Source organism: Cupressus sempervirens, chromosome 4, assembly GCF_028749045.1.
Source record: "Cupressus sempervirens isolate cs-2001-9-10 chromosome 4, ASM2874904v1, whole genome shotgun sequence".
NCBI classification, from domain to species: domain Eukaryota; kingdom Viridiplantae; phylum Streptophyta; class Pinopsida; order Cupressales; family Cupressaceae; genus Cupressus; species Cupressus sempervirens.
The window spans coordinates 856,875,125-856,947,213 of record NC_143121.1 but is presented as its reverse complement, the minus strand read 5'-3'; the positions used below and the strand labels follow the sequence as shown (position 1 = coordinate 856,947,213).

At 35.4% G+C, this 72,089-nt stretch overlaps 3 protein-coding genes and 1 pseudogene across 4 annotated transcripts; 2 read left to right on the top strand and 2 right to left on the bottom strand.

The window, feature by feature from the left end:
- Positions 1-2,207: 2,207 nt before the first annotated feature.
- LOC149564108 (xyloglucan endotransglucosylase protein 1-like) lies at positions 2,208-3,631 on the bottom strand. The gene is made up of 4 exons (XM_089827187.1): positions 3,410-3,631; positions 3,195-3,295; positions 2,889-3,082; positions 2,208-2,758 (listed from the first exon to the last, which is right to left on the bottom strand). The coding sequence occupies exons 1-4, from the start codon at positions 3,570-3,572 to the stop codon at positions 2,392-2,394; spliced, it is 825 nt and encodes a 274-aa protein (XP_089683313.1). The 5' UTR covers positions 3,573-3,631; the 3' UTR covers positions 2,208-2,391.
- Positions 3,632-8,618: 4,987 nt separating this feature from the next.
- Positions 8,619-9,950, top strand: LOC149564107 (xyloglucan endotransglucosylase protein 1-like). The gene is made up of 4 exons (XM_089827188.1): positions 8,619-8,843; positions 8,950-9,050; positions 9,167-9,360; positions 9,458-9,950. The coding sequence occupies exons 1-4, from the start codon at positions 8,681-8,683 to the stop codon at positions 9,822-9,824; spliced, it is 825 nt and encodes a 274-aa protein (XP_089683314.1). The 5' UTR covers positions 8,619-8,680; the 3' UTR covers positions 9,825-9,950.
- Positions 9,951-40,685: 30,735 nt separating this feature from the next.
- On the top strand, positions 40,686-41,853 carry LOC149564106 (xyloglucan endotransglucosylase/hydrolase 2-like; annotated as a pseudogene). Its single transcript, XR_016363588.1, has 4 exons — positions 40,686-40,850; positions 40,957-41,057; positions 41,165-41,358; positions 41,476-41,853. The product of XR_016363588.1 is annotated as a xyloglucan endotransglucosylase/hydrolase 2-like (transcript).
- Positions 41,854-56,235: 14,382 nt separating this feature from the next.
- Positions 56,236-57,628, bottom strand: LOC149564105 (xyloglucan endotransglucosylase/hydrolase 2-like). Its single transcript, XM_089827185.1, has 4 exons — positions 57,401-57,628; positions 57,196-57,296; positions 56,895-57,088; positions 56,236-56,776 (listed from the first exon to the last, which is right to left on the bottom strand). The coding sequence occupies exons 1-4, from the start codon at positions 57,561-57,563 to the stop codon at positions 56,410-56,412; spliced, it is 825 nt and encodes a 274-aa protein (XP_089683311.1). The 5' UTR covers positions 57,564-57,628; the 3' UTR covers positions 56,236-56,409.
- Between the last annotated feature and the right edge of the window lie 14,461 nt (positions 57,629-72,089).

The following is a 72,089-nucleotide window of genomic DNA, read 5'->3' as shown; positions in this document are numbered from 1 at the left end:
CTTTGCAATTTATCATTCTAAAACCCTTTTGTCTTTCCTTGGTCCCATGCTCACGATTCAAAACATGTCCAATAATTGTATCCCATATCATTGAACAAGAGCATGGTGAGAAACGTGAAGATATAAATTGAAAGAAGATAATAAATGGAAAAAATGGATAGTACGGATATTTTGCATGGTCATCCATTCTCTATTGATGATACCGGGCATTGATCATTCAATTTAGCTTGTCCATCTCTTATGTGATATATTACCATTGCACAATGAGCACATGACAAATAAATTAAACTATAAGATTTACATTTACTATTCCAATTTAAAAGGTTGATATTTTGTGTAACCATTAGTTACAAAAGTGTAAAAATCCTAGTTTCATATGTCTCATGCGTGTATTTAAAATTCTCATACTAAGACATTTACGTGCATCATAGAGATAATAATGATAAAAAGAATATTGTGACATAGCTTTCACAAATCACAAACTATAGATCTCTTTCTTCTCTATTTGTAACTTTTATGCACATCCATCACCTATTATTACACACAAAAAGAAGGGAAATTTTGTTTATAAAGGAGTTTTCTTAGGTCAAACCCTGATTTAGAAATCAACCTTAAAATGTAAATAAATTGAACTTGACTTAAAAGTGCATTTTTGGATAACAGATGCTAGATCTAAATATAGAGTACCAATATCTTCATAAACCTTCTTGATTTCAAAATTTTCATGAAGATTCTTGTTGTTGACTTGTACACGACTTTGAAAAGAGAAGATCATGGAGAGCTTCACAAATGCATAAATATGCAAATACTCATACTCCTTAATGCGTTGATGTTTTCTCTCTAAATAGAAATGGAAAATTATAGTTGGGAGCTTGACTTGAACTTGTCGTATATCAGAATGACGGATGATACATTGCTTATATATCTCTCCTAATCATTTTATGATGTAAAACTCGAAGAACATAGATATGGATTTAATATTCTTTCATAATCACATTCCCTGAGTTATAATCTTTTTAAGGATTCTCCTACATTGTTCATGTATGTTGTCCATCATTTTACGTTTTTGAGAAAATGTCCACTTGAGCATTTTAAAATATAATAAACCGAGTCCATAAATTTTGTCAACACAACTTTCTTTTTGTGTAGACAACAAAGATGTTGGGGAAAATGATGAATTTGATTTCACAATTATTTGGTGTACTTGTATATTTATGTTCATTCACCCCTCAAAATGACCTCTCTTTGAGACATTATGTCAAACTAATCATATGTTGCATATGCTTTTTCACTATTCACCTTTTGTACATTTGGATTACATTTCTTGAAAGTTTTAAAAGCCTTTTTAACAAATCTATTTTTTTTATATCATCCCATTCAATGAGGTCGCATTTCCAAGTTTTGCATGCACAACAACCACACATTGAGACATTCATTCACCGAACTTTGTCCAATGATTTTCTGTCGTGGTGTGGTAAACTAGTTTTACACCTAGAAAGAAAATCTTTTTAGAAGTTTCTAGTTTCCAAGGAATTCATTTTGTAGATATAAATACCATCTCGTCATTGCACAAAGCTACAATTATTTTATTTGAGGTATTCCTATAATAAATATAGGACTTAATATAATACTATCAAAAATATTATATAATATTGTCAACAACCTTTATAGATTACCTATTACAAACAACTTTAGAATTACAACCATCGATATAATGTTGTCACAAATATTAACATTACAAGTATTATACCAATGACAGTTGTACGAGATCCTTTAGTAATCACAGTATGTTAATTGTTTCTTTATTATATTAAAAGATTAAGAAAAGGTTATTAAGGACAACCGTCACAATTAAAAGGAATTTGAAATTCAAGGGTCCGTTTGGCTGCGAGATTAAGAATATGGGAATAGGAATACAAATCCTGAAATTGTTATTCTATAATAGAAAATAAGAATATATGTTCCTATTCTTGTTTGGTTCAATCAGAATTTGATGGGGAATTGACAGACTGAAAAATTTATGTTTTCTCCAATAAATAAAATAGGAATAGGAATATGTATTCCAATTCTATCTAAATAGGTGAAATTGCAAATGCTCATTTTTGAGCCAAAATTAGAATACATATTCCTATTCACAATTCCAATTTGGTACACCCAAACAAAAGATTTGAAATTTTAAAAATTTATATATAAACATTCCACTCATATTCCTGCTGCCAAACGGACCAATACTATATTCAGATGCATATTCAATTGAAGGGGATCCAATCGTTACATATAAAGCCTCCTTGGGTTGAAAATCGTTTAAAAAAAATAAATGAATAGAAGATTTTGAATTAAAGAATCTGGTGAAAATTGTCCATAGCTGATCCTTTGTACTCAGGTGAAACCCTAGCGACTGCATTCAGCCGGAAAACCCTGTGGGAACCTCTTGCTGTCTGTACAGTAATTGTAAATCATGTAGTTCTTCCTCACCCATTCGAGTTTCTGCTGCTCGCTCGACTCCAACGCCTCCGCACCGTACCATGAATTCACAGAGCAATCGGAGGAGGCAGAGCATGTCTCTGCTTGGAAGTTTGAATAAGACGCCACAAATGGTGCTTTGCTCCAGTCGATCTTCACTGCACCGCCTCTGGTCGCCCACTCGTCAGCGTTCCAGAGGCTCGAATAAATTCTCATCGCTTGATTCTTCGGATACGCAACGCCCAAATCCTCGCTGTTCTTGAACACTCTCACCGGTGTTCCGTCAACAGAAAACCTGCACATGAATATCAGATATACACATTATATAACTAGAATATTAAGGATGTTAAAAGCACAAGAGCCAGGCCAAAGAGAGAATCTAGTAGGAGGGATTTGAAGTTGCAGGAACATTACTATCAACTCACATGATCTGTTTTGGATTCCAGAGGAGGGAGTAAGTGTGGAAGTCTGTGGTGGGGTCGAACCAGAGGTAGAATTGTTGCTCGCGGTTTCCTTTGCCATGAGAGAAGACATTGGTGTGCATTATGTACGGATCGCCCGAAAGATTCCCCAGGAACTCGAAGTCTATCTCATCGTGTGTAGTCCCTTGTGAGGAGAGCTGCAGCAGAACATGAACATTTTATTAGGTCATGCTCAAATTCCCACTAAAATATTAATACCGATCACGACTAACTTCAGGGCAAAAAAATCTATTGAAGGGAGCAACTTACATAGTATGCGGTGACTGTGCCGGCGGAATTACCAGGAACGAGCTTGATTTGCATATCAATTTTGCCAAAGAGATATTCGTTCTTGGATTGAAACCCTGAACCTGTTTTTCGTACAGCAGAGGCAGAGGAGGAGATAAGCACCAGTTCAACATATTGTAAAGAACAGGCGCACACATATATATAAATGGTAAGCAAATGAGATGAAGTATATATACCGGATGACTGATCGAGAGAGAGCTGCAAGTGTTGGCCATTGTCGAGTATCTTAGCACGATCATTCCCCCATGTGATGTCAAAGTCGTTATAGAAATCAGCAGAAACAAGGTGGGAGAAAGAGAGTGCAAGGCTTAAGAGGAGGAGACACGGTAACAGCTCCATTGGAAATTGAAGGCAAGAGTGCAAAATGTAGGAATAATGATAGAGGTAAAGATGATGTAAATGCTGGATTACAGAGAATATCGAAGGGGTTTATATAGGCGGGGTCAAGGAAAGGAAGGGAAAGGGGCAAGAAAGTTCCCTAAATTTGTTTGTTGGATGAGTTGGAGAGCAGTCGCTTTTCCCAGGGTTTTTGTTGGACGCGGAGTTCCAGCTGGGTGTATTGTTGAGGACGGCTATCATAATTGTGCGCTTTTCGAAAGAGTTGTATTCCATTAACCGTGGGTGCAGTTTCGGGGCGCGAAAAAGCAATGTAAAGTAAGTGCATTTTCGTGGCTGTATAGCTACGGGCAAAAGTATCTTCGATATCGACATCTCTCCGTCCTCTAAGCGGTCAAATGCCGCATAGAACGTTTATCTTTTTCTATTATTCAAACCGAGGATTCTAGGAGGGGGACTATTTAGTGGGCTGTCATGTTATTGCAATAGTTTTAAATTGCAATGGTACATTTTGTGAATTAAAAATGATTTTCATTTCATTCAATATGTCGGATAAAAATATATATTTATATAATAATAAATAATAAATAATAAATGAGTTATAGTCAATTTTGATTGTATAGCTTTAATTAATAAATAAAGTTATAATTATATGATTAGTAATAAATATATGGTTTTGATATGGAAACAATTTGTTTTATGAGAAATTTGTTTGTGTAGTATGGAAATTATCTCGACTTAATATTTTTATTGGCAAAACATAAAATGTGTAAATATAGATATAATAGTACTATAGGAAATATAGAATGACTTTGGAATCAAATAGCAAAGAGCAAATCTCAACTAAAATATGCGAGCAATTTGAAAAACATCCAAAGAGGATGATAGAGAACCATCTTAAAGAAATAAATGGCTTAAATATCATTACTTACAAGGAGAGGAGACTAACATCCCACATAGAAAATAAACACCCAACTCAAGAGCATACATTCACAAATCATTATCTAAATATAAGAGGCACAGGAAGAAAGCCCACAACCCTTACTCCTTCATAGATACTTTGCTTCTCTTTACATTTACATAGCAGTGCCCAAATTTACCATGGCTCAAGCATACTTAAGATTACATTCACTGGTATCCCACAAACCAGGGTGATAATTATTATTGGGCGACCTATACAAGAGAATGAGCTTTTCTTGTTGGAAGACAAAACTTTACAATATCCTTTGTGGTTAAGGAGATGCAATGAAGCCTTGCACATGCTATGAATAACTTCATTTTTCATTCAGTCAATGTTTTCCGTGAATACATATAGATTGTTTCCTAGAGTTTCCCCATGATGGACTTTCATTACGATCTTCTAATTATCATACGTAGATGCTAAATTTGGCTTCTTTTGGATGGACTCTCTAGGAAACAAACCACCTATTTCAGTCTGACCTTTAAATAAGTCATAACCTCTCGTAGTCACTTAAGATGCATGATTAGTGGTGAATTCATCTTAAACAAATTCAAACATAATTTGAGATAAAGCACCAAAGTCCTAATATAAACCAAAATAATTAGAGAGAAATATACATAGGAAATGGGAGGAAAGTAGAGATTTGGGAGACACAGGGGAGATGATAGGAGATTATATCATAGATATAAAAAGTGAAGAATGACACAAATCATAATTTTCTATTAATGATGTGGCGGCAACAAAAAAGTGATGCAAGAAAAATACTTAAAGGAACCACAAAACAAGGCAACCACGAGAAAAGACCAAGCTAGGCCAATATGCAAACACAAAAAAGGGATTAGATAATAATAAAAATAGACGTTTCCATCAAGTTCATACGAACTTTACAACTATTTTAAGCCCGCTATGTGAGTGGTATGCTTCCATAGATGTGAGATTGACATTACTATTTGCAAGGTAATTTGTAACTCTAATCCCTTCTTTATAGAAATGGTAATTTTGAAAGAAGTGAAGCAGTTCTTGAGATTCTAAGACTATTTGCTTTGATTTCCAATTTGAAATCTATCAAGTAGGTTTATAGCACTGATACAAAAATAAACGAGTCTCCTTAAACAAATGCATGAGAAATGTTAATCTTCTTAGCTAATTTGAGTCTTGAGAATAGAGCCTTGGCTTCTGCAGCACTATTGGAATTATCTAGAATTTTATAGGCTTTGGTTATTATAACTACACCCTCATGTGATCTAAGAACACAATTGATATGAGAAATCCTTTGAAGGGGAGGGATATTTAATTCCACTGTAATATAATTTGTGAAACCTAATATATGGAAAAGGATATGTAAACTTAGAAGTATAGGTTTTAACATTTTTAAAAATTATTGCTTGATTTGCACTAACTAAATTTTAACTAACAAAGATTGTTTCTTGAAAGATTCTTTTATTCCTTCCCCTCTATTTAAATTTTATATTATCGCAAAAGGTGAAACTATCCAAATGTCTTCAAAAAGGGAATCATAATGGAGTGAGGGCTAGCTCTTGAAAGAACCTCTTTAAAAGAATTTAAAAGTGAGGGTGACTAATGCAATTTCCCTTTTCAACTAATTCTAATATTATTGTAAGAAATAATAGTAAACTATGAAGTGAGATCTTGCATTTATTATATTTAAAAATAGTTTTAATTAAATATTATAAATTTTGAGGAGTAATATATTGAGTTTACATTTATTTCTCTATTCTTTTTTTCCTTTAGATAAATATAAGAACTCTTAGTATTCGCATAAATAAGTTCACAATTTATTTTAGACACTGTTGGTTTCTTTAATTAAATATGTGAATTAAGTAGAGTTGTTACATTGTTGTTAAGTAAATGATGTCCAAACATGTTAGTGTTTGTACTCCTTAGAATGGTATGATAGTTTTTGTACAAAGTCATGGTTATCATACTTTTTAGATATGCTAATTTTTCCATAATTATTTGAAGGACTATAAGTTTTATGATAGTTTTTGTACAAAGTCATGGTTATCATACTTTTTAGACATGCTAGTTTTTCCATAATTATTTGAAGGACTATAAGTATTTCTTAAAAATGTATTTGGATCTTAAATTTGTTATTTGATTCAATTATAAAAAGTATATGTTTTCCTTTATTAAATTATAAATATTCTAGGGAGAGAATAACTGTTTTGATTTCATTGAAGATATCCTATGTAAACTGGACATATATACTCCCACTTTTAAAATAAATTATTTTTGTAAGCACCTAGAGCATGCCATCTCTCCTAGTTTTTCATAAGGTGCACACATTATTCACCCATTGTATTATGCATATCTATACTATTTAAATGATCATATGGTTGCATGGCTTCCTTTGCGTAGCTTCCTAAGCTACTTCAGAGATTCAAGAAGGGTATGAAGTGGAGATAACAATATAAATGATTAAAGAAACTTCTCATGATGTTGAAGTCCTTATTTTTATCAACAAACTAAGTATAGTAACATTATTGTGTAATATATTCCTATATTGAACTATATTTCAAGACATTCAATTGTACTCATTTTTGATATCCTATCTCATCCTCACATATTTGAGCATTGCTCGCATATCTCAAATGTAGAATGTAATGAACACTTATATTGAAGTATTAAAAAACATAATCTTGTAAGAAATGTTCACTTATTTCAATCATACTATCTTTGATTATTTATACGATTAAATAATATATATTTTATGATATTTAACTTGGGGGAATATGTACCCTAGTGATTTGAAAACCCTATAAATAAATTCCTAAACACTGCTAGTTTCCATTGAAGACTAGGCACAAAAGAATAGGATGAAATAGAAAATTCAAGTGTACACTAGAGAAAATTCAATTTTTGGTACAGGGCTTGCTAGAGAAGTTGTGATGTTTTATTGTTGTCTCTATTTCTTTGCTTTAGAGAAATAAATATATAAGTCACTTTAGAAAGAATGATAATATCACGTTGTACTAAGTTCAACCTAAAACTAATAAAGATAGAGTTCCTTCGAACATTTCTTGTTTTCAATATGGTAGAGTGTTCCTATTGATTCTTTGTGTTTCAAATTCCATGAGAGGTCTAGAGAATTAAAAATTGAAAATTTCAAGTTTAAAATTTGTTGGAATTCACTGATAAGTCTAAATGTGTGATGCAATGGTTTAATGAACATTTTTTTAAATTTACTTTGTGATTCCTTTGCAAATCAAATATTCATTTTATTTAAATATGAATATTCATTAATGGTGAAGTGAATATAAATATACTCCCTCATATTTTTTCATGTTTAAAGATTGAATTTGTTGAGAAAGAAAATACACCCACTTTATTAACATTACACCTACTTTATGTTAACATAATATGAAAGAACATATTTATTTGACTAAACATTATATTTGAATATAAATCATTTTTTATTTTCTTTTATTCTTGTCAATCTTATTTATGAGATGTGAAATTCGAATTTTTTTCTTTCTTTAAATGCTCACTAGAAAAATAGCTATTAATAAATTTATTTAAAAAATAAAAATTAATAGAACAAATTTAGAATAAGTAACAAGATAGATGAAATAGTTAACTGTTAAAATTAGATTGCTAAACATGGTTTGAAACATTAAGGAAAAAATAATAAAGTTTAGATCAAAAGGTTATGCATCTCAATCTGATAGACTCTGAGTAATTAATGACATTAATGACCTAAAACAGCTGTTCTAAATAATTATTAAGCATCTTCTTTTAATAAATAAAAAATGCATCACAATTAAACAATGTTATTGTAACAGCCCACGGGATAGGTCGCTGGTCCAAATAGTCGCACTCCAACTTCACTCGTTTGACCGCTTAGCAGATGATGAGACGCCAGAAAATGAATTGTAAGAAGCGTGGAACTCATGGAATACATCTGTTTCAGAAAGCCCACACCTTCGCCAGCTGTACACAACAAAAATCTCCTCACGCTCTAAATACAAAGTGCGCTCCAACTCTCAACACGCGTTTTAGGGAAACTTCTTCCTACCTTCCTTCCTTTCCTCATCCTACATAAATCCCACTGATATTCCTCTGCAATCAACATTCACATCATTAACACTCTCCGTATTCCTACGCTCTACGTTCTCGTCTTCCATTCTCAATGGACCATCTCATTCTATGTATCCTCTTCAGCTTTGCACTTTCACTCTCCCACCATGTTTCTGCAGATTTTTATAATGACTTTGACATCACATGGGGAAATGATCGTGCTAAGATACTTGAAAATGGCCAAAGCTGGCAGCTTACTCTCGATCAGTCCTCAGGTACTTCATCTCATTTGCTTACTGCTTCTTATATATATGTGTGTTATTTTTACAGTACGTTGAATGGATTCTTATATCCTCCTCTGCCTTTGGTGTGTGAAAACAGGTTCGGGGTTCCAATCAAAGAATGAATATCTCTTTGGCAAGATTGATATGCAAATCAAGCTGGTAGCCGGTAACTCGGCCGGTACCGTTACTGCATATTATGTGAGTCAGTCCCTTCAATTATTTTTTCCTTCTGAAATTAGTAGTGGTCGGTATTTGTATTGTTGTGTGAATTTGAGCATGGCCTAATAAAATGTACTCTTCATGTTCTGCCGCAGTTGTCTTCGCAAGGGGCTACACACGACGAGATAGACTTTGAATTCTTGGGAAACCTGTCCGGAGATCCGTACATAATGCACACCAATGTGTTCTCTCAGGGCAAAGGGAACCGCGAGCAGCAATTCTACCTCTGGTTCGACCCCACCGCAGACTTCCACACCTACTCCCTCCTCTGGAATCCCAAGCAGATCATGTGAGTTGATAATGTCAAATCCCTCTTTGGCCTGGCCCTCCTGCTTTTAACATCGTCATTACTGTAGATAATAACGTGCACTTCTGACATTGTGCAGGTTTTCCGTTTATGGAACGCCGGTGAGAGTGTTCAAGAACAGCGAGGATTTGGGCGTTGCATATCCGAAGAATCAGGCGATGAGAATATATTCGAGCCTCTGGAACGCCGACAACTGGGCGACCAGAGGCGGTGCAGTGAAGATCGACTGGAGCAAATCCCCATTTGTGGCGTCTTATGCAAACTTCAAAGCAGAGAAATGCTCTGCCTCCTCCGATTGCTCTGTCAATTCATGGTATGGTGAGGAGGCATTGGAGTCGAGCGAGCAGCAGAAACTGGAATGGGTGAGGAAGAATTACATGATTTACAATTACTGTACAGACAGCAAAAGGTTCCCACAGGGGTTTCCTGCCGAGTGCACTCGCTAGAGTTTCGACTGAGTTAAAAGGGATCAACCTCCACCAAGTTCCGCCGAATTCTTTTATTCTTTCAATTCTAAGCCCAAAAGGCTACATTTGTAATATATATATATATCTTAATTTATATTGTTCTCACTGGCGGGTAATGTTCTTCTATATTCTTGGGTTTCTTGGCACCTATGTTTGAAATGTCTTATCGTTAAAAATTCAAATTGGGTTCATAGATCACAGGTCCATTTTATTCATTTATGGAAGTAGTAGATCAAATACATAAAGTGATATGTTGACAATAAACAAGAGTGTCCTATATGACATATCAACATGTGAAGGAGAATCTAGAATCTTTAACTATATGTAAAAGGGACAATTTTAACTATATCTAAAAATATAGAAAATGTGAATGAACTATGTTGTTGACGATAATTAAGTCGATAGGCTTCTCCAAAATACATGCATTTATTGTCTCACGCACAATCGGCTATCTCACACAAAAATTACAATGTGTATGTTTATGCCAACACATTGTTCTGCTTATGTCTCATTGGGGTTAAGGGGCAATAACTAACAAATTTCTCTCTCACCAGCAATCGTCGTCCTTTCCCATCTAATCATCTGTAGTTATTGCGATGAATTTGTGAGGGTTCCTCAACTAAGTGTTTCGGTAATGTGCTAGCCATTTTTAATTTTACTTGTTTGCTCACTTAATTTTAATTTAATGTGCGAATGAAGATTTGAGGAAGGGTTGAGGGCCTTATTGTTTTATATTTTTTCTGATATATTAAATTTATTTTCAAGGCATTATTGTGTCGTCTCTTGTTTTAAAGTTTTGAAAAAAAAGGATATTGATTTATAAGTGAAAGTTGTACTTCATGTTTATTTTTTAATTGAATAAGAAAACATCTCTTTAATATATATTTTACTAATTTATTGTTTGAGAGTAGCATTTTTAATTATTTCTATAATGAATTAAATGTAATCATTTTCATTAACATTTCTATTACATTTAATTCTAAAATTAGAATTAGTTTCTAAAAACTCCATGTTTTAAATAAATTAATGATATATTCATATATAAAAGATGTTTTCTCCTTTAGTTTAAAAAATAATTTATTTAGGTGAAGTATTGGTTATATATTTTTATTTTGACAATATTTTACATTAGAATTTCTTTTAAGTTTTTTTATTCCATATATATTCTTCACATTTTAATGCTAAGTAGAGACATTGATTTTTATTACATTTAGATTTGGTGCTTATATTCATTTTAGATTTTATTATATATGTACATTATCTTAAGCCTCTTCTAATTTTTTGTAATCATAAATTTAACAATATAAGTGTATACATATATTAATGCTCATGTTTTAAAATAATTTCATACAATATGTTAGACTAACTATGATAAATTAATATTAAATAAGTTATATCATTTTACGAAATCTTGTAATATTACATGTATAATAGCTTAATTTGAAGAGATTTGAGTTGTTAATTAAAAAAAGTTAGTCTATTTAGTTTGACATAATACTAATCTTAAACCACGTCATAATTCTATGACAATCTTAAATATAGCTATGATGTAAATATTAACTCTAACTATAATCTTAATTGTAAACACTAAAACATAATTTCTACAACAACTTCATTTTATTTAACTTCAACTATGATACTAACCATCACATAAACCCTAACTTATTATATACCTTGTTGACACACAATTATTGGTTTTAAAAATTAAATATTAATTAATATATACCTAAATATATAATTAATCAAATATAAATAATAATTAAAAAGTTAAAAAATTATTACAAACTTCAAGTTAAATATAATCATAAAATTCTTAAATAAATTAAAAAATACAAATAAATCTATTATGTATTAATTCATCTCATTCAACTCATATATAATTATTTGTTTACTATTATTATTTAAAAAATATCGTTTCAAAAAATTCAATATCTATTTAAATAATATGAATATTACATTTTACCACTCTCAAAATATAATGAATAACTAGTAATGTCATTCTTTTATCAAATGTGTCAGGTGACATATCTAAACCCACTCAAACCCCGATTAGAGTGCAAGAAGAGACTCCAATAGAGGTGAGTAAATCTTCTTCATTTTCCTTCTCTTGTACCAGACTATTGTACATACCAATAGATCAGGTAATTAATTTGTGAATAAACGTGAACTACTCCATCATTTATTACGTACATTGTTCATGAAATCAACACACCAACCTGCAAAGCACTTTTTCATATCTTCATGTACTCCATTACTATGAGGAACTTGAGCCACTACATACGTGGGATCTATATACAAGAACCAAAGATGTGTTCATGGTTAGAGACACAAAACCAAACATAATACACTGGAAATCAAATAATTAATTTAAATGAAACAATCTAAGAGATAAACATTGATGTAATCTAGAAGGAAACAATTCCTTTGTTTCTACCCAATTAAGAGAAAATATGGACTATTCGATTTTAAAAAAAAAGTATTTTAATAAAACATAAACATTAAAGATATAAAAAATATATAAATATTTTGAGTTGCATACATACTTGATTCTATGGACACCCACATTTTCACCTCCTAAAGCTATGGAGGATATGCATCCAACAATACAACATGATGATTAAAATCTGATGCATGTACTTTTGTCTGATTTAATGCTTTACATGGTTAAAGATTTGCATCACAAACTACTCTAAAGTCTGTCTATGATAAACTTATGCAAACATGATTGAACTCAACTCCTCGATATGTTAGAAATATGTTTTCTAGATGATACTATTACGAACACCTAACATACTGGAAGAACTTACCCCCTAAGAATGAAAAAATCACATTTATTATTTCAAGTAAAATCCTCAATGTTTGGTGCATGTGGAATTAATTCTCCATTTGATTTCAAACAACAATTGGAAAGTTAAGGCAAGTGATTACATTAAGTTGGAATCCCCTAACATTTGTCCAATAGAGCCTCAACTCTAATATATTTTAATAAATATATCAAAAGTAGAATAAAGTTCTAGTTGTCAAATATGCAAAGTAATTGAAGTTAAGATATAGTAGTTTCTGAATTTTCAAGACTTTAGCATCAAAATCTCATATCAAACTCGATGATCTGTCATCAAGATGAAGAGAGTCAAAGGAATAATAACTCCTTTGACTCTCTTCATCATGCATGATGATCCTCATATAGACTGACAGCATTTTCTTTAAACTGCATGGTGGTGCCCCATGATTACAAATAATACAAAATATTTACCCTCAACTCCCAACTACTTACTTTCATTATATCATGTTTAGATTTTCAAGTATTTCTTTTGTATCTTCCCACTAGATATAACAATCAAAACTTTTCCATACTAATATTATGTTCTTTATGTGAATATATATAAAAATTTACACTCATAAATGCTTGCTTATTGTTGAAATTTTAACAAATTCTCGATAAAAATGTTATGTTTTTTTATGTTAGCGGAGTTAAAATCCATGAAATATTCTATCGGCTTATCCCTTGAACCTCTTATAAGTACAAGTGCTAGTTTAGATATAACAAACTATGCTAATAGATAACAAACATTTGATCCATTTAGGATTAGAGTTTTACTCATTGAAGTCACACATTATTGTTCTTCTATTAAAAAATAGAGTGATCTAAAGACTATTTTTAGGAGTGATGCAGAGCCACACCTTGGAAAGCTCAGGAGGAATAATCACTCAACTGAGTTACTTCAAGGGGCACGTACATCAATCAGGATCGAACTTAAAATTGTACTAGACAAGATCTGCACTCATTCTTTATGATTGCCAAACAAATCCGATTTCACAATGCTGGAAACTCGATGCTGTATCTTCTATAATATGATGCAGAGGTATCAATCAGATAACTAACTCCCTGCAATGACTTGCTTACGATTTTCTCCAAGCTGCATGGAGACGCATTCATCGTTTTGCTATCCGTCTCCTGACAATCTCCACAAGGGATTTGGTATCCACGATCAATTTAGGGTCGGCAAGGCTCATGTTCTGCCACTGTTACGGCAGTCCGAGTGTGGGATGCATCTTTAATCCCCTTCAAATTATATTCACGCCCTCCGATATGAATTTGGGTTGCTGAAATATGAGTAACAGTAAAACATGCTCTCGCGCTGTTAATCCACAGAAAGAGCCGATAGTAACATTACCACTTCATGCGAAACTTAATACCTCACCAGCTATGGAGAAACTATGTTAATAATGGCGACAACATATAGGAAGAAGCAATATAAAATGGAGTCAGCCGCTTGTCCTGTAGAGTGCACAAAGACGCTTCCACTAGTCTTCTCATTGTGTCTTCAACTCCCGCTCGAAATTCCCAATGAAAAGTTCTGCCTTTTCATTCAATTATTCACGAGTCTGATCTCCCTTGTCTTCTTGATCGCCATAGTCATTGCCTCCTTCCTCCACGATGCCGTTTTTTTCATTCAGACATCGTTCCAATATGTAAAAATATACATCTATTCAAAAAAAACCGAAAATACTGCTCTAAAGCTGAACAAGACATGCACAAAAACTGAACTTTCTATTCTACTCAAACTCGAATGAATTCTTACATAGCCGACTGGCTTATTTAAAACTGACTCTCCTTTTCTAATAAAAGGATGACAAACGGTTTCTCGTCTTCTATCCAAGAAAAGGATAAGAAATCGAAAACTGCCAACTACCTATTATTGGACTCTGACAATCATGCAGTAGGCCACATGTTTCTTTTTCGTCTTCTATCCAAAAAAAGGATAAGAATCCAAAACTGCCTACTACCTATTATTGGACTTTGACAATTATTAAAACTATTCTAATTTAAAGAATCTACACCCGGTCCTAGGTGGCTATGTCTGGAGAGCTCATCGAACTGCTACTCTAGGTATGCCACCACATGTAGGATGTTTATTGAAAACATTAAATTTAAAACATACAAAACATAAACCTTTCTTATTCTATTTCCCGCTCTGCTACTGCAACATACTCCCCTGTAGAAAGAATCTCAAGTCCACTTGAGATGAGATCATGAACCGATGAACCATGTTTGCTAATTTGTTGCTCATCCACCCAAATAGCCTCTGTCACTGGTTTGTTCTTCCATTTGACTAGATACTGAGTGTATTGTCGTCTACGAGTTTTCTTGATTTTTGTATCTAGGATTTTCTCCAACTGAGGTGGTGCTGGTTTAGGTAGTTGTTGCAGATCTTTTGTTACTAAATCTTCATGTACGACTTGTGTTTCAAAACCTCTGTATTGTGTGAGATCACAAACATTGAATATGGGTGAAATACCAATGTTTGTAGGTAACTGAATTTTGTAAGCATTAGGTCCATATTTTTCCAGAATTTGACAAGGACCAACTTTCTTAGGTAGTAACTTTGTATTCTTCCTTTGAGGTAACCTCTCTTTCTTCAGATACGCCCATACTAAATCACCAACTTCAAATTGTACTTCTCTTCTTTTCTGATCAGCAACTTCTTTGTACTTTTGATTTGAATTCTGTAGCTGCAACTTGACTTGATCTTGGACCTCTTTGATAGCTTCAGCAAATTCTTCAACATGTGAACTACTTGGAAAAGTATTTGGAAGTTCCCTCAGCTCGAGAATTCCTCTTGGATGTGTACCATACACAATTTGAAATGGAGATTTCCCTGTGCTTCTATTCACTGTATCTTGATCCATCTTGAGTGTTCCCTTTGAGATCACAAAGCCAAGGTATGTCAGTTCCTCTCGCATAAAACTACACTTCTCAATATTGATCATTAGCTTTTCCTCTTGTAACCTTCTCAACACCAAATCTATGTGTTTCAGATGCTCCTCTTTTATTTCGCTGAAAACCAAGATGTCATCTAGATATACGATCACAAACTTCCCTGTAAAATCCTTCAAAACTTCATTCATAAGCCTCATAAACGTACTAGGAGTGTTAGACAATCCAAATGGCATTACCTTCCATTCATACAATCCTTCATTTGTCTTAAATGCTGTTTTCCATTCATCTCCTGGCCTAATTCTTATCTGATGATACCCACTTTTCAAATCAATCTTTGAAAAATATCTTGCTTTCCCTAAACAATCCAGTAAATCTTCTATTCTAGGCATTGGAAATCTGTACCTTATAGTGATCTTGTTCAGGGCTCTTGAATCTGTGCATAATCTCCATGTTCCTTCTTTCTTTGGTGCTAGGACTGCAGGTATGGCACATGGGCTTAGACTTTTACCAATCAAACCAGTCTCGAGCAACTCTCCAATTTGTCTGGCCATTTCTTCATTTTGTTGTGGTGTTAGTTTATATGCCGCCTTGTTGGGTAATGTTGATCCTGGTATGAGATCAATACAATGACTGATTTCTCGCACTGGTGGGAGACTTTTTGGTATTCCATCAGCTATAATTTCTTTGTACTTGTCTAGAATTGGTTCCACTTCGTCAGGTACCTTTTCCTTCTTCTTTTCTATCACTTCCACCTTCAAGTTTGAAGACTCCATCTCTGAATTTTCTTCCTCAGTCTGATTTTCAGCATCATTCTGCAATTTGTCCTTGAGTACAGGAATCAGTGCAAAGAGTGGGCTCTTCTTTTCTTTCACTTCTTTCAAGAATTCTTTCTTACCCATCACCATAACTTTGGCTTCTGCGGCTTTTGCTTCTTCTTGACTTGGCTCAACTAAAGGTATCAGTTCAATGACCTTTCCATTCTTTGTAATGGTATATGTATTCTTCACTCCATCATGATGTGCCTTGAGATCATATTGCCAGGGTTTGCCGAAAAGTAAATGGCATGCATCCATGTTAACAATATCAAATAATAATCTGTCCTTATAGGCTCCAATCTAAAATTCCACCCAAGCTTGCTCTTCTACTATAGTATGCTGCCCTTTATTCAACCAAGATATTTTTTAAGGGTACAGGTGTTTTATTCTTGGTAGCTTTAACTTTTCCACCATTTCAAGAGACACAAAATTTTCTGTAGAACCAGAGTCTACTAGTACCTTACAAACTTTTCCTCCAAATTTACAGGTAGTTCTGAAGATGGACTTCCTTTGCGGTGGTTCTTCTCTGACAGGCCTTTTCAACAGTGTTCTTCTCATCATAAGTGCTTCCCCTTTTTCCGGATAACCATGATTGTCTGAATCTTCTTGTAAATCCGCTTCTTGTGCCAGGTGTATTCTCCTTTCGCCATGAGTAATAGAGCTTGCTTTTGCTGGACATTTGTATGCCATATGACCTTCCTGATTACAGTTGTAGCATCTTATTGGTCCATTCGTCCTTCCTGGTGATCTTCCTCTGAAATTTGGCCTTCTACCTCTGAAACTTCCTCTGAAATTATCAAACTTATTAACTTCATTATGCATCTCCGGTTGTGGCTGAAAATTTGAACTCCTTCATGGAAATGTACCTCTTCCTCTGAATGGTTGTCTTCCTCTGCATCTGTTATTATTTTCTTGTTGCCTTTTGATCTTTTCTTCCACCTTCAAAGCCAGCTGATAGCATTTAGCGACAGTGTTGGGACTCAGCAACTGCAACTCTTCTTGTATGTTCATCCTCAAACCATTTAGGTATCTTGCTACCTTGATACTCTCAGGTTCGGAAAACTTTGACCTTAGACTTAACTTCTAAAACTCTTCTGTATAAGTACAGACATCCATATCCCTTTGTTTGAGATTCTGCGTCTTCTGATGCAACTGTACCTCATAGTCTTCAGGGAGGTACGTCTCTCTTATCATTGACACCATCTTCTTCCATGAACAGATCTTCCTCTTATCTTCATTTATCCTTTCTTCTTGCATGAAATTCCACCATGTAAGGGCTGCTCCCTTCATTCTAGACTTGGCCAATTTAACTTGCTGCGACTCTGAAACTTTCTCACATTCAAAATGATTCTCCAAGGCTTCAATCCATTCCAACACTAATTCAGCGTCCATCTTTCTTGTAAACATAGGTAAATCAACGGGTTTTCCTCCCAAAGCCTTTAAAGCTTTAAAAAATGGCCTCTCGTTCTTAGCTATTCTATCTTCTTCACTGTCGGGTACATCTTCCTCTTCTTCCATTCCTTCTTTCACGTCTTTTTTCTCAACTACATTCTGCATATATTCCAACTTACTGGCTAGTTCTGCCACTATCCCCTTCAACTCTCTATTCTCGTTCTGGAGAAGTTCTTCTTGCTCTTCGACCTTCTTCGCTAACTCTGCATTGGTCACCATCTTGCTTGACCCTATTGAGGAATCTTGATCAGGGGCGTTCAACATATAACTTCACAACCTGCAACTCTCAGGCTCTGATACCAAAAATGATGCAGAGCCACACCTTGGAAAGCTCAGGAGGAATAATCACTCAACTGAGTTACTTCAAGGGGCACGTACATTAATCAGGATCGAACTTAAAATTGTACTAGACAAGATCTGCACTCATTCTTTATGATTGCCAAACAAATTTGATTTCACAATGCTGGAAACTCGATGCTGCATCTTCTATAATATGATGCAGAGGTATCAATCAAATAACTAACTCCCTGCAATGACTTGCTTACGATTTTCTCCAAGCTGCATGGAGACGTATTCACCGTTTTGCTATCCGTCTCCTGACAATCTCCACAAGGGATTTGGTATCCACGATCAATTTAGGGTCGGCAAGGCTCATGTTCTGCCACTGTTACGGTAGTCTGAGTGTGGGATGCATCTTTAATCCCCTTCAAATTATATTCATGCCCTCCTTCGATATGAATTTGGGCTGCCGAAATATGAGTAACAGTAAAACATGCTCTCGCGCTATTAATCCATAAAAAGAGCCGACAGTAACATTACCATTTCATGCGAAACTTAATACCTCACCAGCTATGGAGAAACTATGTTAATAATGGCAACAACATATAGGAAGAAGCAATATAAAATGGAGTCAGCCGCTTGTCCTGTAGAGTGCACAAAGACGCTTCCACTAGTCTTCTCATTGTGTCTTCAACTCCCGCTCAAAATTCCCAATGAAAAGTTCTGCCTTTTCATTCAATTATTCACGAGTCTGATCTCCCTTGTCTTCTTGATCGCCATGGTCATTGCCTCCTTCCTCCACGATGCTGTTTTTTTCATTCAGACATCGTTCCAATATGTAAAAATATACATCTATTCAAAAAAAACCGAAAATACTGCTCTAAAGCTGAACAAGACATGCACAAAAACTGAACTTTCTATTCTACTCAAACTCGAATGAATTCTTACATAGCCAACTGGCTTATTTAAAACCAACTCTCCTTTTCTAATAAAAGGATGAGAAACGATTTCTCATCTTCTATCCAAGAAAAGGATAAGAAACCAAAAACCACCAACTACCTATTATTGGACTCTGACAATCATGCAGTAGGCCACATGTTTCTTTTCTGTCTTCTATCCAAAAAAAAGGATAAGAATCTGAAACTGCCTACTACCTATTATTGGACTCTGACAATTATTAAAACTATTCTAATTTAAAGAATCTACACCCGGTCCTAGGTGGCTATATCTGGAGAGCTCATCGAACTGCTACTCTAGGTATGCCACCACATGTAGGATGTTTATTGAAAACATTAAATTTAAAACATAAAAAACATAAACCTTTCTTATTCTATTTCCCGCTGTGCTACTGCAGTAAGGAGGATCTCCAGAACTCCCTAAAATGAATAAGCTGCACCTTACACATCCGGTTAACCGAGCTCATTTAGCGAACAATAAAGGAAAAAGCAACACTATTGATTTTCAGTTTGAGCCACTTGAACAATGCACCAAATTCGTGCATAACACCATTGATTAATTCTGATATTTCCTTTGTAAATGTTCCACTAGACATTTCACCTAAATTTGAAAGCATGTAGAAGACATCTAAATTGGGACGCCTCAAAGGAATCTAGTTCAGTAAAACTCAGGCGATTGGAGAATATACACAAACTGTATTTGATGAAAGAGATTCTAATACGTCCAGTCATATGTAATGAGGAGGTGTTATACTAGATTCAACACTCTCTACAAAGATTAAACAATCTGCCATGTCTGTTCCACAATTAGGGCTTTCGAATGGGGTATAGAAATCTGCAACAAGATAAAGCAAAGGATTTTGTCACATGCTATAGTTGCAAGTACCATTTTAGTCATGTTTTCAAAGTACGGAAGCATAGAAAATGCATCTGAATCATTCACAGATAATGCCCCAAAGAAATATGGTCTCATAAAACTTTCTTCCTGTTGCAGTATATGAACAAAAACCCATTTTTCAAGGGTTAATTTTCCATCACTTTTGTTAAGTTTTTTTTTTCCTGTCATTTACTCTTAGATCACATTAAGTTTAAATCTAAAAACTTAAGTGACTCTTTCAACTTCTGAACCAAATAGTCACACAAATGTTTTTGAAATTAAAAGTAGCTAAAAATAGGGGCTGACCTGAAGTATCAAAATGCTGTTACAAGTTAGAAGTAGCACATTTTAACCTACCCCCTTCTTAATTTTAAAAAACCTCCACATCAGAGTGTCCCAGAATCTAACCATCATTAAAAAGCTACGACCAGTCTAAACCATAATATAAACATACACCATAATAAAAGAGAGTTTGTGGAAGCATCAAGAACAAAGCCCACATAGCCTGAATACCAAGATAACCATCATAACAAAAAACTAAAACTAAAACCAAGAGGAGATCTAACTCTCCTTGTTCTTATCTTTCCCTTTTGACTTATACAACAACAACTACAACCAATCATTTGCTAGGAACCTGTGAAGGGAGCCCGTGGTGTTTACCCTCGTTGCAGAAGTGAGGCCTTATTTCTCTGCATGCAGGAGGTGAAGAGTCGATGCAAATGAGTGCATCATTCTGATCGCAAACCTGATAATATCATCAAATCTCTCCTCTCCTCAAGCTTCCTGAAGCTCCTGTTCATGTCTCCCAACCTTTGCATAGTATTTTGATCTTCACCTATAGAGTTCCTTGTGGGGTCCTTATCAAGCATCTATTTTTCATTTTTCCTGTTGGCTAGGGGGGAGGTGAGAGTTTGCCCTTATTCACCCCCTTGTTTTCTGGTGTGTCATTCTTTTGGGTTTTAGAGACATGGGAAATAAAATGGCTTAAATGATTGCTTTCTTAAGCCTTTTCTTCACTAGTCATTTCCTCTTCATCCACAATATATTTCTTCTGAGAGGATTTACTTTTCTGTCTTTTCTAGGGGGGTTTGCATTTGTCACTGCCAGTGGAGTCTGAGCTAGGAGAGCTCTTAGGTTTAGTCCTGGGTTCCACATTCACACATTTTTTTTGTTTATAAGGGATCTCCTCCTACAATCTTCTGTTTCCACATCCAAGTGCACGATTTGGATATTCTTCTCCATCTTAATTTGTTTAAGGATGTGGTGTGGAGAGGACTTGGAACTTTTGGTATCAACAATAGACATCATCTCAGCTGAGATTTGGGGAGTTGAGGTAGAAATACTCAAGTTAGGGAGGGCAACTTGAACACTGATAGATTGGGTAGGGAAAATACATTGATTATTAAGGTGACGTTCATTTAGTTTAATATAATAATTAATTTTCTAAAAGTCTATAATTCTTGAAATAATTTATTAGTGATTTATTTTTTGAAATTGATTATTAAGGTCATGTTCATTTATTTTAATGTAATAATTAATTCTCTAAAAGCCTATAAAATCTGAAATAACAGATTAACTTATTAGTGACTTGTCTTTTGATTGATTATTAATGTAATAATTAATTTTCTAAAATTCTATAACTCCTGAAATAGCAAATTAACTTATTGGTGATTTTTATTTATTTGGTATTTTGTAGCTTATAACTAGTACTAAATGGTTTACAACCCTTTCAAATTTCAGAACAAAGAGCCAATAATCATTTATATACCAACATTACATCATTGATTACTACAATTTAACATTATATGTTGTGAAATGGCTTCCCTTAAAGAAATATTTTGAAATGAATTACTAAAGACTCTACTCACCAACATTCTTATTAGTAAAACACATATTATTGCTCCTTTTATTCAATGGATTATTTATTTTTTCCTCTAAGAATGGAATGATGCTAACAACTCCTAACTTCTTGTGCATGTATTAGAGAGGATTATAAAAGTGCTCAAGATGAGTATTTTAAATGGGAGCATCTTATAGTTTCTTTTCACAGTCGATAGAAATTGTACTCACACATATATCTTATAATAATCTGACACTAATACATTTTCAAATGATGGCTGTTTGGTTTTGAAGATTATTATATTCCAAGTTTAAAATTCTATATTTTTGGGTGATGTATGCATAAGGTCGCACTCCAAGATGTAATAACATTTCAATGACCTTCTTAGTAGACCTACTACTAGATACCTTACATTGATACAATATAAAATGTGACACTATCAATTATGATGATTTTAGAACCTATGTTGAAGACATGATGATATTTTGTACATATCTAGATATGGTCAATTTAGACAATAATTTTGGTAATAGTAATTTGCATATAACTTCATGGGAATCGTTGAAGAATTATAGAGGAATTTGAAAACAAAAAATGTGATAACTTAATGTTTGGTTATAAAACTAAAATAATTTGTAAATAATTTCATAAGGATACTTGTGGTAAACTATTACAGTGCTATACTATGGTAGGCATCGACTAACTATGTGAGAATGCTAACTAGAAGCAAATGTTAGTTTGAAGCTACTTTCATATATATATATATATGCTCGATAGATTTAGATGATTAGTTTATGATAGAAATTGAACTAGAGTTTAATTAAAATCAATAGATGAATTAGATGCTATATTTTGGTAAAAGTTATCCTTGTCTACCCTATATGCAATGATTAATTACTGAATTTGTGTTGGCAAAAGTAATACACATCTTGATTAGTTGACTTAAAAGTAAATTTTTTGTTATGCCTTATCTTAGGATAGTAATTGGATGTTTTAGTAATTGCATTATAGTTAATTAACTAAAAAACATAGTATGATGTGAATAATATGCGCTAAACAAAAGGATTCTAAAATGGCAATTATCTATGTTTTATTTTGTACATTGGAGGATAGTGATATTTTGATTATTCAAACAATGCAATGATTTTGTATGATGCGATTGGTCATGCTAGTACATGCTTTACATATTTTGGCTTATGATTTATATGCCATGATTATTAATGGAAAGAAATTAATTTTTTTTTGCATTTTACATTTGATTCCTATATCAGTGTATGTGAGTTAAATATATGATTTAGAATAAATAGAAGTGATCATGATATATTATGTATAGATTAGAGAATATCACTTAATGTGAAACATGTGGATGTTAAGTTGTACAATCTGATTTTTAGATGTTCCAGATACAAGTTTATATGTATTAATACTGGGATTTAGAAGTAGAATGTTTACGCTATCATGCATATTGATTTTATGTATACCTCATATTGGACTATTGAAATTTTGTGTGAGTGTGCAAGTAGTATAACCATGAACATATGGAGAACCTTTGCTTGGTGAATTGTTGTGAAATCCCTTGTGAAGCCAAGCTTAACCCTAAGGAGGGAGATAATCTAATTGTATTTGTATTTCATTTGTTAAATTGTGTTGGAATGCAATGTGTAATTTGTTAAATATAATTGTGAATATCCATGTTGGCATGCCTAGTGTTTGTAAAGTGATGTGTTTAATGTGATGTTAATTAACACATGTATTGTGATGTGGCATGCCAAAGTGAGTTGGGTAGGTAGAAGAGTAACCCTCAAGCAACCATGTAGGAGTCCTAGGTGATATTTCTTGGTATGAGAACCAAGATGGTTTTCCGATCACCCAATTTTGTAGGTCAACACTTGGTGGACCTTTTGAGGGTAAAATTTAACCTTAGAGGGTAATTTAAACCAAAAATGACTTGCCCCATAGGTATAATATGGGATAGGGTGTATTTCTAGGCCATTTGATCATCTTAAAACATAATGCTAACCTTTTAAAAGTACCTTAGAGGAGAGTAAAAATTTTTAGGGATATAAAAGGCTTCCCTTTTACCAAAATTAAGAAATCTACTCCCATGGTGAGGAGACAAGAGTGAAAGAAAACCACTTATGAGATCTTCCACCATGATGGGTGGTAGGTGAGAGTGGTTGGGAGATTTCTTAAAGGTGTTTTGGATGAAATTATAGGCTAATGACCACTCTTCAATTTTGAAGACAAGTAGTAAAGTTAGTAGTTTTAGGATTCTTGAGAAATTTGGCTAAGGAAGAGAGAAAGGATTAGAAGGAAGGATAGGAAGCTTGAGTAGGAAAGAGAGCTCAAATCAACCATTGTGCAAGCTTGGAAGTGAGGTTGGTACCCCTATCTTACGGATTTCATGTTTATGTAAAATACTGAAATAATACTTCTGATGGTGTGTTGTATTTTCTTGTGTAGTGCTACAAATTTGTGTATCATGGATCTATTTTGTGATGTTTTTACATATAGTGTTCATGTCAGTTCTTGACTTATTATTTTACTTTGGTTTTACCAAATGTGTATGGATCTCCACGATGAGCTTCACCCGTGGGAGGGAAGAGAACATTGTTAGGTGAAGGGTATGGGGATTGCATTTGGGCAAAGAGAATCTCCTTGAGAATGAAAGGGATAAAATATGGATGTTATGGGTCCCATATTCCATAATTTGCTTGGCAGTCATAAGGGATATGCTATATTTTTCTTGGAGACTATAGGGGATGTGAATATGAGTTGATGTAATGTGAAGGAGTATATGATAGTCTCATATTCGGGCACATGCCAATTAATTGCAATGTAGTTCTCCCCACTTGTTCATTCCCACCTTCACCCTATTACATGGATCAATGGTGATCCTATGCACAAGCCTTGGGGTTGGGAGTTGTGTGAAGTGTTGTGACATTATGTGATTATAAATCTATTGTACAAAGTATGTGTATGTGGCTACAAGTTTTTTTTCCCCAACTAGCTAAGGTTGACCTAGCTTAGGGGTGCCCTCATGAGACCCCTATGATTGGGAGGTGAGCTTCCATGGTTAGTCTCATTGTTTAATTGTAGGACTTTGTACACAAGAAAGGTTGGAAATAGATGGGAAATTGTTCCATATAGTTATGTGAAGAGTACAATTTATATTTCTAAAAATTTCTCTATTTTTAATTTTCCCCAAGGCAAAGAAAAATTGTATATACATGAAGAAATTTATGTTGTAAAAGTTTGTAGTAAATAGTGGATGTGTAGGGTGTAACATTGTACTTTTATATTGTAAAAAATGACATAGGAAAAGCATGGATTGAATGTAATGTAGTATTGAATTTCATAAAATTTGAAAAGTAACTTACTGCTGTAATTTTTTGTATTCATGTACCAAAGAGAATTTAATTGCTATTATTATATAGTGAGTACAAAAGTGAAGTATAATTGATGGTTATCATGTGAAAGGAAGATGAATTTGATTGTTGTTGAAACTACTTCACAAAATCAACAATACCATATATGTAAGATTCTCTTAGATAAAGCAGGGAAGTTTACAATGGAATCTTATACAGTTATTCATTTGTTAAGCTATTTAATCAAGGTTGAAAATATGGACACACAAAACTAGCCCAAGTTTTTGGTTGAAGAGGGATTAGGCTAAAGAAAGACAATGTGGATGAAGCAAAATGAAAAATGGCTAGTTAAGTCAGACATTGACATACTAGAATGCCCCAACACCAATGAAGAGATAAAAAGGCTCATGTTGGAAACATTTAAAGTTATCATGTGGAAAAAAAAAATGGGGAAGAGAAAGGCCCATATGTGCAAGAGTTCAACCCTATGTGGTGTCATGAGGCTGAAAATTACCTATAGGTGGACATGAAAGGTAAAAATAGGTTGCCATTGGTGAAGTTAAGAATGAGATCCCATCATCTATGGTGTGAGATGGGTAGATGGCTAGTACCCAAGGAGGGTTGGAAAGAAAGAAAGTGCATCTACTACAAAAAAGGGTGCATTGAAATAAAATGACACTTTACACTAGTAAATTTTGACCCATTTTTTGACAAAAATTGGTCAAAATTTTGAGCCAACTTGGTCGAACTAGCAATAAAGTGGTGTGTCACAATTTTTGTTGTCAAAATTTTGACAATCCGTCCAATTGGTTAGAATTTTGACCAAATACTTGGTTGAAGTAGGATGCATTTGGTATGAGCATTATTGGTGGCCAATGGTCAAAATTTTGACCAAACTACGTCGAAATGACCACCAAAGTGTGGTCAAAAGTTTGACTAATTTTGGTCTTTCAACGACTACGAAGTCATACTCATGACCAAAAATTTGGTCAAAATTTTGACCAATATTAGTCAAAATGGATACCAAGCTGTGGTCAAAAGTACAACGAATTCTACTCTATCACTAACTAGGAAGCTATACTCACAACCAAAGAATTGGTTGAAATTTTGACCAATATTAGTCGAAATGGACACCAAGCTGTGGTCAAAAGTTTGACCAATTATGGTTTATCACCGACTAGGATGTCATACTCATGACCAAAGAATTGGTCAAAATTTTGACCAATACTTGGTGGAAATGTCGACCAAGATTGGTCAAAATTTTGACCAATCTGATTTGTTTTAAAAAAATATAGCAATAATCCAATGCTATCCAAAAGAAGCCTTATATTGCATTGGATTGTTTTTTGACTAGTTTTATGGATTATAAATGTGCATTTTTATAGTTTTTTTATAGAAAAATCAGTGTGATTAATGCAAATAATTGGTGTCAAGTATTTCAATGATTAAATCATTTCTAGGGGTGACTAAAGACACATCATGGTTTTTGTGATTTTTGTGTGATATTTTCAACTATGGTTAAATAAGTCTACTTGAACAAATATATAAAGTAGTTATGAAGAATAATTCATGCAGTTTCAATCTTTTAACACCTTTTATGATACCAAACATAATGGGAGACTAGAAAGGATTTTGCATGTAGTAGAAGTTTGAACTATATAGGCGGGGATAGCAAAGAGTAAATAACATATGAAGCAAGTGAATTGAATAATGCACATATTGTTTCATCTTAAATAACGAAGTATATTGAGATGTGACTTTCTTTAAAAGGGTTCAAAGGTAATTTGAAGGTCATCATGAACATTATTTTTGTTTAATATAACCTTTCAATATGTTGTTCTTGATTTTTTCTTGGTAAGAATTAATATAAGTATACACAAAAATCCTTTTATATTGTGGCTCATGTCTCTTAGGCCCTTTTTTTATGTCTTTGAACACCCTTGCATTATCCTCATAGTTACTAGCATATGGGTCAAGTTTTGAATCTCAACATGCGAATAGTTTATCTTGGTTCTCATATGTAGTTAAGGTCCTTGACATCAACTACAAGTCATAAACATGCATTAACAAAATACAATTGGGTCTCACAAACTTGATTGCAAGTTTTCTCATGCCTAATTGTTTGGCAGGCCTTAAGACCCAAACAATAAGTCATCCTTCTATGTTGATAGGCACATATTGTAATCAAGTCTCTAGGACTTGATTGCAAGCTCTTTAAGCATATTCATATGTCATCAGGTTAAGTCTTGCATTCCTACAATCTAGTATTGAAGACTTAATTGCATCTTAGCCTCTTAACACAATCAAAGTTAAGTATTTGAGACTTGACTACATATAAAAATGTATTGTTTACAACTTGTAATGTAGCTCTAGGATCCAATTACATATTGTATCTCTTCTACACTTGCAATCAAGTCTTTAGGGTATGATTACATATCTTCTTTCTAGACACTTGTAGGCAAGTCTTGAAGACTTGACTACATATTATCTACAATGCATTCTTGTAATTGAGTTAGTGAGACCTGATTACATACTAACATTGAATATCCACTTGCAATTAGGTCTTTGAGACCTAATTTCATGCCAATGATTTGCACTACTTGGTTTGCCTTTAACCACATTTAATCCATTTTGTTGTCTTTTGCAAGGTTTTAACCATCTCATGGTTTTTTCCAAGTTGTTATCCAACTTTCAAAACCATTATATCCATCATTGCAACTCCTTTCCAAGTCCACTTATTTATGTATTCACACTTCAAGTCTCTAAGCATGGGCCATCATGAAGCAACATGAAACCTTCTAGACATTGGATAATGTTATTAAAATCATGTCTTTGGAAACTTAGTTTAGTATTAGTCATGCATTATGTAATTTAGTTTTGACACATTACATGTAAAGTTGCAAGATGGATTTCATGTGATCACATTACAAGCCAAAATAGTTTAGGATTGTAAAGTTTGATAAGTCAAAATTTTGTTAGAACTTTTTCACCTTTTTCTCATAGCCCCTCACCTATATGTATGATAGAGCTTATTGTAAAAAGGGATCTTTTGGCAATACAACAAAACTCTACCAATTTGGGGAGCACTCTAAAACTTTGATTTTAGATGTAAAGAAGATTGCAATAAAAAAAGAGGCAAGTTACTTTTAATATGTGTTGGAACAAGTAGTTATGTGACAACATTGTACAAAGTTTTTTGTGACTATTTTGGTATTACTAAAAGGAATTTAAACCCAATATTGTGATCTTTGAGTTTCTTGATGTGTTTATAGCTAGTATTCTGCACTCAAGGTAGATATACCTTGTAGTCTTTGTGATGTAAAAAATACAACAATAATCCAACACAATAATCATATGAAAGAGGATTCCAAAGTTGGAATGTGAGTAATGGAGGTACTTTTGGATAGTAGGGCTCACCAATAACTCCCCCTTCGAATGAAGCTACAATGATATGCTGTAGGAGAACTCCACATTTTTATTTTAAATCTAGAGGTTGAACTTATAAGTTATAGAAAAAAATGATAAAATTGATAAAAATTTTTGAGGGAAAATTCATGTCTAGTTAAACTCTCAAAAGTCCAATAAAACTCTCAAAAGTTACTTGGGTAAAATATAAAGGGATAAAACATGTTAAGCTCATGACTCCCAAGGAACTAATAGGGTTTTTAAAAGAGAAGCATTTCATATCAGTGAATATGATACATAGGTAAGATAATACAAAGCTTTAATGCTTTTGTAGCAAAGAAGTAACAACAATACATGTTGGAGATGGGTCCTTCAAAAAGATGGAGGCCGCAAATAGAAAAAGGGGAGAACACAGATCTAGAAAGGACAAATCATTAGCTTTTCCAAGTTCACAATCGCATATGCAAAGAAGAAAATTGGCAATCCATGTTTAGTATTAAGGCCCAACAAATTAAACAAAATAAATTGTTGATTGCTCAAGCATAATTTTAAAAGAGAGGGAAGATAGAATATATCCCGATCATTAATGTTAATATTAGAATGTATCAGAGAATAAAATCCTGACATAAAGCACATGTGAAAACCTCCAAAAATAACACATAATAATTTAAAATATACCATTGCTTTCATCTTCAAATTGAATGTCTTGGCATCATATGGATTTGCCTTCATATTAGTAATGTGATCGGGGAATGATTCGAGGATTTTTAATCCTTCTGGAAGTGCTTCATTATTTTCCTGCAAGAGAAGTTGGTATATGTCTCTTCCTATTCTTTGTAAAATGCCACATGCTCTAGGTTTAGATTCCAATAAGTGCAGAAGTCCTAGTATAGAAACAAATTGATCATTCCTCATTACAATTATGCAAATAGGGTTGGTATTTTAATTTTTATCTTGATTTTCTATATCAATGGAGCTTCTTAGCACATCTTAAGCAACAAGGGAACTCGAAAAAATATTACCTATTCCAATGAACAAGAAGATTGCCAAAATCTAGTTAAGTATCAATTGAGCTTCTTAGCACATCTTAAGCAGCAACAAGGGAGCACAAATAGTCAAATGACTTATTGACTAAAACATTTAATATCATGAGAATTTGCATCTTAATCTATTACTACTAAACCTAATCAAAAGAAGCCATAAAGCACCTAGAGCATAGTGACAACAAAAGTCATAAATCATAACAAACTTAATTAGTATCTATGTGTGCAACAATCATAGTGGACAAGTGAAGAATAAAGAGATAATCCTATGGTTGTTAACAACTTTTTGAGGTGATGCATAAAAATGGTAGTAGAAGATCAAAAGGATATGGTTACATGAAATTAGTCTAAGGGTGGCTTCAAAAGGAAGAACTTAGTCCAATGAACAAGAAAACAATGTCAAAAGTTATTCAAAGCCTAATCAAAAGAAATGCAATCACATTTTCTTTATAGGCTATAGGCCAATCATGGTCCTACATATCCCGATTTTCGAATCCTTATTTGTTTCCTTGAAAATTTCTTCCAAATGTTCTGATAAGATAATGACTATGATATGGCATGACAACATTAAAGCATGTGTTGAGGGATGGATATAAAGAAATGTAAAAATTGATTTATTAAAAACTTAAAATTTAATACCAAATAAATTGTATATAACACCTAGTTGTAATCAAATTTATTCAAGAAAAAATCATTATCTTAACAATCTTAACAATCTTAATTAGGCTTGTTGAAAAGTGCTATTGGTCCATACCATATGATATGACATTGTAATTTATAATGTATACTCACTTTGGAAGATTTTGGCTACTATTATCAATAATGCATATACTAAAATTAAAACAAGAATAACTTTTCTAAACTACTAGGCATTCTAGGAAATGGAACATGCAAAAAATATCATATCCCCAAGTTTGTTAGTTTGATAATAAGTTAGAAGAATTCTCTTGATATCTTTACCTGCATAGTATCTAACTGAATATTGACCATAAGCAAGCTCAAGAGGAACTCTAAGTTTTCTTTTTCCTCCTGCACATTGGCACAATGATAAGAGGTCGATGGACTATCTTTACTCTTAAAAATGTATTGTCTTTAAATGCAACAGTGTCCATACAAAGATGAAAACAAAATGAGATGAAACCAAGTACCTACTAGCTAGCATAGGTGGAACTCCTTCACCACCTAAGATGCCTTGCTCCAATCCAGTGATTACCTATTATAAAAAACAAAGGGAGGCTAGATTATACTCGAATCTATGACAAGATTATAAAATCAAATTAGCACAGAGTGATTTATGTCTTAGCATTAATCATTCACTTGTATGTGTAAGAGTGCTAATGTGTAAAACTTGTGTCTCTCTCAACTATGGCACCGATAGGTAAATCTTTTCCTTCTAATGAAATAAAAAATTTATGCCTTACAATACAGTTCAATTGAGAATTCAAATAGATATGTGGATGCTAATTTAGGATTCTATATTACAGAACTCCCCACTTGCATGAGATATTTGTTTGCACATTCATGCAAACCAAACAACACCATATTATGTTTCCCATCTTGTCAAAACGTATTATTTTAGAAGTATAATAGACATGAGTATTTAATAGTAAGTCCAATTCACAAGTAAAGATGTGTTCTCAATGGACCAGCTATTAACTGTTATAGTATCTTGAAAATCCATGACTGAAGAATTGTGATTAAATTCCTCAAAAAATACCCCTACAATTTCTTCACTGTATGTTCACATAAACTTGATTGAATGTTGGAAAGGGAGAAATGGCATTATTGGTGGGTAGACAAGAGATCCATAACAGAAAATCTTGATCATAGGTATGTTTGTTATTTCATGAGATATCACAAATTGTAAATAGTTACTAAACAAAAAACTAAACATGTGCCTTAAAAAAACCTATTCTTTGAAGATAGTTGGGAACATGCTATGCCTATTTAAGATTAGAAGAAATGGAAGGACGTTCTTCATTTACTAAAATTATAACAAATTGTAGTATAACATACCATTATTGTGAGAAAAGTTGAAACAAATTGCATACCTTCCCTACACCTATTCACAAGATGAGTGCTCTATTTCTCTTGTAGCTACTGTCAAAAACTATACAATCGAAAAATCTTCCGGTGTAGTGAATCTAAAAAATAATACTATTGTTAATTTAGGACATTGCAATGGCAAAAATTTTTTACCTCTATGAATGCAAGTTGCTAAATTAAGATGACATAAATGAAAATGCATAGTGAACTTCATAGTATTGGTGTTCCTTCTAGTTCTCTGATTTGAAGTAGTCTGCTTAGTTTATCATTAATTTTGTTACCATGAAAGCTCAAGAACCAAAAATGGGCCTATGGATTTTTATGTTATTGTTGGCTCCTACTTATATTCTTAAAACAAACTTCTCTAGAATCAAGACACAGCTCAAGGTCTTATTTTTTAACCAAAACTACATGATTTTTGCTAACATGAATGAAATGTTGATTTAATGCATCTCCTGGTCTATATTTTTAATCTATAAAACCCAATTTTAATAATATGCAACCAACATTTTAAAGTTTGAATAAATTTTAGCCTCCTTTCTCATTGTATACGTGTTGAAATTTGAAGCACAAGAAATAATATAGTAGGAAATTGAGGAACCTAAAAGGGTAGTGATTGATAAAGGGTAGTAGGAAATTGAGGAGCCTAAAAGGGTAGAGATTTCTTTGCATTTATGGTAGACAACTAGCTATGTACCATAGGAGATCTTATGAAGCCACTACTCTTGATCGGCATACAGCCTCTGAGGCTCTATCTATTAGGATTAAACTACAAACAAAAATAACAATTACGTGAAAATATAACCAATATCATAAAATAATAGATCACACAGAATGAACACAAGACACCAAGATTTAATGTGGTTCACCCAAACCTTGGGCTACGTCCACCAAATAGCAAGTCCAATATTTGACAATTCAGTGATTACAACCTTATTACAATCTGTAATCCCTTACAACTCAATACCGCCACAAGAACCAATTTTCACATCACCTTATGAAACAATCCCTAACCCTAAGCCCTTTTATACAAGTATTTTTACCACTTTAGGGTTATAATTAATAATTATATGTCAGCCCAAAATCTTGATAAAATAGGACCCAAAGAATTTATGAAGTATGTATAGTACTTTCCCGATTAGTCACCACAAACTAACAATCTCCCACTTAGGGACTGATCAGGCTCCACACTAAACAACAATCTCCCACTTGGAGATTGATCCCATAGCTATGCCGCTACTCCATGAGGCTCCCACTAGACAAACCACCCTAGACTTTGTTGTTCTTTTATTCATGTTCAGTCTAGAAGACCAATTGAAGCTAAAGAGGAGTTCAGCTTCTCCCTTGTTACTACCTTTGTAAACATATCTGTTGGATTGTCATCTGTATGTATCTTGTCTAGCTTTAATTGCCCATCCTCCAAAACTAACCAAATGAAATGGTATCACAATTCTATGTGTTTGGTCTTTGAATGCAAAGCTGAATTCTTGGCAAGATGAATGACACTTTGACTATCTATAAAAAAATAAAATTCTTTTGAGGGTGTCCCAGTTCTTCCAAGAAGAACTGAAGCCATATCATCTCCTTCACTGCCTCTGTAGTAGCTATATACTCTGCCTTTGTAGTGGATAAAGCATTAACCTTTTTTAACCTAGAAACCCAGCTCACAACTGCCCTACCAACAGAAAGACATAACCTGTAGTACTCCAGTCAGTATCAATATCCCTTGCCAAATTTGAGTCAACATAGCCCTGTAAATTAGTAGTAGAGTCCCCAAAGTGTAAACACTTATTGGATGTTCCTCTATGATATTTGAGAATCCATTTAATTGCATTCCAATGCTCAATTCCTAGATGACTCATATACTTGCTAACAACTCCCACTACATGTGCAATATCTGGCCTGGTACATACCATAGCATACATCAAGCTTCCTATAGCTAAAGCATAGGGTACCTTGGACATCTTATCCTCCTCTTCTTGTGTTTTGGGACACATCTCCTTAGTCAACTTCAAATGACCAAGTAAAGGTGTGCTGACAATTTTAGCATTCTCCATAGAGAAACATTGCAACACCTTCTCAACATAATCAACTTGAGATAGCGTCAATTTTCTATTTTTCCTATCTCTGCAAATCTTTGTACCAATTTTTTTTTGCTGTCCCCAAATCCTTCATAGCAAATGCATGTGCTAACTGACATTTTAGCCCCTTAATATGATCAATGTTAGACCCAACTACAAGCATAGCATCAACATATAAACATAAAATAATGTAGCTGTCATCATCCAACCTCTTAAAATAAACACAATGATCTAAATGACACCTATTATATCCATGCTCATGCATAAAACTGTCAAATTTTAGATACCATTGCCGAGGTGTTTGCTTCAAGCCATATAAACTTTTCTTCAATTTGCACACTAAATTCTTCTTATCTTTGACCTCAAAACCTTGTGGCTGAGCCATATATATCTCTTCATCCAAATCACCATGAAGGAAGGTTGTTTTAACATCAAGCTGCTCTAAATGCAAATCTTTAGTAGCCACAAGACTTAAAATAACACAGATAGAAGTCATCTTAACATCAAGAGAAAATATCTCATCAAAATCAATGCACTTTTCAGTGCAAATCCTTTCACAACTAACCTGGCTTTAAATCTTTTCTTACCTCCATTCTCTTCTTTTAACCTGTAAACCCACTTATTTTGTAAATCTCTTTTACCTACAGACAACTTGCACGAATCCCATGTCTTATTCTTTAGCAAAGAGTCCATTTCATTTTTCATTGCAGACTCCCACTAAATCTTAGTATCCACCCGCACAACTTCATCATAACATTCAGGTTTACCAGCATCAGTAAGTAAAATAGAATACAAATAAGGAGAAAATCTTTTTGGAGGTCTAATTTGCCTTGTTGATCGCCTAAAATTCACTGGTGTGTGTGGTATTTTTTGTTGTGGTTGTTGCACATCATGAGGAATGGCTGAAACATCATCTTTTGGAGTATCATCCAACACTACATAATCATCTTCTTTCTTCTCATGTTGCTGCAACAGATCTTTGTACAACACTTTCTCATTGAATATAACATCCCTGCTTCTTACAATTTTATGATTTTCAAAATCCCAAAGCCTATAACCAAATTCATTAATATTACATCCAACAAATACACATTTCTTTGACTTAGCTTCCAACTTGGTTCTATTTTCAAAATCTATATGAGCAAAAGCTTCACAACCGAAGGTCTTGAGAAAAGAATAACTCACATTCTTACTAGTCCTTTCTTCCTCTGGAATACCACAACCCAAAGGAGTAGAGGGACCTCTATTAATCAAATATACAATAGTATTGACAGCCTCTACCCACATGTGTAAGGGAAATGCATCATGCAACCTCATGCTCCTTGCACACTCCATTATAGTCTTGTTCATGCATTCAGCCACTCCATTTTCCTATGGAGTCTTTGGAACAATTTTTTGTCTACAAATACCAATAGTGGAGAAATTATCTTCAAATTCGTGCTGCAATACTCACCGCCATTATCAGATTTGAGACATTTTAATTTTTTACTAGTCTCATTTTCAACTAGACATTTCCATTTCTTAAAAGTTTAAAGTACATCAGATTTCTATCTAAGGAAATAAACCCATACTTTTTTAGTTGCATCATTAATGAATGTAACATAATAATGAGAGCCACCAAGGGAAGATAGCTGAGCCGGTCCCCATACATCTATATGCATAAGCTCTAATTTCTTCTTTTTATTTTCCTTCCCAATCTTCACAAAACTCACTCTCTTTTGTTTTCCATACACACAACTTTCATATAAATCCATATTAACACATTTTAGACTTGGTAAATTTTTTTTTGAATGAAGTAATTTCATACCTTTCCCACTCATGTGCCCAAGTCTATTGTGCCACAACGTTGTATAAGAATCTACAACAACTATTTGTTCTCCTTTCTCAACTGCAACAATTGTTCTTGAACATTCATTTTTCACTGAAACAATTAAAGTAGAAGGAACACAATGACCTGTACAAAGATATAAGGTGCCTATTTTCACACCTTTTGCTAGTACAAGGAAACCTTTTGAAATCTTCCAATTTTTATCATTAAAAGTAACTACACAACCCTCATCATCGAGTTGCTCTGTTGAAATTAAATTTCTACTTAGCCTTGGAACATGTCTTACCTCATGTAGTAGCCAACGATTCCCATTTTGCAACTTAATTTTTCCCTTTCCAACAATTTGACAGGGTTTATTATCTCCCAAATAGACAAATCCAAAATCCCCTTGGACATAATCAATGAAATAACCTCTATGAGGTGTAGCATGAAATGAAGCACCAAAATCTAAAATCCATGAATCATCAACACTTTCTAAAGATAGAAGCAAAACATCTTCTTCGAATTTGTTACTTACCACATTTGCCTCCTTGTCTCCATCTGGTTTATCTCCTTCATTTTTCTTTTGATTCCAACAATCTTTCTTTTTATGCCCTGGTTTCCCACAGTACCAATAGTCATTTGTTCCTCTCGATTGAGACCTCCCCCCCTTTGACTTTCCTCTTGATTTACCACAATTTTTGAAATTACTTCTTCTCTCAGTCGTTCTACCTCTGCTTTGTGCATTCAAAGCACTTCTTTGTGTAGATCCACCTGAGGTTTTCCTACAAGTTTCCTCACTCAAAACAACACTGATCACAACATCATATTTTAGGGTACTAGATCTAGGAACAAAATTACTCACAACCATTACCAAGCCATTCCAACTTTCAGGCAAAGAACACAAAATCAAGAGAGCCCTAATTTCTTCATTAAAATTGATACCCACAGAAGATAACTGACTAGTAATAGTATTAAACTCATTTAAATGATCTGCAACAAATCCACCTTCTACCATTTCCATATTAAACAAATGCTTCATAAGAAATACCTTGTTTGAAGTGGAGGGCTTTTCATACAATTTTGCTAGGATTTGCATCATTTCTTTTGTCCCCTTCACTTTTGTAATATTAAATGCCACTAATGGTGCCAGGCATAATTGAATGCTTCTAACTAACTTTTTGTCTAAAAGATCACATTCGTCATTTGACATAGATCCCTAATTCTTGGTTTTGCCTTCCAACGACTTCCATAAATCCTTCTAATATAGATAGTCTTCCATTTGCATCTTCCATAACTGAAAGTTCTGCCTAGTAAACCTGTCAACCCTCAACTTACCTTCGTCTACCATTGCTCCCACTCAACCATGAGACTCCCACTCAACTGTGAAACTTTCATGTAGAGGATAATTGAAAAACAAACCTCGCTCTGATACCTCTTGTTAGGATCAAACTACAAATAGAAATAACAATTACATGCAAATATAACCAATATCAGAAAATAATAGATCACACAGAAAGGACACAAGACACCAAGATTTAACATGGTTCACCCAAACCCTGGGCTACATCTACCAAATAGCAAGTGCAATATTTTACGATCTAGTGATTACAACCTGATTACAATCCATAATCCCTTATAGCTAAATACCACTGGAAGAACCAATTTTCTCATCACCTTATGAAACAATCCCTAACCCTAAGCCCTTTTATACAAGTATTTTTGCCACGTTAGGGTTATAATTAGTAATTACATGTCGGCCTTAAATCTCGATAAAAAGGTGCTTTGGGATGATATTGACCTTGATTTGCTTCATGTTTATCAAGAAGCACACAACTCTAATTCATTGGGAAACATCATTAATAAAGGGAATATTAAATTCATACCTAAAGTTGGCGATCGTGAAGAAATTTGCATCTAGAGGCCCATCACCTTGTTGAACGTCTCCTACAAAATCATTGCCAAAGCCATCTCTCTTAAAAATTCAACATTTGCTATCTCAAATTGTTCGACTTGAACAAACTCGTTTCATAAAGTCCCGTTATATCTTGGACAACATCATTGATCTTTGGGAAGGTATGGAGTGGGCTAGGAAATCCAAACAACAAGCCCTATTCTTGAAGATTGATTTCACCAAAGCATATGACCGAATTGAATGACCTTTTATTTTAGCCATGCTTCAAGCTTTGGGTTTCGGCCCAATATTTAATCAATTGGTGTAGATTCTTTTTGGGGATGCCTTTGCTTGCATCACCATTAATGGTCATCAGTCTAAAGCTTTGGGGCTCTTCAGATCTATCCATCAAGGTTGTACTCTTGTAGCTTCTCTCTATGTTTTGGCAACCGAGGGCTTTGGTTATCTGCTGGCCAATGCCAATTCATGAGGGTTGGTGCGTAGTATTTCTTTAACTGAGTCAACCACTCAGTTGGTTAATGGTCATTTTGCAGCTGATTCTTTCCTCACTTTGATTGAGGATGAGGAGAATATTGCCACTGTTTTGTAGTGTTTGGATACTTTTTTCCTTACTTTAGAGTCTGCTATCCAATGGCACAAAACCCTTTGCTACCTAGAATCTTTTTTACTAGGCTCTCACTAGTTGCAACAATATGGGTGGAAATGGGTCCAACATGGTGAAATTTTTAAAATTTTGGGCATTCCCTTTTCTTTTCAAGCATCTCGTGTGGAGTTGTGGAATGTTGTGCTTGCTCAAATTGAGAAGAAATTGGAATATTAGATCACTAAGCCCCTTTCACTTGCAGGAAAGTTTCAAATATGATCCCAAGTACTTGTTGCTACTCATGTGTACTATTCTTCTTGTTGGGCTCCCTCTAAAGCCTTGTACCTTAAGCTTGAATGTCTTCTTAGGGACTTTCTCTAGGCCTCTGATGTCGTGCATCATGGCTTTCATAAAGTTGCCTGGGACTTCTGTTGTTTACCCAAGGATTCTGATGGTCTTGGCTTGCTTTCCACTTGCAAATAGGGAATAGCCCTCTGCACCAAGTGGGTCATACGAGCTCTCACTAGAAATAGGCCCTAGAAAATTTTGTTATTGCACTGCATTTCTTTAGTCTTTCTAGTTAACCGACTGACCTAGAAGGTGATTGGTTTTCAAACCCTTCTTTTGATTTTTGAACCTATTCAGATTTAAGAGCATTTGGAAATCTTGAGAAGCCATCAAACCTTGGCTTTGATGGGTTGGTAATGGATTCAGAGATGGGCTCTCAATGAACCAATAAAACCTTTGGTGGTCACCCTTGTTTGTCACTCAAGGTGTTCCTTTAGCCAAGATTCAAGGTGCAAGTGCTTTGCATTTATTTCACAGGGGTATTAAAACACCTAAAGATTTATTCTCCAGGGTTACTATGAGCCTTCACTCATGGGAGGATCTACAGGTGTAGTTTAGGCTTACCTGTCTAGATTGACATATAATTGATCTTCTAGTTTCTATGGTTCCTCCCAATTTGTTACACAACCTTGGAAGTCACTCATCCTGCCCTTGATGGAAAGATTGAAAATGGTACTCTTCCACTCCAATGACTAGTTATAAGCCTAGGCTGGGGTATCGGTGGCTGGTGCCCCATCTTTTGATGGTTGATAGCCTTAACTAGCATTGACATTTGCACTCTTCGCATAAGACTTGGAGTCCTAGATTTTCCACTATCTGGCATGCCATCACTGAGCCAAATAATGCTCACTTCACCTAGTGTCTCCTTTTCTAGAGTTCTCCTTTGGGTCCTTGGCTCCGACATTTGGGAGTTCTTTATCCTAGATGCCCTTTTTGTGGTTGGACTGAAAGCTTTCTGTATATTTTTTGGTTTTGTAGAAGAGCTCAAAATTATTGGCTCTAGATTTATGATATTTTAAAGCCTTTACATCTACAAGCCTTCACTTGGCATATTGTGGTTATGGCTGATACTCCCAAACTCCCTTTTAGATATGCCTAGATTTGGCATGCTTTTAGAATGGAGATATTGTTTACAATCTGGAAAGATTGCAATATTGTTTTATTCTCTCATAGCTTTCTTGATATTCATGTTGCAATGTACTTTAAAGCACATATGTGTAATAATGTCATGATGCAGATTCAAGTACAAAATAACACAGTTGCACTAGAAGTGGCTCACCTGTAGGAGCTACTTGCTCACTGGGGAAATGTCCCTTGTACAGTTTCTCGAGTGCCTTCAGATGCTTTATCTGATGACTACACTCCTCCTCGCAGTCGCTAGTGAGGCCAAAGTAGTTCTGCTTGCCACTAGTAGACCCCTAGGTTGCAACCTCATTGCCACTCTTCCAGTGGTGGCTTTTGTGGTTGTCGCCGCTTGGCCTCACCTCCTCGGAGGCTTGGCTCGGGTTGGTCCCTGATGGCTTGTCTACTGTTGCTAATGCAGGTTGACCATCTGCTCACCATGACCCCAAGTGGGCTTTCCCTTGGCTGGATTTATCCATTTCTCCTTCCAGGGTTGAGGAAGATAGAGATAATGATGCTGATAAAGATGTTGCTGCTGCTGACAGTTGGGCTCCCCTTGAGCCAACCAATAACCCCAAGGACTTCTGGGGTTCTAATGATAAAGACCCTCCTTCGGCTAGCATTGCTCTTGCAGCCTGAGGGTTTTATTTTTTTTCTTTTATATGTTTTTTGATGAATAGTTGATCTCCAGCCTTGGGCCATTTGAACTTGCGAGGTGATCCTGTATTCCTTCAGCCACTTTTTTATGAATATGTATCTTTAAATTTTAGTTAATGAAAAAGGTCTATTCATCAAAAAAAAAAAAAATCTACATACTAGTATAAATTAGGTACGAGTAGATGGTCCTCCCCCACCTACCACCTTTTGGAAAGTGGGAAAAAGGCCTTTATGCTACATTTGGCCGGTTAGTATGACGATGAAACATCACATCTAAGACGTTGCATTTGAGATGGCCTCCAAATCCATACAACTGTCTCATACCTTTTAATACACATAACTATGCCAACTAGAACTCCTTGTGCTGCAACAAAACCCAAATCCCAAAACCTCGCCTTGCTGTCAATACAAAGCGCGCTCCAACTCATCTATTTAATATCTTCCCTAGACATATCCTGTTACTTTCCCTTCCTCTCCTGACCTTCCCTATATTTAGACATTTTACCTCCTTTGTCTTCATTTCCAAATGGACCTCATTCTCTGTGTCCTCCTCTTGAGCCTTGCACTCACTTTCTCCCAATTTGTTTCTGCTGATTTTTACAACGACTTTGACATCACATGGGGAAATGATCATGCTAAGATACTCAATAATGGCCAACACTTGCAGCTCACTCTCGATCATTTCTCTGGTATATTTTTATTCACCTCTTTTGCTTACTTAATATAGATATATTTTCTTTACAGTATGTGGAACAAATCCCGATCTCCTCCCCTGCCTTTACTGTATTTGAACAGGTTCAGGGTTCCAATCGAACAATGAATACCTCTTCAAAAAAATTGATATGCAAATTAAGCTCATTCTTGGTAACTCTGCCAGAACAATTAATGCTTACTATGTAAGTCTCTTCAATAGATTATTTGACCTAAAGTTAGTAGTGGTTGGTATTTGTATTGTCGTGGGAATTTGAGCATGGCCTAATAAAATGGTTATATTCTGCCGCAACTCTCCTCGCAAGGGGCTACACACGACGAGATAGACTTCGAGTTCCTAGGGAATCTGTCAGGGGATCTGGACATAATGCACACCAATGTGTTCTCTCAGGGAAAAGGCAACTGCAAACAACAATTCTACCTTTGGTTTGACCCCACTGTAGACTTCCACACTTCCTCCTTTGGAACCCCAAGCAAATCATGTGAGTTGATACTAATGTCCACACAACTTCAGATTAACCAGTGAATGCCCCATTTGGCCTAGCCCTCTACTTTTGACATGAGTTTCCTAGTTAATAATGTGTATTTCTGATATTGTGCAAGTTTTTTGTGGATGGAACGCCGGTGAGCGTGTTCAAGAACAAAGAGGATTTGGGCATTGCATATCCGAATAATCAAGCAATGAGAATATATTCAAGCCTCTAGAACGCTGACAAGTGGGTGACTAGAGGCGGTGCAGTGAAGATCAACCGGAGAAAATCACCATTTGTGGCATCTTACACAAATTTGAAAGCAGAGGCATGCTCTGCCTCCTCTGATTGCTCTGTGAATTCATGGTACGATGCAAAGGCATTGGAGTCGAGTGAGCAGCAAAAACTTGAATGTGTGAGGAAGAATTACGTGATATACAATTACTGTTCAGACAAAAAGAGGTTTCCACAGGGATTCCCTTCCGAATGCACTCGCTAGGCATCCAACTAAGATCAGAGGATCAAGCGCCACCAAGTTCCATCAAATTCTTTTATTCTTTCATTTTTTGTTCTTTCATTTTTTGCAATGATTTTTAAGGCCAAGAGGCTTTTTTTTTCCAACGATATGATTCCTATCAATGAAATATACAGTGCATTTGTTATCATTTGTAGAGTTCAAAATTTTTGCAGTTTTTTAGTATTTCGGCAGAGAGGGGGAGGGCGGAGTGGGGATATTGAACTCAGAGTTTTGCCTCTACGCATTTACGTTTAAGTGTCATATTACTGATGCCTCCACCAATAGTAAATGGACGCCCTTATTCTCCCTACAAACTTTACAGTTGACCAATTTTTGAAAAATTGAAAATAGTATGAATATTTTTCCAAAATTTCAACATTTGATCTTCATGATCTACATAGTTTGTAGTCAAAAACAGTAAAAAATTTGGAAAAAAATCACTATGTTTTTGTGAATATGGGAAAAAAAAGTACTTTGTTTAGTCTTTAGTGAATTTAGTGCATTTTGTCTCGAGATTAGCCTCTCCCATAATAAATTTGTCATTGAAGACACCTTTACTCCTACATGTCATTAAGAATAGAATTGCTTAAAGATGCTCAAAGTTCTACTATGTAGTTTGTATGGGACAATCATCATGCTCTCCAAAGCCACTCAAATGAGTCTTTCACGTTTGATCATTTGGGTTTCATTAGTCATCATTAATGGAAACACAATGTTTACTTTACATTTTTTGTTGTATTAATTAAAAATAAAAAACAAATTCACATCGTATTATGATATTTGGGTAGACAATATTTAAGAAACGTGATTGTTAAATTTTCTTTAATAAATTTGTTAAAAAAATCCTCCTCTCTTTACAAGTATGTAAGACTTTTCAATTTATGTATAATCGTATATCAATTTTTGTACAATCATGTTCAATTTATATTGTAGATGTCTATATCTATGTTTATATAGAAGTACTTCTATGTCAGTTTATTATTCTCTAGTCAATAATTAGCATCACTTTTATGTTATGCAAGCATATAGTCTTACACCTTATATGACAATGATATGCTATCTTTATTACAATTATATGTCATTATTCTTGTTCTAGGGGAGTACTATATATAGAACACCTTTGAGAAAACATATAGATCCAAGCAAATCAAAATTTTATTTTTTTAGTGAACTATAGTTCGATATATATTGATTTTGACATTAATTTGGTAGTTTTCTAAGTTTTATTGTATAATTAATCTAATATGTAATTTGAATTGTAAACCTTTTATTATAACATTTCTAATTTTAATATAAAAATCAATCTTTAAATTTTCATATTGCAATTATCTTATTTAGATTATGAACTTTTCCATGTTTATTTGAAGTATATTATTACTAATCTCTTTCAACACAATTTGAAATTTTTTTATAATTTTTAAGTACAAAATAATCATATTGCTCTATTTAATGAATTATAACTTTTATAAACAATATGGTTCTCACTTGAATAGACATTCTAGATGTCATAAGTTGCCATTCTACATGCGTGCACATGCATGTACAAACACATATTTGTCAATTTTTTTAATTCATGTACGATGAATATGCTCAATCGAATGGAGCAATTAACTCCATGCACAATCAAATTAAGTGATTAACTCCATGCACAATCGAACGAAGTGATTAACTCCACGCACAATTGTGGACCATGGTAAACAAATTAACATCAAAGTAATTTCATTGAACACAAATTAAAATATTAATGATGAAGGTCACAAATCTCATAATGAGTACTTTTGGTTTCATGTAATTTTCTCTCCCATATTTTTTTTTAATATGTAAAGTGTTTAGAAATGGTTGTGAGATAGACTAAATTTGATGAATATATGTATAACCACAAGTACTAGAGCAATGCTCCTTGCATGATATTTAGGGCCTTAACTCCTACTTATTTTGTGCCTTATGGTTAAAAGCATGGTCACAGTCAATCTTCTATACAAGATTATGGATTTTAATACCAAGTTTTGAGGATATGGTGATTGTGTTATTTTTCAATGGTCTTGTCCCTCTTGGCCACCCTAAATCTATTCTCATTGATGTGGTTCTCTTAGACCATATACATAATATCAAGAGGGGAAGGGTGCTCTTATTGATCGAAAGCCTATTGATGATAGTACCAATTTTGTTGATGTGTTGTAAACATAATGATCACAATTCTCCTCTTAGTAGTCCTACTTAGACCACTGGAAAATTCTGATGTGTTTATTATTAATCAAGCTTTATGATTTACTAGAAATTTGATGTACTACAAGGTAGGAGAATCACAACAAATAACCACACAATGGAAGATACACAACAATGCAAGATTTGAAGCCAAGTCACAATAATTTATTCATAGATATAACTGATTACATGCAATGTACTAGGGTGTAAGACCTTCCCAATTATGGCCAAATACAAACCAAGTAATAGTTTTGCAAGATCCCTTAAGATCCAATCCAAACCCTAGCTAGTCCAAATCCACACTTTGGTAGAAATCTCCAAGGAAGATCAAAGTGGTACTCATAAGCCCACCAAGCAATCTTCTATTTCTAGAGCCTCAGTTACTAGCCTTTCTCAAAATTCACTCCTCTACCACCTCCTCTTCTCCAAGATGGATGAATAATGACTAAAGACTTCACCACAACCCCTACTTATACCAATCTAAGCCACAAGTTGGCCTAGTATGCTAAAAATTAAACATCCCTTACATTAACTACTTGAAGTGCCACAAGTTGGCCTCCAATATAAATTATATATCAAATGCCTTTAAAGGATCATAATACTTATTAAATACATAAATTAAATAGGTCCACTCAACCCTACCAAAATCCCTTAATCACACAGGATAGCTAACTACCCTAGGATGCTCCTGCATCAAACTCCCTAGGTGCAAAAAGATGTTCTCAGTACCTAGAAGAACATCTTTCGTGATCCAACACATAAATCCCAAATTGGTTCTTCACATAAATGTCCTCAAAGTCTTCAACTTGTACACTCTTTCCCTTGCTCTTCTTCCACTTTTCGATCCTTGGTGTTCCACAAGTTTTCTATCCACACTAATCGCTAACCCTTTCAAAATCTGCCAACTCAACTCAGCTACCAATACTTAGGTTCCTTCTATTGACCTCTTCATTCCACAAATGAATTAGGGAATGCTTCCTACCACCTTTATTAATTGTAAACACATTTTTGACACAATCATGCACAACCTTGCAATCATACTACCAAGGTCTACTAAGAAACACATGACAATTGTTCATGTCCACAATATCACACAACACTTGATCCTTACACTACCAAATCTGGAAATCAACAAGGCACTACTCGCTCACTTCCAACGCATTCTCACCTCACAACTAGCTAATCCTATAAGGATAAGGATGTCTCACTCTCTTCAAACCAAGTTTTTGAACCATCTCCTTAGCAATAAGGTTATCGGTACTACCACCATCTACAATCACATTGCAGATTTTACCACTAGACTTCCAACGAGTCCTGAACAAATTACTCCTCTAACAAGATTCTAGTGTCCTCTAACCAACCAATACTCGCTGAGCCAATAAAATTTCTCCTTGCTCAGGTTCATGGTCTTCAACCTTATTCACAACAACTTTCCTATCACCAGCCTTTTGCAAAGACTCATAAGCTCTATGTCCTTCTTCATGACATCTAAAACAAGTACTCTTAAACTCACCTCTACCTATCCTTCTCTTCTAATCAACAGGTTTTGGTTCATCTTCTATTCTTGGTTTAGCCTTTGCCAAGTAGTCCCACTTCTCCTTCCCTCGAGAGCTACCTTGATTCTTTCTCTTCAACTTCTCCTTTTCTTTGAAAGCATACTGATAGGCATCCTCAACTGATGAAATATTCAACATACCAATCTCATCTTGAATACTGAATCTCAAACCATTAATGTACCAAGCTACCTTTTCCTTTGACAATTCTCTGTGCTCAGACCGAATAGTCAATTTATAGAACTCCTCAGTATAATCTTTCACAGACATATCTTTTTGTTTTAGACTTTACAACCTCTTAAACAACTCAAGTTCACAATCAATAGGAACAAACTTACCCTTCAAATTAGTCACCATCAACCTCCATCTAGTGATCTTCATTTCACCGTCTTCTTCTCTATCTCACTGCAGTTCTTTCCACCAAAGAGCAGCATGTCCCTTTAGCTTAGTTTGTTCCAACCTTACTTTGAGTGGATCCTCAATATAGTCAAGCTCAAAGTAGTCTTCCAGTTCACCAATCCAATCAATCAGGTCTTCAAGATTCAAAGTACTTGAAAAATTAGAAACATCCATCTTATGCTTCAACTATAACTAAGATCCAAGGCAAGCAAATTGACCAACCCTATTTCCCACAGGTCCCTCCATATGATCAATTCTAGCCTCACCACTCAATCCAACAAATTGAAAGTCTTCAATAGCTTCCTCATAACCATCTTTGGTACCCATATGCTTAGGTACACCACTTATAGCACTTATGATCTCAGCAATCATATCACTCTTCATCAACACCATCTCAGATCTGAAAGTGGCTTTAACCTCCTCTATTTCAGATCTAAAAAATGCTTTAACCTTCTCTGAGATCCTTTCTTCCACAACATCACTAAGATCATCAATCTCCTTAAGGTCCAGTCTTATTATAGGAATCTTCCAATATTTTCACAAACCCTAATAAATCCACTTCATAAGACCTTGTGCAAAGTGCCTCACATTCAGTGATTTGTCTACATGCTTAGGAACTCTCGCTTTGATACCACTTGATGTAGTCTAAGGTAGGAGAATCCTTAAAGGAGATGTCCTAGCCCCCAAAAAATAACCACACAACGAAAGATAAATAACAATGCCAGATTTGAAGCCATGTCACAATAATTTATTCATAGATATAACTGATTACGTGTAATGTGTTGGGCTATAAGGCCTTCCCAATTATGGCCAAATACAAAGCAAGTAATAGTTCTAAAAGGTCCCTTAATATCCAATTCAAACCCTAGCTAGTCTACAACCATACTCTAGTAGAAATCTCCAAGGAGGATCCAATTAGTACTCGCGAGCCCAACAAGCAATCTCCTTGTTTCCCAAGCCTTAGCTATTAGCTTTTCTCAAAATTCTCTCCTCTACCACCTCTTCTCCAAGATGGATGAATAATGACTAAAGACTTCACCATAACCCCTACTTATACCAATCTAAGCCAAAAGTCAGCCTAGTATGCTACAAATTAATTATCCCTTACATTAACTACTTGAAGAGCCACAAGTCGGCCTCCAACATAAATTAAATACCAAATGCCTTTAAAGGCTTACAACACTTATTAAATACATCAAAATTAATTACCCAAGACCCAAATAGGTCTACTCAACCCCATCAAAATCCCTTAATCATGCAGGATAGCCAACTACCCCAAGATGCTCCTGCATCAAAATTTATTCATGATCAACATTGATTAATCTTTGTGCTTTAAAAATATAACTTTGTCTGCTCATCACTTTTTACCAATATTATATATCTATTCTCTTGTTGATAAATAAATAGAAATATAGATCCTATTTATTAAAAAAATATAAATAAAATATAAATGAGGTCAACATCCAAGACACCACATAAGATCCTAGAAACTACACCATAATTATGGAATATTAACCATTTAGGGATCCATGCCAGTTGTACACAACATTACTCTTCTAGTTGGAACTTTGCCCACAACAAAATCTAAAGCCTTTATCTCTTTCCAAATTCAAACTGTGCTCCAACTCAATTGAAAATTTTCTTGGTACTTTCCATTCCTACTCTACCTTGCTTATATGTAAGTCCCATTCATTATCTTTTACAATCAACATTCATGACATCCTTGCATCTCGATATCACTATTCTCGTATAGCTTTCTAGTGTTGTAATGAGTTCCCAATGGATCTATTTTTAAGTTTACTCCTTTGATTTCTCTATTAATTCATGGTACACATCAAAAAATTTACTATTGAAGACACTTATAATTATACTAAAGGCATTTTCCATATGAAATAGAGGACCTAAATTTTTGAAATCAATGGTCAACAAATGATGAGAAGAACAGATGGCCATTGATTTGTTATTGGGCATAGGATTTGGCATAGTTTTGTTCCACTGTTACTGGAATTAATTCTAATTGAACTTGACATTTTAAGCCATGCTTCATAAGCCAGAGGTTAAGGTCTATTAAAAATGATATTGTCAAATTTTTGTACTTAACTACAAAAAATAGTCCAAAATGCATCCAACAATGTTCCTTAGAAAATCCAACCTATCAGTGGAAAGAGAAAAAGTTTTCACTACTTTTCTATATCATTGTTGGCTGCATTATGTACCATGTGAATGGCCTTAGCATTAGCACAAGAATCAATATTGGCATTCACATGATCTTTCATTTCATTTCCAGCTTAGTGGCTTTATCATTAGCCCATAAAATCACCTTTCTTTTTAACAGATAATATGGTGCCTTGATTTATTTTATTTTATTTGTTATAGCTTGTATTTTAGTTGAGTAGGTGACAGATGTTGATGAATGTAGATACTATTTTACAATTTTTTAGTTCCTTTCTTATACAAGGTAGGAAACTAATGATTTTAGTTGACCCCAAATCTATTTTATTTTTTTGCTAATCAAGCAACATATTTATGAGTTTAAAAGGTTAGATTTAAACATATAATTATTAGATATTATTTTCAATTTTTTGATTGGCTAAAAATAAATTTTGTAAGGGTTAAATACATTTTCCCAAAATTAAAAATGGGGAAAAAATGCAAGAAGACATGCAATGATAATAATGATTTATTTATTGTCCATTAAAGAGGTGTAGGTGTAGGACATCAATAGTAATTAGTAAGCAATTTGGAGGACCATCGACATGAGGGACTAGGAATCACATCGCCTTGTCAATTTACTTAGTGACATTGTGGTTGGGATTTTAGTAGGCTATAAGTTAATAGTTTCAGTAGGCTACGATTTAGTATATTTTGTTCATTCCAAAATTGTCAGTGTATACTAGCAAACTGTGGAGCTTTAGCATTGTACAACTTTTGCACTGTGTAGGTATATACAATTTTTTTTTTCAAATTGTGCAAACATGCAAAGCATAAACTCTCTTCTAGGAGTTAGGGTTTTAATTTATTATATGCACTCACTCTTTTAGGAGTGTTTTTTGTAGATTTTTTTGGGATATAAGACTATTTTGGGCTTGAAAAATCTTTGGCAACATAGGTTTAAGTGCAGTAATTACATCTTTCCATAGTTGTTTCTGTAATGATTTGTTCACCATACTTAGACATTTCTTTTATTCTATATACTTTTAAGCTTTGAATAAAGGTTTGTGGAAACCATTTTTGGGTTTCACATCACATGATTATCTTTATTCTTGTTGTTTCTTCTTCTTAAAGAAAAACCCTCAGCTATAAGATCTTCAACTGAAGAGGTTTTCAAGTTGGAAGGCATTGCCTTGAACAATCTTTCATTAGTATTATTGGTAATATTGGTGCAAAGTTAATACTATTTTTTCTTTGTGATGTTGAAGTCGCACTCCTTATTTTCTCGCCTTCGAGAAATCTGTATGAGTTTGGTATCCCCAAGCAAGGAATCCTTATTTGCACCTATTTGTTCTACATGATTTTAGAGTCAAAATATTATTGGAAGTTGTTTTCAATGGTTCACAATTCTTCATTTCTAGAAATAGAAAATCACACAAATAAATAGATATATCATGTTAATGAACACCATCTTTGAAAGCTGGAGAAAAAATGGTTAGATTCTCACCATGCATTATAGCTCATTTAAAGAGAACTTTTCTTACTCCCCAACCATAATTTACCACCTCTAAACAAGAAGGTGGAGATATAGTCCACCATCTCATTAGAAAGTATGGTTGATCACACTTTGTATTTTTGTTTGTGGCTTCTCTCATAAAGTAATTTAGTACATGATTTCATATGTGAATAAAGAAAAGCACAAACTAATAACAATATGAAATTGAAGTATCTAAATATTATTCTATTGTATTGAAAAATGAAACATTGGAGATAGCTACACATATGTTTATAACTCGCAACTTGATCACTACTCTCATTTCTTTAGAAGGTAGGGACTCCATCTCTACAAGGGCACTTGTTGCTTAGAATAAGATATATCAAAGATATTGATAAATTAGTATACTTGGCTAAAATGTCTAGAAGCACACTTTAAGAAATAGTTCAAAAATAGAAGTACAAAATTAGTTCAAAACACGTGTTACCATATCACTCTATTAGAGGAGAGGACCTAGTCTTTGATCAACCCAACTTGCACTTCTCAATATCATATGTGGAAATTTCAAATCACTCCCAATTCTTTATCGAAGCTTCTAGATATCATCAAATATGATGCCACATCAACATGTTTTTTTGTTAATATGTCCACAACAACTCAAAAAGAAGAATGTTCATGTAAAAGGGATACCTAATCTTATATAGTTGATATAACAAGACATAATTGATTACTTTTAGAAACTAAGATTTTTTTTTAATTATCATCAACATTAACAACTTTAGAATTACAACCATTGATATAATTTATTTATTATCGAAATGCACTTAAGATAGGGGATCCTCTATTAATCATGATATGTTAAATGTTTCTTTATTATATTATAAAAGGTAAAGAAAAGGTTCTTAAGGATGACCACCATATAACTAGTGATTGTAGCTAAGGTGGTGCGATGGGTACGTTAAACATATATTAAAGGTCAATTTAGAAAAATATTTGGTTTATTTATTTGGATAATAACACATATAGATCTACTTATGTTTGAGCTAATTCATTACTCCAATAACCAAAATAATTTTATTTAGAGTTTTCATTAGTCATATTGTTATTTGAAGTTTATTTAGTTTAAAGCATACACACATATTGGGCTTGTTTGGACTATGGAATATTTGAGCTATTATCATTTTAAGCTTTAAGGGTTTAATATGGATGAATCGAAGCAAATGAGATCAAGGCATGGAAAGAAAAACTTTTCTATTTTTACTACTATCCATCATAAACCTTAATTAAATTTAATGAAACTTATCAATGTAGAAGATAATCATGCTCCATTATCATAATCATTAACCTTGAATCTTATTGCAAATATTAAACCATGTTCTTAACAATAATTGTAATATTATATAAAATTAAAACCCATACTATAAATACACGTCTAGCTTTGACATAAATTCAAACCATTATCATACGTTTAATAAAAGCCCTAAATTTAACCATAAAATTAGCTCTATCCCTAAAAGAAAACCTCAACCTAATCTTAAACATAATTGTAACCCTAACCACAATAGCAAGCACAATGTAGGACCTTACCCTAGCAATGTCTACAATACTAACCCTATACATAAAGATCTTGTTTACATATGGTCAAGTGTAGAAGTTTGGTGAACACTATTATTTCTTTTTTAACACAAGTGCTAGTAGTGGTTTGTATTTTCCCTAAGTTACAACAAATTCATCAAGTAAAATATAAAAGAGTGAAATAATCATTATATGATAGATACTATTAGTAAATAATTATGAAAGCTTAAGGAATATTGAATTAATAAAAAAATAGTTACTTGTATTTTATTCAAATTATTATTTTATTTATTTTTAACTTTTCTAAATAAAAAGACGGAGAACACCGAATACTAATTGAAAACTTCATTTTTAATAATATTTAGATATTTATTTAAATTTGGTGAACCAAGCTAATTTTGTTCATAGATGTGGAAGTGTGGTATATTATGTCCTTGAATTAGTACAATATTTGTTTAAAAGGATAATGGACAATTAGGTTTTTATTTAGCATTTGATTATAATTAAAATGTTAAAAATATCAATAGATTTAGATGTGTATTTATTTTATATTAAATTAATCATTAAGGGAAAGAATAATAAATATTGTATATGTTTGAAATGAATTAAGAGGTTACTTACAACATTTTAGCTGGAAAAATGTAATATGGGGCTCCTCCCAAAAAAGGGCTCGTATAATACAAATTGAATTGAGCCAATCATCTTGGAGATAAATAAATTGTTTAATAGATTTAATTAATAAATAAATACGAAAGCTTTTGAAATTAATTACTAGTGATTGATACATAACAATATATAATAATATAATTATTGTGTTACTTGTACAGAAGTGAATGCAATAGTGAAAATACAATAAGATAAAAGAAAAATGAGATTATGTATCACAATTATTGCAACATACGCTAATACACACCAAGGAGGAGAGATAGGGTAAAGAGTGAATGTTTATTACAAGTGATCAAATTAAATCAATTTTCATACATAGAGTTAAGTAGATTAGATTGATTCACCTAAAATGAATCATTAAAAATACAATGACCATAAAATCATTAAAATCATCAATAATTTAGTGGCCTATAATTTAAAAATTAGCAAACATTTGGCTTCAATGAAAATGAATCACCTATTTAATAATTGTATGGCCTATAATCTAAAATTAGAATGAATCACCAATTTAATTAAAATAATAACCAAACAAGTGTTTAATGTTATTTGATTGAATTGACATATTTTTATTTCAAATTCTAATAGATTAAAGTAGTAGACGAGAGATAATTAATGCAAGTGGAATGGTAAGTTTGAGAAAATATTTAATATCATGAAAAGCCTCCCATGAAAAGTGTATGTAGGTGAAGTATTAATATATGGTTAAAGAAGTATGGCGTTGAACCAATAGGAAATGTTGTTTGTCAAGGCAACCCCTTTATTTCCTAATCCACTTTTCTATACCAGAACCCAGCACATGGGAACATGGAAACACAAAGAAATTGTAGAGCATAGCATCATGGGAAAGACAATACTCTGTGATATTGGAGAAATCTCACAACGAGGTTGAAGAGCTGCACAACCAAACAAACTGGAATTAATATCAAAGGGTTCTATCCAAATGCAATTAGAATGTTGTTCATTGTATGCCCACACAACAAGCGGTAGGTTCACACAAAAAAGGACAACAAATGCTCCCTGTGCATGGATCCAAAGCTGATGGTGTTGTTTTGCCCCATAGGCATGCCCACATAATGTTTCCAATCTATTTCCCATTCCCATCTATAGAAAGAGGACAAAATAGTTGGTATTCCATGCAATGGACTCATGGATTTCTTTTTAAAAAAATCTTCACTTCTGTGAATACACTTACTATGTTTGGGGTCAATTCAGTGTGTACTTACTAGCATTATTCATTCTGAATCTACTTCCACCGCAGTTTAAACATAATACAACTGCCTTCTTCATCCTCAAATTGGGTATTTATGCCATTGATCTATGTCTGCAAGTGGCAATATAAATTTGTCAAGACAAATGCATGTGTCTGAAATTATACTCAGCCATTTCTATTTTCTCACTTGCACACAATCTAAGTAAAACTATTGTTAGTGCAAAGATAGGAAACATAAGATTGTCGTGTCAACCTTTTGTTAAAGTTGAATTTGTACAGGAGAGTGAGTTTTTTTGCGTCAACGAAGTTCTCCTTCACATGCCAATATAGTCAATCAATCACAAGATACCAATGATGTAATGGACACCCCTGGATGTCCCAAAAAAACTAAACCAAATTGTTGAAAGGAATTATGTCAAACAGTTTGCATTCAACTTCTTATTTCTCCGTTTAATGTTTTAAACCCCTTATAACTCCAGAAATCAAACGTTTATTTGTTTGTCGTGTTTGTGCATGGAATTGGTATCATACAACATAAACAAGAAAAAAACTACAATAATATGCAAAGTGGAAATGAACTACAACCAAATAAATGTTATTTTCAGAATTCATAAAACCAAATACATGCCAGATTTATCAACTCACTAATTACTTCAGCATTATTGACATAATACTCCAGCCCATGCTTTCAAACTTGCTGCTACAGTACTTTGTCCTTCAATCAGTCCACTACCTTTGTTATATCATTCTCTCAAAGCGGCATAAGCGTCGGACAAGTAGTGAAGAAGATATGAGCAAAATACCAAATCCGCCTGTAGCCGAAAATGCAACTAAACTGCCTAATAATGAAGCAAATAAGAAAGAATTCCAAAGGCCAAACCCCAAGGGAATGACGTCTAGAATGTTACAAGAGAGGATAGACGTCCTCAAATGCCAAGAACGGAGCTGCAACTCACACACCAATTTCTTCTCATATTCAACCTGTCTAATGAAGCCACAAATGCTTCCTTTTATTCTATTCCCAAGGGTCCGCTCAACTCATATGGGCAATGTGGGATAAAAGATGTGTAATATAAAACATATATTAAAATACCCCTTATGTCTCCCTTGGGTACACATCACCATAAAATAAATATTAAAGTAACACTTTAATATTTTACAATTAAATTAAACGTTACTTTAATAAAACTTCAGGCATTAAAATGTATTAGCAATCGGACTCCGAATAATGCGAGTGATAGCTCATTGGAAAGCTCTCACCGAGGAGTATCGAATCCAATCACCAAAATTGACCTGCACTGTGTCCTGCCGACTTACTAAAAATAGTAAGTATGCCTGAAACTGAGTAAATCAACTTCGTTTTGGCCCAAATTGGAAATGACTAGGCCAAAACACTCCAAGATCTCATTAAACCCTTCGTTAGCCCTCGGGCCCATGTAGAACAAGGCTAACACACACACACTTGGTCAACTGCTAAAATGGGGACATTACAAATGAATGAGCAAATCAATCAGTATTTTTCAATACTAAATGCAATTCTAGAACTTGGAAACGTATAGAAGTCGAACTTACCAACAATAGACTTTGAAGAGTGCAGCCAAGAATGTCCAAAGACCAAATGATTGCAATCGTCTAGCAACATAATGCTATCAAAGACTCTCAGCGAATTTAAGTTTGGTGGTGCACTCTTGTCTCCTCTGAAATTCGCTATGTCATTCAACAGTACTGAGGCATCACAACCCTACAATCAGAAATTAAAAAAAGGTTACAAGGCAATCCAGTCCAACAGTCAAAATATAAATATAGTCATAATCGATTCAGCAATAAAATGAAAAGGACCTCATGAGCAGTAATGGTACCTTGAAGCCAAAAGTGCATTGTAGACTCTACACAAATGGGAACTGCAGGTTACAATCTTCCCTTTCTTTGCAATTGTGTATCAAAAGAATTATAGACTGCACCAAAAATTTGTGGGCAATTAGGAATCAACTACAATAGCACATACGGTTACAAATTTTGTGGCAAGTGTGACAGACATGCGGGTTGATTGCTTCAGTGAAAGCTTTAAATGGCAGGTCAGCAACCGGTTACCAATATTCGTATTGAGACGTCTGTATGTGTAACTTCATTTGTAGGGCCCATTTACCGTTGCACCAAAAGCCATGACTATTAGTGAACATGAAACACCACATAATTAACCACCTGTGGGCAGGGGAGCGCGTCGCATCACCCAACAATTTGTACATAAGAAATTGAGATTATTTGGATATTAGGATGAATGACTCTCCATTTGTCATAGCCACGTCTTCTACATGGAGTTGGACTAATTGTCCTCATCATTAACGACACCTTTGCATATCTGTGCGTATCTTGCCGCAAATCATATTAGTCCGTCTGACACGTGGATATTGCCAATCTTGTGCACAAACCAAAATAGACTTCTATGTTCAATAAATCTCATTAGCTGAATGGAGTTTAAAGATCTCACGATCAATAACAATTCAATCGTTTTGCATTGCTTCTTAGCAAATACGTACCGTCAATGGAATTTTGAAGTTGGAATACTTCAGTATAGGGACGCCTTTGGCGTAATTAAACAAACGGCCCACAATTAAAAGAATTTGAAATTCTTTAAGGGCCTGTTTGGTTGCTGGAATACAACCGGAATAGGAATAGGAAATTAGAATATGATTTGTATTCTTTGTTTGGTTCGTGGAATAGGAATAGGGAATAGGAATACGTATTCTCATTTTAGCCCCAAAATGAGCTTTTGTCCATTCCAAAAAATACCTGTAATTGGAATTGCTATTCTTGCATTCATTTTAACTTTTTCAAATTTAATTAAATTTTTAAATTTGCTTTGACCTGGGGTGAGCGCTGGAACTTTGTTTTCAATATTTTCAAATATTTCAACGATTTTCCAATGGCACCGATTGCATCTTCAGAAATATTTTCAAATGGCGCCGATTGCAAGTTAACCCTATTCCAATTTAAGCTTGCATAACCAAACAAGGGATAAACAAGATTGGATTGCATTTTTCCATTCCTATTCTTCATTCTCCATTCTCATTCAAATTTTCTATTCTAATTCTGAATTCCTACGCTTGCAACCAAACGGACCCTAAATGGTAAGAAATGAACATTGAGATACATATTCAATTGACTGGGATCCAATCGTTACAAATAAAGCCTCCTGGCTTGAAAATCGCTTTTACAAAATAAAAGAATAAAAGAATTTGAATTAAAGAATCTTGTGAAAATTGTCCAAAGTTGATCTTTTGAACTCAGGGGAAACCCTAGCGACTGCATTCAGCAGGAAATCCTTGTGGAAACCTTTTACTGTCCGAACAGTAATCGTAAATCATGTAATTCTTCCTCACCCATTCCAGTTTCTGCTGCTCGCTGGATTCCAACGCCTCTGCAGCGTACCATGAATTCACTGAGCAATCAGAGGAGGCAGAGCATGTCTCTGCTTTGAAATTTGCGTAAGACGCCACAAATGGGCATTTGCTCCAGTCGATCTTCACTGCGCCGCCTCTGGTCGCCCACTCGTCTGCGTTCCAGAGACTCGAATATATTCTCATCGCTTGATTCTTCGGATATGCAACGCCCAAATCCTCGTTGTTCTTGAAAACTCTCACCGGAGTTCCATCCACAGAAAACCTGCACAATATCAGAAATGCACATTATTATCTACAGCAATGATGTTAAAAGCACAAGGGCAAAGCCAAAGAGGGCATCTAATATCTGATTTGAAGTTGCAGGGACACTATCAACTCACATGATTTGTTGGGGATTCCAGAGCAAAGAGTAAGTATGGAAGTCTGCAGTGGGGTCAAACCAGAGGTAGAATTGTTGTTCCCGATTGCCTTTTCCTTGGGAAAAGACATTGGTGTGCATAATATAGGGATCTCCAGACAGGTTTCCCAAGAATTCAAAGTCTATTTCATCGTGTGTAGTCCCTTGTGAGGAGAGCTGCAGCAGAACATGAACATTTTATTAGGCCATGCTCAAATTTCCACAACAAAATACTGAACTACTACATTTCAGTCCTACAAAGTAAATTGAAGAGAGAGACTTACATAGTATGCAGTAACAGTGCCGGCGGAGTTACCAGGAACAAGCTTGATCTGCATATCAATTTTCCCGAAGAGATATTCATTCTTGGATTGGAACCCTGAACCTGCTTTCATACAGCAGAGGCAGGGGAGGAGATAAGAATCAGTTCCACAGACTATAAAGAGAACACACACGTGTGAAGTAAGCAAGTGAGATGAATAAACATACCTGAGGACTGATCGAGAGTGAGCTGCAAGTGTTGGCCATTGTCGAGTATCTTAGCGCGATCATTTCCCCATGTGATGTCAAAGTCGTTGTAAAAATCAGCAGAAACAAGGTGGGAGAATGCGAGTGCAAGGCTTAAGAGGAGGACACACGGTAACAGCTCCATTGGAAATTAAAGGAAAGAGTGCAAAATGTAGGAATAGTGATAGAGGTAACGATGATGTGAATGTTGGGTTGCAGAGAATATCGAAGGGGTTTTATATAGACGGGATCAAGGAAAGGGACGGAAAGGGGAAAGAAAGTTCCCCCAAATTTGTTTATTGGATGAGTTGGAGCGCAGTTGCTTTTCCCAGCGCGACAAGGTTTTGTGCTTTCGTTGGACGCGGAGTTCCAGCTGGTAATTTTGCGCATTATGAAAGAGCTGTATTCCATTAACCGTGGGTGCAGTTTCGGGGCTCTACTTAAGTATCTTCGATGTGGACATCTCACCGTCCCCTGAGCGGTCAAATGCTCTCCCTTTCTCTATCATTCAAATCGGGGATTCTTGGAGGGAGACCATTTAGTTGGCTGGCATGTTATTGCAGTCGTTTTAAATTGCAATGGTGAATTAAAAATGATTTTCATTTCATTCAATATGTCGGATAAAAATATATATATTTATGTGGATGGGCGACTATATATATATATAAAAGTGTAAGAAAATTTATTGTCAACTTTGATTGCATAGCTTTAATTAATAAATATTTTTTGATTATATAATTAGTAATAAATATATGGTTTTGATACCGAATCAATTTGTGTTATGAGAAATTTATTTTTTGTAGTATGAAATTTATCTTGATTTAATATTTTTATTGGTAAAACATAAAATGTGTGTGTATAGATATTAAAATAGTACTATAGGAAATGTAGAATGACATTGGAGCCAAATAGCAAAGAGCGAGTCTCAACCAAAATACTTAAGCAATCTAATAAACACTCAGAGAGGGTGATAGAGAAACATCTTAAAGACATACATGTCTTAAATCTCATTACTTTCAAGGAGAGGAAACTAACAACCGACATAATAAATAAGCACCCAACTCAAGAACATACATTTACAATTCATTATCTACATATAAGAGGCACAGGAAGAAAGCCCACAACCCTTACCCCTTCATAGATACCTTATTTCTCTTTATATTTGTAGCAATGCCCAAATTTACCATGGTGCAAGTATACTTAATATTACATTCACTAGTATCCCACAAACCAAGGTGATAAGTATTATTGGGCAACCTATACAAGATAATGACTTTTTCTTTTTGGAAGACAAAACTTTACAATATCCTTTGTGGTCAATAAGATGCAATGAAGCCTTGCATATGTTATGAATAGCTTCAATTTTCATTCGGCCAATGTTGTCTATGAATACATATAGACTATTTCTTAGAGTGTCTTCATGATGGACTTCCATTGCGATCTTCAAAATATCATACATAGATGCTAAATTTGGCTTCTTTTGGATGGACTCTCTTGGAAACAAACCATCTATTTCAGTATGACCTTCAAATAAATTGTAACCCCTCATAATCACTTCAGATGCATGATTAATGCTGAATTCATTTTAAACAATTTCAAACACAATTTGAGATAAAGCACCAAAATCCTAATATAAACCAAAATAATTAGAGAGAAATATACATAGGAAATGAGAAGAAAATAGAGATTTGGGAGACTAAGGGGATAGGATAGGATATTATATCATAGATATTAAAAGCGAAGAATGATGCAAATCATAATTTTCTATTAATGATATACCAAGCGTCAGCAATAGAAAAGTGATGCAAGAAAAGTACTTGAAGTAGCCACAAAACAAGGTGACCATGAGTAAAGATCAAGCTAGAACAATATGCAAATACAAAACTAGGATTAGATAAAAAATATTGATGTTTCCATCAAGTTCATACCAATTCTGCAACTATTGCAAACTCATTATTGAGTGGTATGCTTCCATATATATGTGAGATTGACATCAATATTTGCAAGGTAATTTGTAACTCTAATTCTTTCTTTATAGAAATGGTAATTTTGGAAGAAGTGAAGAAGTTCTTGAGATTCTGAGGATATTTACTTTAATTGCCAATTTGAAATCTATCAAGTAGGTCCAAAGCACTAATACAAAAATAAACGAGTCTCCTTCAACAACTTCATGAGAAATGTTAATCTTCTTATCTAGTTGGAGTCTTGAGGATAGAGCATTGGCTTCTGCAGGACTACTGGAATTATCTAGAATTTTACAAGCTTTGGTTATTATAACCACACCTTCATGTGATCTAAGAACACAATTGATATGATAAATTCTCTAAAGGGGAGGGATATCTGATTCCAATCTAATAAAATATATGAAACCCAAGATATGAAAAAGGAGAATGGATATGTAAAGCTAGAAGTATAGTCTTTAACATTTTTTAAAATTATTACTTAATTTGCACTAATTGCATTTTTTACTAACAAAGATTGTTTCTTGGAAGATTCTTTTATTCCTTCCCCTCTATTTAAATTTTATATTATCGTAGAAGGTGAGACTATCCAATTTTTTTCGAAAAGGGAATCCTAATGGAGTGAGGGCCAACTCCCAAGAACCTCTTTAAAAGAATTTAGAAGTGGGGGTGACTAATGCAACTTCCCTTTTCAACCAATTCTAATATTATTGTAAGAAATAAGAGTAAACTATGAAGCGGGACCTTGGATTTACTATATTTAAAAATAGTTATAATTAAATATTATAAATTATGAGGAGATTTATATTGAGTTTACATTTATTTCTCTATTATTTTTTCCCTTTAGATGAATATAAGAACTCTTAATACTTGCATAAATAAGTTCATAGTTTATTTTAGATACTGGGTAAGTGCACAAAGTTGTGGTGCCAAAAGGGGGGTATAAGTGGACACCTTTTTCCTGAAATCAACAAATTCTGGACTTCAACAAGAATTTGAAGATAGTTATGCTCAAAATTTTAAGATATGACAAAAAAAAAAGTCGTAGTCCTTTGAATCTAGTTTCTAAACTACTAATTTTTTTTCAAAATGGTTTAGTTTTAGGTCCTCAAAAAAGGGGGCCACAGAAAGTGGTACTGTTTATTCCAAAAAAAATAACATAGTACAAAGTGTGGCCCCCCCTAAAATTTTAACTTTTTTTTTGAAATTCTTTAATCGCTCCGGTCAAAAGTTACCTAACACTATGTAGTTTATCCTAGATTTTTCGAGTAATATTATAATGTGTATTTTTTTTTAGTGAATTTTTTAATTAGACACATCCCAAAAACGTAAAATATCTAAAATGATTGAAAACTAATCTAAAATCAAAACTTCTTTTTTTCAAAGTGTGTAGAATGGAGTCTAGTTTCTAAAAAACTAAGTTGTTACAAAATTCGATGAATGAGCTAAAATCTACAGCCCAATTAGTACATGGTGGTTTTTGACAAAAAATGAACATACATTCAAAAGAAATTATAGATGAAAGACTTAAAATAGTTCAAATTAAAAATAAATTATATGGTTAGATAGCTAACACAGAGACCTATAATGTTATGTAACTTGATCTTATTGATACCCAACCATGAGGAATTTTGAAGGGGAGCACACAAGAAAAATCAATCATTTTTTGTATGTTTGCTGGAAAACACGTCTCAGACCTGTTTATAAACTCCAAACCTTTGGGTTGGATCTCCAAGGCAAAACCAAGCCTTAGGCTTGGTTTTAATGCAAAGCTTTGAATAGCGCGTGCACCCTATAGCGTGCACACGCTATTAAAAAGCTATTGAATTCGAGGTAGTGCGCACGCGCTATAGTGTGCACACACTATTGAGACCTAAATTACAAACCAAAACCAAGAGAGAGCTAGGGGGGTGGGGCGAGGGAATGGCTATTTGTGTGTGTGAGAGAGATAGAGAGAAAGTAGGGGATGGGAGAGGGGAGAGAGGAAGTGAGAAAGAGTAGGGGTGGCAGAGAGAGTATAGGATGGGAGATAGAGGAAATGTGAGAGAGTAGGGGTGGCAAAGAGAGTACAAGATGCTGCAAGAGAGAGGAAGTGAGAGAGAGAGTAGAGGTGGCAAAGAGAGAGTACGGGATGGGGGAGAGAGATTGAAAATAGGGGATGGGAGAGAGAGGAAGTGTGAGAGAGAGTACAAGTTGGGAGAGAGAGATTGAGAGTAGGGGATGGGGGAGAGAGAGAGTAGGTGGTTGGAGATGGAGTGGGAGAGGAAGAGCGAGAGAGAGGAGGATGGGAGTGCATGTGTGTGAAAGAGAGAGAGTAGGGAATGGGAGAGGGGGAAAGATAGAGTAGCTTGAGAGAGAGTAGGGGATGGAAGAGAGAGTAGGCGATGGGAGAGGGAGTGGGAGAGGGAGAGAGAGGGGGGGGATGGAAATGTGTGTAAGAGAGAAAGAGAGAGAGTGTGAAAATGTGAGAGAGGGTAGGGGGTAGCAGAGAGAGAGTAGAGAGGAGAGAGAGAGAGAGAGAGAGAGAGAGAGAGAGAGAGAGAGAGAGAGAGAGAGAGAAGGCAGTGGGAGAGGGAGAGCAAGTGAGAGAAAAAGTAGAGGATGGGAGAGGAGAGAGGGGGGATGGGTGTGTGTGAAAGAGAGAGAGTAGGGAATGAGAGAGGGGAGAGAGAGAGATGGATAGAGTAGGGGATGGGATAGAAAGAGAGTAGGCAATGGCAGAGGGAGTGGGAGAGGGAGAGAGAGGGTGGATGGAAGAGAAAGAGATTAGGCAATGGCAGAGGGAGTGGGAGAGGGAGAGAGAGGGGGGATGGAAGTGTGTGTAAGAGAGAAAGTAGGGGATGGGAGAGAGTGTGAGAGTGTGAGAGAGAGTAGGGGTGGAAAAGAGAGAGAGAGTGAGAGTAGGGGATGGGAGAGAGAGGGAGAGAGTGAGAGAGAGAGAGATAGTAGGCGATGGGAGAGGGAGTGGGAGGGAGAGAGAGAGAGGGGGAATGGAAGTGTGTAAGAGAGATAGAGTTGGGGATGGGAGAGAGTAGGCAATGGGAGAGGGAGTGTGTGTGTGAGAGAGAGGGGGAGAATGGGAATGTGTATAAGAGAGATAGAGTAGGGGATGGGAGAGAGTGTGAGAGTTTGAGAGAGAGAGTAGGGGGTGGTAGAGAGAGCTTGTACAGGATGGGGGTGAGAGAGAGAGAGAGAGAGAGTAGGGGATGGAAGAGAGTGTGAGAGAGAGTAGGGGATGGAAGAGAGAGAGTGAGAGTAGGGGATGGGAGAGAGAAAGTAAAGAGGGAAAGAGAGTACTTGAGAGAGAGAGAGATAGTAGGTGGTGCAAGAGGGAGTGGGAGAGGGAGAGAGAGGGGGGATGGGAGTGTGTGCGACAAATCTAGAGAGTAGGGGATGGGAGAGGAGAGAGAGGGGGGGGATGGGAGTGTGTGTCTAGGAAAGAGAGAGAGTAGGGGATGGGGGAGAGAAAGTAGGCAGTGGGAGAGGGAGTGGAAGAGGGAGAGAGAGAGAGGGGGAATGGGAATGTGTGTAAGAGAGACAGAGTAGGGGATGGGAGAGAGTGTGAGAGTGTGAGAGAGAGTAGGTGGTGGCGGAGAGAGCTCGTACGGGATGGGAGACAGAGAGTGAGATTAGGGGATGGGAGTGTGAGAGAGAGTAAGGGATGGGAGAGAGAGAGAGAGAGAGTGAGAGTAAGGGATGGGATGGGAGAGAGAGAGAGTGAGAGTAAGGGATGGGATAGGAGAGAGAGAGAGAGTAGAGAGGGAGAGAGAGAACTTGAGAGAGAGAGATCTAGTAGGCGGTAGGAGAGGGAGAGGGAGAGAGATAGGGGGGATGGGAGTGTGCATGACAGATGTAGAGAGTAGGGGATGGGAGAGAAGAGAGTGGGGGGATAAGAGTGTGTGTGTCTGTGAAAGAGAGAGAGTAGGGGATGGGAGAGAATGTGAGAGTGTGAGAGAGAGTAGGGGGTGGCAGAGAGAGAGTACGGGATGGGAGAGACAGAGTGAAAGGATGGGAGAGATAGAGTGAAAGGATGGGAGAGAGTGAGAGAGAGAGTAGGGGGCAGCAGAGAGAGAGAGAGTACATGATGGGAGAGACAGAGTGAAAGGATGGGAGAGAGTGCGAGAGAGAGTAGGGGATGGGAGAGAGTGTGAGAGAGAGTTGGGAATGGGGGAGAGAGAGAGTAAGAGTAGGGGATGGGAGAGAGAGAGTAGAGAGGGAGAGAGAGAACTTGAGAGAGAGAGATAGTAGGTGACCTGGGAGAGGGAGTGGGAGAGGAGGAGAGAGAGGGATGGGAGTACGTGTGACAAATCTAGAGAGTAGGGGATGGGAGAGAAGAGAGAGGGGGGATGGGAGTGTGTGTGTGTGTGTGTCTGTGAAAGAGAGAGAGTAGGGGATAGGAGAGAGTGTGAGAGTGTGAGAGAGAGTAGGGGGTGGCAAAGAGAGAGTATGAGATGGGAGAGACAGAGTGAAAAGATGGGAAAGAGTGTGAGAGAGAGTAGGAGGTGGCAGAGAGAGAGAGAAAGAGTACGAGATGAGAGAGACAGAGTGAAAGGATGAGAGAGAGTGTCAGAGAGAGTAGGGGATGGGAGAGAGTGTGAGAGAGAGTTGGGGATTGGAGAGAGAGAGAGAGAGTAGAGAGGGAGAGAGAGAACTTGAGAGAGAGAGAGAGAGATAGTAGGTGGTGGGAGAGGGAGTGGGAGAGGAGGAGAGAGAGGGATGGGAGTGCGTGTGAGCGATCTAGAGAGTAAGGGATGGGAGAGGGGAGAGAGAGAGGGGGATGGGAGTGTGTATCTGCAAAAGAGAGAGATTAGGGGATGGGAGAGGGGAGAGAGAGAGTAGCCCAAGAGAGAGAGAGAGAGAGTAGCGGATGGGAGAGAGGGGTGGATGGGAGTGTGTGTAAGAGAGAGTAGGGGATGGGAGAGAGTGTGAGAGAGAGTAGGAGGTGGCAGAGAGAGAATGGGATGGGGGGAGAGAGAGAGTGAGAGTAGGGGATGGGAGAGAGTGAGAGAGAGAGAGTAGGGGATGGGAGAGAGTGTGAGAGAGTAAGGAGAGGGAGATAGAGAGAGGGGGATAGGAGTGCATGTGACAAATCTAGAGAGTAGGGGATGGGAGAGAAGAGAGAGGGGGGATGGGAGTGTGTGTGTGTGTGTGTGTGTGTGTGTGTGTGTGTGTGTGTGTGTCTATGAAAGAGAGAGAGTAGGGGATGGGAGAGAGTGTGAGAGAGAGTAGGGGGTGGCAAAGAGAGAGTATGAGATGGGAGAGACAGAGTGAAAGGATGGGAAAGAGTGTGAGAGAGAGTAGGAGGTGGTAGAGAGAGAGAGAGAGTACGAGATGAGAGAGACAGAGTGAAAGGATGAGAGAGAGTGTGAGAGAGAGTTGGGGATTGGAGAGAGAGAGAGAGTAAGAGTAGGGGATGGGAGAGAGAGAGTAGAGAGGGAGAGAGAGAGAGATAGTAGGTGGTGGGAGAAGGGAGAGAGAGAGAGAGAGAGAGAGAGAGAGAGAGAGAGAGAGAGCAGCCCAAGAGAGAGAGAGAGTAGCGGATGGGAGAGAGGGGCGGATGGGAGTGTGTGTAAGAGAGAGTAGGGGATGGGAGAGAGTGAGAGAGAGAGTAGGAGGTGGCAGAGAGAGAGAATGGGATGGGAGAGAGAGAGAGAGAGAGAGTGAGAGTAGGGGATGGGAGAGAGTTTGTGAGAGAGAGTAGGGGATGGGAGAGAGAGAGTAGAGAGTAGGCGATGGGAGAGGAGAGAGAGAGGGGGATGGAAGTGTGTATTTGTAAAAGAGAGAGTTTAGAGGATGGGAGAGAGAGAGTAGCAGATGTGAGAGTGTGAGAGAGAGTAGGGAGATGGGGGAGAGATAGAGAGAGAGTAAGAAGTGGGAGAGGGAGGATGGGAGTGTGTGTGAGAGATCTAAAGAGTAGGGGATGGGAGAGGAGAGAGGGTGAGAGAGATAGAGAGAGTAGGCGGTGGGAGAGGGAGAGCAAGAGAGAGTAAAGGATGGGAGAGGGGAGAGAGAGAGAGTGTAGGGGATGGGAGAGGGGAGAGAGAGTATGAAGAGAGAGAGAGTAGGGAGAGAGAGAGAGAGTAGGGAGGGTGGAGCGTGATGTGTTCTCACATAGTGCGTACACGCTATAGCACGTACGCACTATGTGAAATCACCTAAAAATGGTCAAAAAGCAACTTTGGGGCCCGTTTCATTCATTCTCTGCTTTTGTTCTATTCTGCACTCTATTATCCCGACAGAAATCGTGGGTTTGAACACAACAAACACTCTTTCAAGGTGGCAAACACTATTTCAAGCTAACAAACACTATTTCAAGGTGGCAAACACTTTTGGAAGCTAGCAAACACCAAATTCAATCATTGGATACACGATTTGAAGACTTTTTGAATATTCCTTGTATAGAAAAGGTTAGTGCAATCTATTTTAAATATTGTTTGTTGATATATAGATACAAATTTGATTATAATTTGACATGTTGTTTAATATATAGTGAATTCATTGAAATTTGTATGTTTCAATGAAATGTTATTTCGAAATGGTTAGAAATTTGACAAGTCGTTTTATATATATATTGTGTATTCATTCAAATAATTATAATTTTTATATGTATTTGAATAATTTGTAATTTACACATTTTAAGTAATTCAAATGTTTGAATAATTTGACATGTAGAAATCATCATCATGCCAAGGAAGAAACCAAAAAATCAAACAAATGAAGATAGGGAGAGATATTTGGCAATTAAAAGAGATAAAATGAAATTACTAAGTGAGCAAAGAAAATTGCAAAGCAATAATGAAGAATTGACTTTCGAAGAGGATCAAGAACCACCGGTACCAAGAAACAAAGAGGAAGAATTGGAAAGACAAAGAGAATGAATGAGACTGTTACGCTCAAGAAGACAATTGAATTGTGAAGCTACACCATCTTCTAATGTTGGAGTCATATCGTCTGCTACACCATCTTCCAATGTTAAAGTCATATCATCCTCTCATGTTGAAGAGACACCGATTTGTAGATCCGACGATATACACACTCCATCATGTCATGTTGAAGGCACAACATCAACACATCAAGTAGGTGATATTCCATCTTTTGCATCTTATTGCCAAGGCACATCATCTTTAGTTCAAGGTACGCAATACACTCAACCTTATGTTGATGTTCAAAATGTTGAGAGAATTGACGAGATTATAACACCTTCTAGAACTCATTTTAAAAGACCAAAATATTTGATTGATATTGATAGTAACATTTTGAAATCAATGCCTGACAAGATTAGCAAGCGTACTTGTCAAAGAAAAGTTAATCGTATGTGGAGATTATTTTTTGATGAATTAAATATTATAGGTCAATGCCAATTATTTGTTGAAATGATGAGGAATTTAAAATTTAGGCCTATCATGAAGATTCTTGGGCTAAGAACGATGGATGATTCAAATGAAAAAAACATTGTAAAGAATCTAATGAATGCTTATGACAAAGTGGGTTCTAAATTATGCACCAAAGATAGTAATATTGCAAGACGAGTACTTACATCGACAATAGTAAGTAGCCAAATTAAAAAAGCTCGATTCATGAGAAAGACAAGCAAAACATTAAAAATTGGTAGAGGTACTCTAAGGAGAGCCATGCTAAGGTGTGAGAGATTGGAAGATCCAACAAAAAATGAGTTATGGACATTTAGTGGTAGACTACTGCGAAAGGATAAAGAAATTAGTGAAGTGTTGAAATCATTGATCGAAGATTTTTGAAAAAATAACACACGTGTTTCCCCTAATCAAAGAGATGTTGTAAGAAGGAGGATTGGTAGCCAAAATCGCGAGCCACATGCGAAACATTTTTTGGACACAACTCAGACACAATTTTTTGCAAAATTTATTGGTATGTATCCTCAAATTCGAATAAGTCAAAGATTTTTTGAAATGGGTAAACCTTTTTATGTGAAGATAAATCACACACGCACAACTTGTTGTTGTAGGATACATATTGAATTTTCTAACCATTTTGATGTTTTTAGGCATATATGCGTAATTTTGCATTCTCAGTTTGTTTTGCAGGATTGTGACATAAATGAGCCACCAAGATCTTCAAGGGAATTCATATCCAACATTTTATGTGAAATAAGAGATGACCAACAATTTTACAAGACATCATGCTTGGATGGTACGTGCTTATTTTGTGGATCTTTGCAACTTTTATCAACTTGTCAACATATGGATAGTACACATGCAATTGGAAATGAAATAGTAGATTACGGAAAATTTAAGACAGTGACATATGCTCTAAAAGATGGGAAACATGGTAAAAGATGTGATTTACTCATTGAAAAGATTCCAGTGTATGAGTTCATGAAGATTTTTTGTGAAAACATTATTTACGAGTATGCAAGGCATACCCATAGAGCTCGATGGCTGGATTTGCAATTCAAGTTGTGCAAGGATATGTTTCCACTGGATACCATTGTTTCGGTTGTAGATTTCGCAGAGAACTACACACTACAACCACAAAATGAGGTGTAAGCAAAGTATTATACTTCTCAACAGGTTTCCATATTTGTTCACATAACATTCATGCATTCACCTACAAGTACAGAGGATGACAAAAAGATTTTGAGAGAGTACCATTTTTACATCACCGATGATCGATCACATTCTACGGAGTTCGTACATGGTTGTTTTCAACTATTTTATGGAGATTTGGCTAACAAGGGCATCACATATCGTCAGCACATTATTTGGTCAGACAATTGTGCATCTCAATTCAAGAATGCATGAATGTTCTATTGGTTGAGCAGGATGCACAAGTTGTGTAGAATTCAATACATGTGGAATTTCACAGAGGCTGGTCATGGAAAGGGAGAGCACGATGGTGCAGGCGCATGCATCAAAAGAGCCTTAGCTCATGAAGAACTAAAGTACAAAGATGGAGCAATATTGACAGATGCAAAATCCATCGTCTAGTAGTGTAACGCTACAAATGGTCCAGGTAAGGAAGGTGAGTCTACGGTTCGTAGATTTTTTTGGTTGATAGATAATACTAACATTGCACCATATCAGGATTGTTGCACACTAACAGGATCCAGTGAGTTGCACTCTTTTAGAAGCTCTGATGCAGGTTCATGGAGTATCCACACACAAAAAATGGCATGCTATTGTCCATCATGTGCAGAGGAAAATTGGGAGGACTGTGAGTTGATTGAATGGGTGGACAAATGGGATATACGGATTTTGGACCCAATTGACACCTATCGTCCCCCACAAGCACTGGAAATGGTACAGATGGAATCGTCTATTGACTTTGACCGCTTGTCTGATCTAGTACAACCTGGTAATATATATATTTATATATCTTTGTAATTTCAATATGTAACTTTATAACTTTTACGCAAATATTTTCTGAATTAATGACCGCATTTTGTACATTTGTCACTGCAGGCCATGTTTTTGCTGTTATTGCACCTGAAGACAATGAAGAAGGGACATATTATTATTTGTGTCGTTGTGTTCAAGCCAAACAAAAATTGGATCACTCGGTTATAGATGGTGAAGGTTTAGAGTACCATGTCGGTGTGGTGGTTGTAACCGACACATGGCTTAGACGATATTCTATGAAGAACCCTAACTTGTGGTTATTCGAGGATTGGCAAACAGAGAGGAAGATTCTTCATTATTCAAATCTTGTTATCACATCAAATGTCCACTTGATAAAATATGGTGGAAAACCACATTATAAGAATCTTTGGAAAGTTCGCGAGTCAGACCACGAGGCAATACTTGAGACATTAAAATGTCGAGCAGATCCAGTTGGCTCATTAGATTGAATACAGAGACTATCTGAGTGTTAATGGATTCGAGGGATGATGCCAATTGAGCCCTCATTGGATTGGTTTGTCTGGATTCTTTCAACCGAGCAATGATTCCTTCTAATTCAGTTTTGCTTCTCTCTATTTCATTTCTTATATTTTCTTGTGTGCCTGGTGGAGGTCTTGCAATTGGTTCGGGTTGTGGAATTTGTTCTTCTTCTTGAGGAGGGTTTCGATTTTGGGGTTCTTGAGGGTTTTGATGTTCTTGTGGATTTTCTAGTTGATTATGAACATTTCCTGATAAAAAATCAATTGAAATTCAAATAAATAAAAAAATCTAAATGAAATTTGTAAAAACCCTACAAAAGAATATAAAAAACTTACAAAACAATATGAAAAATATATCAAACAATGCAAAGTTAGGTTTATATCACTTACGGCATCGTCGTGGGTGCGCTTGTGGTCTTGGATTTCATCGATGAGGAGGTATTTTGGCAAATGGTGGTGCAAATGTTGAGTCTTCAACTCGCGTACGCGCTGCTCGCTGTAGGAGTAGAAGAAAATACTGATGAAAATGATGGGCTGCGGGTTTGCAGCCCATCATATATACTTTTTATTTTTTAAAAGTGTGTACGGGCTATAGCACATACACGCTTTTTAAAATAGGAAAAAAAAATTTCCTTGTCACCTTTTTAGCACCACAACTCGATGCATATGCCCTACTATTGGTTTCTTTCATTAAATATGTGAATTAAGTAGAGTTATTACATTTGTATTAAGTAAATGATGTCCGAATATGTTAGTGTTTGTACTCTTTAGAATGAAATCATAGCTTTTATACAAAGTCACGATTATTATACTTTTTAGATATGTGCATTTTTCCATAATTTTTTGAAGGACTATAAGCATTGCCTAAAATGTATTTGGATCTTAAATTTGTTATTTGATTCAATTACCTAAAAATTATGTTTTCCTTTATTAAATTCTAAATATTCCAGTGCGAGAGTAGTTGTTTTGATTCCATTGAAGATATCCTATGTAGATTTGACATATATACTCCCACTTCCAAAGAAATTATTTTCACAAGCACCTAGAGCATACCATCTCTCCTAGTTTGTTACAAGGTGCACACATCATTCACTCATTGTATTATGCATATTTATACTATTTAAATGGTCATATGGTTGCATCCCTTCCTTTGTGTTGGTGTAAATAGGTATTTACTATTTACACTTTATTTAAGTTTACTTAGGTTAGTGCATTATTTTATTATTTCTCTTTATGAGACACTTAGGAGTTTGTGCATCTTCTACAGTTGTCATGTAGACAACATAGAAGTACGCAACTCTAATTATGCACATGGTGTCTACACCACAAGAGTTTGCATCATTCACTGAGTTGTCATGTAGACAACACAATTTTTCGCACTCCTAATTTAGCACATGTTGTCTACAACACTGATGTGCGTGTTTCAGCTTTGTAGGCTTATCCTCACATCATTGCACTTACTTTCGTGCATAATGGAGGATAACCCATATCTGGTGGACATGTGCCTAGTTGTTGGACTTATCATGATGCTGATTCCAAGGCATTCTAGATGCATCTCAGAGGCCTTTATATTGAGGCACTCCTAGTGTAATTGTACATAGAATTGAATACTATACAATTATTCTGATCATACTCTGGTCTAATTTGTGCTTGTTTTTTGAGTTCCTTGGTCTTGGGTAAATTTTTCCCTAAGGCAGATTCTTACATGGTATTAGAGTAGAGGGAGATACTCGTCACATAGCCATTGGAGACCTCGTTGCTTCATCTCTTTAAGGGACCTGATTCAAATCTGAAGCATCAGCTACAATTGGGAGCGTCTAGAGCTGAAGCGAACCTCGCCATTACATCCAGAGTAAAGATTCGGTGAAGATTGACTATAAATTTGCCTATTTTAGGTCATAGTCAACCCAGAGGCAATTTTTTTTTTGCAAATTGGAACCCGAAGGCCCGATCTGCAAATCTGGGTATGGTCTTATTTGATCTATTAATTTTAATTTTTAGATCTAAAATTTTGCTATTTTCCTGCATTTTTCAAAATTTTGTTTTGGAATTATTTTCTGCCCACTCGGGCATATAGGGAAGAAATATTTTTTGCCGAACTGGGCAGTGACACCCCAGCTTGGCTCTGTTATTTGTTGGTGGAATATTATTTTTTATTGTCTCAGAGATATTATTAAATTCAAACGACAGGCCGAGCACAACCTTCGACTGTAGCCTCTACAAATTCCCTGATGACAATTAACCCCATATAATTTTCGGCGAACAAATAACGATTTTGCAAACTTTGGCAGCCCCTTTTACATTTTTTGACATTCATACCTGGTAGCAAACCTTCTACCCACCCGATGGCGAGCACTTCCCAACCACGGGGAAGCCCTTTGTTTATGATTGTCTTCGGGTTGCCTTTTACAATGTGCAAAAACCCCACAGATTACCAATGTGGGACTAAACATAATAGTCCCAATGCTGGTGTTGAAAAAGAAACCAGCAATGCCTTTGTTCAATCTGGCATCTCAACCTTTGACAGGCCCTTTTGCGTACAGTGACCGCATCACAGAAAGCATTCGGCCACGCGGATCCTGCAGCAACCTGCATCGGACATGTGGAAATATCTTCGCCTGCCACGCGGAAATATTTTCCACCTCCTTTGTTGACACAATAGTCTGACATGCGACACATTTGCAATAACCTTGACATGTCCGTGCTGAGTCAAATCGTCCATGTAGAAGGCCGTATATCCACATCGAGCACAGTCAGCTGTCCATGTTTACCCGATCCGTACAGATCTGTATAGTGACACATCATCTTCTATACCGAGTGACGTCATCACAGCCTAACAGATGTTGACGTCAGCAAA

Coding starts and splice junctions, on each gene's coding strand:
- LOC149564108 (XM_089827187.1), bottom strand. CDS start 3,572: ATGGAGCTGTTACCGTGTCTCCTCCTCTTAAGCCTTGCACTCTCTTTC. Junction 3,296..3,409: donor CTCTCTCGATCAGTCATCCG/GTATATATACTT, acceptor TACGAAAAACAG/GTTCAGGGTTTCAATCCAAG. Junction 2,759..2,888: donor TGGAATCCAAAACAGATCAT/GTGAGTTGATAG, acceptor ATTCATGTGCAG/GTTTTCTGTTGACGGAACAC.
- LOC149564107 (XM_089827188.1), top strand. CDS start 8,681: ATGGACCATCTCATTCTATGTATCCTCTTCAGCTTTGCACTTTCACTC. Junction 8,844..8,949: donor TACTCTCGATCAGTCCTCAG/GTACTTCATCTC, acceptor GTGTGAAAACAG/GTTCGGGGTTCCAATCAAAG. Junction 9,051..9,166: donor GTACCGTTACTGCATATTAT/GTGAGTCAGTCC, acceptor GTTCTGCCGCAG/TTGTCTTCGCAAGGGGCTAC.
- LOC149564105 (XM_089827185.1), bottom strand. CDS start 57,563: ATGGAGCTGTTACCGTGTGTCCTCCTCTTAAGCCTTGCACTCGCATTC. Junction 57,089..57,195: donor GCACTGTTACTGCATACTAT/GTAAGTCTCTCT, acceptor GTTCTGCTGCAG/CTCTCCTCACAAGGGACTAC. Junction 56,777..56,894: donor TGGAATCCCCAACAAATCAT/GTGAGTTGATAG, acceptor GATATTGTGCAG/GTTTTCTGTGGATGGAACTC.